This window comes from Mya arenaria, chromosome 2 (assembly GCF_026914265.1).
Source record: "Mya arenaria isolate MELC-2E11 chromosome 2, ASM2691426v1".
Classification (NCBI taxonomy): Eukaryota; Metazoa; Mollusca; class Bivalvia; order Myida; family Myidae; genus Mya; species Mya arenaria.
Window position 1 is genome coordinate 65,779,747 of NC_069123.1, and position 60,948 is coordinate 65,840,694.

A 60,948-nucleotide genomic window follows, 5' to 3' on the forward strand; every position below is an offset into this window, starting at 1 on the left:
TGATAAAGCCACATGGTTAAAACGCACGGAGTGCACGAGGAAATCGTGAGCAGGTACGTGAATTTAACAATTGGCTGAATAAAATCGTGCGAGTTTCGGTTGGTTGGATTTGTTGGTCAGAATACATGTACATTTTGGACGTTTGCATATAAATGTAAACTTGGCAACAAAATAAACGCCACTTTTCGATGAGGCGTTTCTTTTTCTCGTCAGTATATATGGAAACGAATGTGCATATACTCCGTTAAGAAAATTAAAGCTCCGCCACATGTGTAATACACAAATGCACACGTCTCTCTATCACTTGCTTTATATTTCTGCGCTGTAGTTCGTGCAACTGCTTATACCCAGGGCTGATTGGGGCTCTACAAGCACAATGTGTGATGCAATAGTGTAAGAAGTTACTATACAATTGTCCAGGGACATTTTTTCACAGCAACTTCTTTGATTGGTTTTGGGTCCATTTTCGGCTCTTTCAACAATCCACCGACATGTTTTTTCTTTAAGTCTGGTAGTGCATGGTTCACCATATCGAGCAATACATGCACACTATGCTCCGACAGGTTCACCACTGTCATAGTAACAATATTATGTTTAATTTGCCCAGGAAAATTACAATAATCAACGTTTCATAAATCTGGCTTTTCACAATTTAGCTACAAGTGTCGCTTTATTCCAAATTAAAAAGTAATTTGCCCCGTTCAAAACAAATGTAAAAAAAAATAATTTAAAGTGCCTCCAATGATGTCAAAATTTAAACATTTTTGCAATTGCGTCATTCGGGTTTTATGTATTTACTCAGATCAACAACGACGTTAACGCTTTCGGTACTCTGGGTGGCGCTGTGTTGCATGTTTCAAAGTTTATTGTTCAAAAGGCCTCCGGCCCATACACAAACACAATAGCATACATATATCAAACACTCATGATAGATGATAGAGTGATAATGACATGTTATGATATCAAACTCAAATGTCCATAAAATATTTTCTTTCTTGAAATCCATAATAAATAAACATTGCTAAATTACGTATATTCAAAGCATTTGTACTAGACATTAAATCATAAAATTTATCAATAGTAGGGTTTTCTCGATAGTATTTTGCAATATAAACATTCCTTAAAACATTATACAAAGGACATATCAACAAAAAATGGAATTCATCTTCAATATAACATTAATATAACATTCGCAGTATGGGCAAGTGCGTTCTTCTCTCTGTATCCCAAAATGTCTACCGGTTTCTATAGAAATATTATGTACAGAACATCTGAATGATGCAAAACATTTACGAAATTTAGCTACATCTAAACATAAACATATGTTTCAAGTGTTAAATTTGTTTTATATTGAGAATATAATGATAACTTTCTATTAGCTATACATTTGGCTCTCCATATTTGCAAATACTGATCTTTTAACCTTTTAGTATACTGGAATAAAAACAACGTAACATTATTGACATGTTGGCTTTCTCAAATGTAGCCAAAGCCGTTACTATATAGTTTTTCTCTTACAGTAGTCACCCAATTACAAAAGCCGATGCTATCATAATATAAAAGCATATTATAACATAATTTAGGGTATCTAGTTTTCGGCATATTAAGAAGGCGAGTCCAGTATTTAATACAACGTTTAGATGAATAAATATACATAGGAAAACGTCCTAAGTCACCTAAAACCACATCATTACAAGCGTTTTGTTGAACATGCAAGAACCTCTTGCATCCCAACATATGTACATTATCAATACAAACCATATTTTTAAGTCCCCACAACTCGGAGCCATATAACATAATTGTCATGGTTTTTGCATCAAATACTTTGAAAAATATTTTATATGGTACATAACTATAATTCTGAAACGAACTTAAAACATGCAAAAGTACTCGTTTTGCCTTAATTGACATATATTCAGCCATTTTATACAGAGATAATGTACTTGAAAAATGAACACCAACATAATCAAAACCCTTTACAACATTAAGTTTACTATTTGCATAATACCAATTTTCATGTCTCGATAATTGCCCACCATTCTTAAATACCATAATTTTCGTTTTGTCTATATAAACAACAAGCTTGCATTCATTGCAAAAATCCTGTAAAATATTTAACTGCCTCTGTAGGCCTACAACGGGGTCAGATACACATGCAATATCATCTGCAAACATAATTAGAAATATTTCAGTTATATCTGGAAAAAGTTGTAAACCTCTCACATTGTTGTTTAAAACAAGCTATGCAGTTCATTTATAAACAAGGCAAACAATATTGGACTTAAACTACAACCTTGACGTAATCCTATTGGACAATCAAAAACATTGGAGAGTCCTGTTTTGGTCTTAACAACACCTTAACTGAGGCATTTATTGACTTAATAGTTCTATACAAACACCCTGAGCTATTGTTTTTACGTAAAACATCATACAATAATGAACGGTTAACAGAGTCAAATGCATTTTTAAAATCTATAAAAGCAACATACCCAGGCTTCCGTTTCCTTTGTAGGTATTTGGTTATAACAGCATATAATACAAATGCATTATCTGTAGTACAGTAATCTTTTCTAAAACCAGCCTGACTTTCTGATAATCTACTATAAGCTTCAACATAAAAAGTCACACGAGCGGTAACAATAGTAATATAAATCTTACTTAATACATCAATAAGTGAAATTCCTCTATAATTATTAGAATTAACCAAACTGCCTTTCTTATGCAATGGTACTATAATACAATGATACCATTTTTCAGGAAATGAAGCAAATAATTTATTAAATAGTTTACAAATAAATGGTAGTAAAATATCAAAACCATAGACAATATGCACAGGTAGAATAAACCCTCCACTCGCTTTATTCAGTTTTAGTTTTAAGCTCTACTGGCCAAAGGCCAGATGAGCTTATGCGATGGTAATGTGTACGTAGTATGTTCGTCCGTGCGTTCGTGCGTCCGTGCGTCTGTAAACAATTGCTTGTGAACACGATACAGTCTTCAGTTTTGATTGTATCTCGATGAAACTTGTACAGTATCTAGATATCCATTAGAGCTCGGTTCCTTTCGAAAACCAGCCAGATCCAACCATGCATGCCTAGATTATGGCCCTTGATATTATAATTAAAAAAATGCTATTGTGTAAACAATTGGTTGTGAACACGATACAGTCTTCAGTTTTAATTGTATCTCGATGAAACTTGTACAGTATCTAGATATCCATTAGAGCTCGGTTCCTTTCGAAAACCAGCCAGATCCAACCATGCATGCCTAGATTATGGCCCTTGATATTATAATTAAAAAAATGCTATTGTGTAAACAATTGGTTGTGAACACGATACAGTCTTCAGTTTTAATTGTATCTCGATGAAACTTGTACAGTATCTAGATATCCATTAGAGCTCGGTTCCTTTCGAAAACCAGCCAGATCCAACCATGCATGCCAAGATTATGGCCCTTGATAGTATAAAAAAAAATGCTATTGTGTAAACAATTGCTTGTGAACACGATACAGTCTTCAGTTTTGATTGTATCTCAATGAAACTTGTACAGTATCTAGATATCCATTAGAGCTCGGTTCCTTTCGAAAACCAGCCAGATCCGCCCATGAATGCCTAGATTATGGGCCATGAAAGTTTTAAAGAAATGCTTTCTATTTTTAGCCAGGTCTGCGTGAGCGAATTCTATTTTTAGCCAAGTTTACATGTACATGTAAATTCAAGTCTAGAGTTAAGGGAGACAATTTGCAAGTCTAGGATTTTGAGAGACAATTTGCTTTTTGCTTCTGCAGTTGATTTTGTGAATTACTCTGCCTTGTTCTTGTTGAAAGCCCAAAGGCCAATTTTTAGCTTTAAGTTTTGTAGTTTGTGCATTTAACTTAACAAAATTGGTTGTGAATGAACGTTATGCACCTGGTGTCATTACTGGCCACACCCAGGGTTCACAGGTTTGGTAAACATAAATATGGAAAGGATTGAAAATCTTTTTGTGTGTTCGTGCATCCATCTCGGCACAATTGATTGTGAATGTTTGTTCAAATTGATCAATGTTGTCCTAGGATGCCCTTGACTTTGACCTTTTGACCAACTTTTTTTAACTTTTAAAACTACAGAAATTTTTACTATGAGTACAGTTTTGAAAGCATTTTTTTTGTCAGATGACTTTTACTTGGCACATATTAAAATAGTTCATGCAACTAATCTGCTTACAATACTTTCTGGGCTCAGATGTTGAACGTGCTACGTTTTCAGGTAACCCAAACACAAAACATAAACTATATGTCTGTTGCCTTTAACCCATACATACATGCTCTGGATTGAGATGACCACAAAAGCCATGCCAGTAGAGCAAAGGCCCTTTTGGGCCTCTTGTTTAATAGTATCTATAATCTCTTCTTGCGATATAGGACTATTAAAAAGAATATTTTTCACCTCATCCAAGTCATAAACATTTACGTCTTGTACTGTACCCTAGCCTCCCCACCATTTACACCAATGTCAGAAGAAAACAGAGACTTAAAATGCTGGTACCAAGTATTTATATCAATTGGCGATTCCTTAGGAACAGGATTTGACATTATGTTTATTTCCTTCCAAAATAATTTTGAATTATTAACATTTTTTTCAATATGTGATAAATATTGTTTCTCATGTATAAATCATTTTCGTTTACACATATTCTTGAATATATTTTTCTTATGTAAATAACTATAAAGATTAACAACATTATGAGATAAACGAAACTGCCTTAATGCAAATGTTGATTCTCTTTTTGCATTCTTGCACTCTGAATCGAACCAAACCATATGCCCTGGCTTAACTTTCCTTGGAATAATTGTGTATACAAATTTCTCACTGCATAGTTTATTAACATGTTCTAATTTATCCACTATATCATTAACATTACCACTATTATTTAAACAAGACTCTAAAGAATGGAATATGCCATTTTCATAGCCTGCAGATAATTCTGCAATATATTCAGGTTTTGTATCAGTATTTAGGTTATATCGTTTAATAGGTGTAGCATTAATTTCTTCTATATGCTCAAAAAACATGTCGAATGTTACACATATTGGAAAGTGTGGACTTTCTACTCTATCAATAACAGTAAAATTCTCAGCTAAATCAAAAACATTTTTTTGAAGCAATACAGTAGTCAATTACACTCCATCCGTTTTGATTAACAAATGTAAATTTATCATATGCTCTATCACAGTTATCTCTAAGACGTCGTCAATTCAAAATGAAACAAGCGTACGACTTGCAAAAGTTAAGTAAAAAAAAGTTACCGATACAGCATCTTAACGCAAATACAGTTTGCTTTATCCAGGGAGTATACCAACGTCCCTGAAGGTGTCACTGTTTTCGGACATGACGTATTCTTTGTTTACTGGTTTGCCATGCTCTCGGTCATTTTTATAAGTCTGTTGTATCATTCAGATTTATGTAACCGAATTAACGACGCTGCCTCACTGCGAACAACATAAAACGGATTTTTACTGTTTCAGAACGGTGTTTGCACGCGTGGCTGAATTTACCGTCAATTTGTATTTTATTTCCAGAGTTCCGTGGCCTCTGATGGGGACTTTACATTGAGAGTTTCTCAAAGTGACGTTTTTGTAAAGTATCAATGTTGCTTCCTGTGCTAATTTTTGAAAGTTATGTTTTGAAAATATTACCCAATACCTCTATTTACAAATTCGCCTTCAGTGGCAGACGATGTGTCTAGGAAGTAATTGTCCATTCAAGAATCATCCTCATCTGATTTAACATGTACACTTCTCTGAGACACACCATTTTATCACTTCGTGCACCCTTCTGTGATGGGCCAAACACCTTTCCATATGCTTCGCTGCCCTCATGTCGGATTGGTTTTGTATTTTCCCACCATTTTCATTTGTCGTTTTTTTACTCCTATTCTGTCGTCTGCTTCTAAGTCAACGTCCACGACAACGGCTGTTGATGTAGTTTACATCTTCAGTTGAACTTGCATTTAAAGTATTCATTTGTTGTTTACACTACTAGATATTTTGTAATACTTGAATGGCTTCTTGTAGAGTTAGTCCCCTCATTGATGCAATTCTTTGTCGAATCATTTTGTCAACTTTTTTATATTTGAATTCCATTACTTTCAAGTTCAGTCTTGTGACGAATTATTCGATGCTGTGATCTCCTTGTCTTTCGTTGTTAAATTAAAATCTGGCTAATACCGGCTTCGATTTCGGCTGTACATCCGTCTTGAATTGTGTGAAGTGGGTTTTATTATTTATGTTTCTTTTCTTCATTGGTTCATTGACTTACTGACTTGATAAGAATATGACTAGATAACTTAACATAGTAACACATTAATAGTTCAACATTAACTAGCATTAACCAGAAAAAGAAAATTAGTCGGGAGCGGTTAGGTCCCTTGTTTCTATATATTGAAATACAAAATGAAATAGATTCATTTTCTAATAGGTTTTCAAATGTTTGTTTATTTGGCGACTGGAACTCGAGGACAAGATTATGTTAGGTCCGATTGTTATGTTTATGGAGCGGATGGAGAACGATTTATATAATAAACGATGGATAAACGTTTCTGTTGTTGTTTATTCCGGAAGGTGATATTCTACTATGACACCGGTACATGTTTATAATACGGACCATACATAAGATTTACGCGGACCAAATAATACTAAAAGTGAGGTCACAACATCTCTCCTCAAATTAGTTAGATTTTATCAAAAGACTGTGAAAGATATTTAGCAGAGTCTCTGAGTGTCTTTTTCAATACAATAAATGTCAGTATTAAATGTCTGATCAATTTAAGATATAAAACACAATTTTAACATAATGACTAGATTTTATAATGACTAGTGTTTTTCAAAATAATCATCTTTGTAGATAATACTGTCTAATAATACTGTCTATTACTGTCACTGTGTAGATAACACTCTTTCACATGAATTGTATAAGTTCTCCAAGATTACTATTTTGCTTAAATGTATTAATGATCAAATAATCTCATCAAAGTTAGTGTCAGTATGATGTCTCATAATCAAATATCTTCAAAATAAAACTAACAATGTTTCATAATAAAAGGGTTTCTACAAGATAAAGATTAGCACTTGCTGTAAACTATTTATTTGTATTATATAGATCACTTGGGGATTATTATGCCCAATCACTAAATCAGAACACTGTAGCTTACGAAATCAGAACACTGTAGCTTACGAAATCAGAACACTGTAGCTTATGAAATCAGAACACTGTAGAATAGGTATTATGTTTCTTATCATTTTCTTACAAAATCTTTCAGATATGTAGGTTCGCGTCTGACTCTCGCGGGTCTTTCGCGCTCCGTAGAATCTGCTGGTGTTGATGAATGGATTTCAACGGGTATTTCGGATTTGTCGGTTGCATTTCTGGTTGTTGGATTTTCAGGAGGATTTTCATTGACCAGTTTATCTTCAGTGATTGTGTTATCATTTGTTTGGTTATAGTTCAGTCCAGATCTGACCTTCTTGAATCGTGAACTATTTCGTGTAACTTCGTGGTTTTCATTTTCAGCTGTTATCATAGCTCCTTTCTTCCCTTTTACTGTATATGGAGATGGTAAATACTTCGGTGATAATTTTGTTTTGTTCTCATTTTCTAGAAGTACTTTATCACCAACGTTGATATTGTACTTAACAGCATTGTGTCTTGTGTCGCTGTATGATTTACTTTCTGACTTTGATCGTTCATCACGTTGTCTCACTACTTCATCTACTTTCGGTTCTGAACCATTTTCATAAACTTTAGGCAACTTTGTGTTCGGTTCTCTCTGGAACATTAATCGGTATGGTGTGAAACCAGACACAGTGTGTGGAGTTGCCCTGTATTGTCTCAGAAATTTAAACAGTTCTTGCTTCCAATTCTTGCCTTCAACATGTGCTGCTCTCACAATCTTCATAAGTGGTTTATTAAATGCTTCTGCTTGAGAATTAGCTTTCGGCCATCGTGGAGTAATGCGTCGATGTGTGAATCCACAGTAAGTAGCAAATTGTTTGAATGCATCCGAATTGAATGGACTTCCACTGTCGGTCTTGATAGTCTTGACTATACCAAATTCAGCGAGTGTTTTGTCCAATACAGGTATTGGTTCGCGGAAACCGATTTCACTATTTCCACTATCGGATATCTTGAATATTCATCGGTTATCACAAATAGATACTCTCCGCTTGGTAATGGTCCGCAAAAGTCTGCGCTTAGATTCTGCCATGGACCGGAAGGTAATTCAGACATCTTCAGGGGCTCATTACGGTTTCTTTTGTTGTAGCCAAGCATGCTATACAACCCTTTACAATGTCTTCTACCATTTCATTCATGTTTGGAAACCAGACTTTTGATCTAAGAAATGCTTTTGTCCTGGTTGTCCCTTGATGACCTTCATGCGCGATGTGTATGGCACGTTGGCGGAGGGACGCTGGTAACACAATTCTACTGTCTCTTAGAAGGATTGTTTCACCATGTACAGTCAACTCGTCTTTGACACTTCTAAGTGATGTTAGCTCTTCAAGACTTATTTCTGGGTTTTCTATTGACTTTATGTTGTGCCACTTGCCATATTTGGTATATTCAATGGCTTTCATCATTGTCTTATCTTGTGTTGTGGCTAACTTTACTTCGTCAAGAGTCATAGCATTGAGCACTGCACTTTCAACAATGAATCTAACATACTCTTCAGCAGCATTTAGCTTAGGTTTTTCATTTTCAGAGTTAATTGGGTGACGTGACATGTAATCTGAAGGGTTGTCTTTCCCTGGTTTGTATTTCACGGTCATTTTATATGGTTGTAAGCGTAGGCCCCACCTTTCTATACCCAATGGCGGTCTTGGTTTCTGCCATATTTTCTCTAGTGGTTTGTGATCACTGAATACTGTAAAATGTGGAGCACCACGCATATATATTTCAAAGTGTTCGCATGCCCATACCACAGCCAACGCTTCTCGCTCTGTCTGACTATAGCGACTTTCTGTGTCGGTCAAAGCTCGGCTCGCGTATGCGACTATTTTGTCATTTTGTGTCATTATGGCAGATAAACCAACAGGGCTTGCATCCGTCATAATCTGAGTTTCTTCCCTTGGATCGTAGAAACACATGACAGTTTCACTAGACAGTTCCTTTTGGAGCATTTCAAAGGCATTTTGTTCACTTTTGTCCCATTTCCACTCTGCATCTTTCTTTGTCAGCTTTCTAAGGGGTTCAGTGATGTTAGCATAATTTCGTATGAAACGCGAACAGTAGCTGGTCATACCAAGGAAACTTTTAAGTTCACTAACGTTCTGTGGCAGTGTCATTTCCTGTATAGCCTTGACTTTCTTAGGATCAGCAGATATGCCTTCACCACTAAAGACAACACCAAAAAATGTGATTGATTTTTTATTGTATTCACATTTTTTTCATTCAGTGTTAGAGCGTTTTCATGTATTTGCTGAAATACTTGTTCGAGCGCTTTGTCATGTTCAGTTTGTGTCTTTCCATATATTATAATGTCATCAGAAATGTTCTTTGATCCATGTATACCTTGTATGACATTGCGTATTGTATTTTGGAAAATTTCAGACGCAGAACATATTCCAAAATTCAGACGTTTGTATCTGAAAACTCCAACATGAGTATTGAACGCGGTTATGTATCTAGACTCGGGGTCAAGGACAAGCTGATGGTATCCTGCACGTAAATCAAGTTTACTGTAGACTGTCGAGCCATTCAAGTCATTAATCAGCTCATCGATTGTCTGAAGAAGATGGCGTTCACGCTGTATAGCTTTATTGGCCTCGCGCATGTCAATACATAATCGAATTTCATCTGTGTTTTTCTTTGGAGGTGTCACAATTGGAGAAATCTAGGGTGTTGGTTCCCTTTCTACCTTTTCAATAATGTCTTCTTTCAGTAGTTTATCTAATTCTTGTTCTACTTTGGCACGCAGATGAAATGGTGTTCTTCTTTGTCGTTGAGCGAGAGGCTTCACAGATTTGTCAATGTGCAGCTTTACTGTACAATTCTTCAGTTTGCCTATTCCTGTAAATAGACCAGGATATTTCTTCTCTCTGTCTTCAAATGTGTTTACTACACGAATCACACCAAGTTTGTTTGCTGTATCGAAACCTAATAATGCACCATGATTACCTTTTACAATGTAGAAAGTGTCTAGAATATATCGATCATTCTTTTCAATTACCAGTTCGCATTTGCCTTTCACTGGCAAGGGTTTACTACCACCATATGGCATGAGATTTGGTAGGTTTTTCTTCGATAGTTTAACTTGACCCACCAATTTATGTGTATTTTCATCCAAGATGTTCACAGATGCACCTGTATCTACCATCATGTTTATTTTCTTCTGGTTTATCAAGACACTAGTCCTAGGACCTTTGTTTCCAACTTGACCGATAATGCCGTAACAGTATTCTTCGTCAACTGCTCCCTCTTGAATTTCATTCACACTTTGTTTGTGCTTTTTACGAAATACTTTCATGAAATGATTTGGCCTTTTACAGAAATTGCACAACTTGCCTTTAGCGGGACAGCCATTTTTGTGTGGGTAGTCGCCTCCGCAATTGCGACACTTCTGACTTGGCTTATCAGTATGCCATGAATGATTATTCTGAGATCGATCAAAGTTTTTCTTAGGTCTTGTTTTACCTCTTCCTCGACTAGGCTTGTTCTTGATGGCATTCACAGGTTCTCTCTCTTTCTCCATGACCTGTGCCTGTTCTTCTGATACTTCAAACGCACGACCAAGAGCCAGTATATCTGCTAACGATTTGTCAGGTTCTCTCAGAGCCCTTCTCCGCAGTCGATTGTCTTTACAATGTTGAATAACCTGTTGGAGAATTTCAGTATCACAGTTAGCAAACTCACAGTTCTTAGATAATGTTCTTAGTTCAGTGATGTAATCGTCCAGTGTTTGACCCTCTGCTTGTTTACAAGATCGAAATCTGTAGATTTCCATTTGGGCGTTTTTCTTGGGTGAAAAGTAGTCAGTTAGAATCTTCTTTGTTGCTGTGAACGTTTTATCTGATGCGCCTTTTTGAGCATCGTATATATCGTACACTCTATCCCCAGCATAGTGAAGAAGCAATGCACGTTTTCTTTCGTCGTCCTCTATCGCCATACCAACTAGAAGGTTTTCTAGTCTACCGACCCATCGCTCCCAACGGGGCCCGGCATTACTTTTATCCATTTCGTAGTCAAACGACGGAAACAATGGCAAACTCATAGTTAAACTTGACGATAACACATTGAATAATGTTTATTTTCTACCTCGTCGCCAAATGTTATGTTTATGGAGCGGATGGAGAACGATTTATATAATAAACGATGGATAAACGTTTCTGTTGTTGTTTATTCCGGAAGGTGATATTCTACTATGACACCGGTACATGTTTATAATACGGACCATACATAAGATTTACGCGGACCAAATAATACTAAAAGTGAGGTCACAACACCGATTATGATATTTTCCTTGAAAATAATCTTTTAAATATTTACGAAGAATAAATTCGTGATGAACATTTATTTTTTGAAGCATGATTAAAATTGTACAGAAATAATCGGGATAGTATGACGAATAATCATGGTTACAAGCTGGTAGACCTTTTGCACCAAAATAGATTATAATTTTATTCACTTAACGGTAAAGTGAAGGGAGATAACTCCGGTATTGTTACATGTAAAGGTAGTAGCACTGTGGATTACTTTATGTGTTCACCGACATTATTTCACAGCGTCTTGAGCTTAAAAGTGTTAGATTTTTGTTCACTTCTCTCAGATGTACATTGCCCTGTAGAAGTGTTGTATAATTTTGAAAAATATGATAACAAGCATATGAATAAAAACGTTCCCAAAGAGAAACTTTGGGACGAAGGGATAGAAAACTTGTTTGTTTTAAACATTGATGTTAACAAAATAAATGTCATATACAACATTTGATGTGCCTTAGAACAAAATAGTATGCTATTTATAAGATTGTTGAGAAAGAGTACAACTTAAATTTTTGAAACACATTTCTTGTGTTAAATCAAGCACTGCTTCTTGTATAGTTCACATATGTTTCCCAATCACAAATGGACCTGTAATGTGAAACAGAAACTCACAGACTTATTTTTGAATATATAGTATACCACTCTTGAAATATTCTAGCAATGGTATTAACTATAGATTTTTTAAAAACGATTTTGGACTTGAGAGTTATTCAGTAGCTGCTCCTTACAAGTTGTTAACGTTTATGGTTAGGTTTCGAACTAGAAACCATCGCTTTCCAATCGAAATCGGTAGCTGGACTGGACTTGATGTATTTTTAAGACAGAGTCCGTTGTGCCAAGCTACCAGTAGTAATGGAGACGAGTACCACTGTCTACTTGAATGCACTGAACGATAACAGAAAACAATTTATCGATATGAAATACTATGTAAATCCCAATGTTATCAAATCTAAATCTTTAAAGTGTTTAGGTGACAATAAATTATGCAAATATAGAAAGTTATGCCAGTCTGTAAAAAAATATTATAATACGTTTTAGGGCTGTCATGACATATATACTAACATGTGAACAACAGTAAGAGTTTCTTTAATCTTACTGATATCACACATGTTTGTTAAATGCATTGTTAAACATATGTCTCACCCATTAAATTTTGCTTTGTATATGTGTATATTGCATGTTTTTCTGTATTTTCTTCGCTTTTAAAATAGCTTCGTTTTTCATTATTTCTTGTTTTTCTTTGTCGCATAAACTCATACTGTCATGTTATCATGAACTGGGTTCTTTGAATAAACTTGTATAATCGATTGTTCAATTTTCACTATCGATTGTCGCTGGCGTAGGCCTTTCCGATCAATTGTCGATTATAATCGATCATCGGTACAACATTACTTATGAGTAATAATATTCTAATAAAAAGCATATATGTTGACGTGAATTCAATAAATTATGACACCATATTGTATGTTTCGCTCGTCAATTTACTCATTGCATAGAAGTTCAAGACATACAGAGGCCCTCAGTCTGCTTTTAAGTTTATTCTGCAAGTGAAGTCCAGTGGTTAAACAAGAGGTCAAGTATTAATAAAACTAATGTCTGTTACATAATGCTCATCATATGCACATTTGCTCATACTTGTAATTTGCAAGGATACTAGACTATAATCGCATCGTATATCATAGATCTATGGAAATTAGTACAGTTACAAGACGTTGATGATGATATGGCTTGCTTGTAATATATCAATGTGTTTTTTTTATATTTTGTTATGTTTATAAGCATGAATCATTATCCCCTGTCGAATGTCCGATCTAACGATTTGGTCATATTCGGAGTACAGGATTTTGATGAATCAATATTTATGCCGATTAAAAATTGAACACCTTCAAAAGAGCTCACAATAAAGTCAGTGTCATAGCACAAAATAGATAGTTTAACTGTGCGAGATTTCAACAATGAATCAAAAATATATATACGACTTTTGATTCCTTTTTGTGACATATGCATTAAGCAGTAGGAACGCTGAGTATAAGGTTCATAGGTTGCCGGGATATCTGCTATTTGGACATCAATATGTGTGTATTAGAATAAATGTTTCAAGTTATAATTAGTTATTAGAAACCTTAACTTTTACTCTTCTTTAAGAACCCAAGGAACAATAAAATTCTCAAAAGAAAGCCAAACCTGGTATTAGTGAGGTATTTCATACTGTGTATAAAGTAAACTTTGCAAATGATGAATAATGCAATGAATGTACATAAGAACTCAACCATTGTCATTGTCAGGAAAGCAACATGGAGCAGTCGATTTCATTACAGGACCCTTTATTTGAAACGTCATTTACAACAAACACAGCAGAGTAACGAGGACAATGACGGAGGCATTTAACATAGCACTATTGTCGAGAAGCTGACTTGCTGAAGGTTAGCACAGATTATAAGTATCTTCCATGGCCGAGAGTGTAAGATAGGTTCATTCCGACCCGAGCGTTGGGTGTTTTACGGAAACGAGGTTTACCGAGTTTCCGCAAAACACACTGCGCGAGGGTCGGGATGAACCTATCTTACACGAGCGGCTATGGTAGAGGCTTTTTCTCCCACCTCAGTTAAAGAAAATTAAGTAAAAATGTATTTTTTTGCTGGAACTCTTTTGTGCTTAGTGAAAATAATTGCGCACGGATATGCGATCATTCGTGGTTGTCATGGATATTCGCGCAGTGATTCAGAGTATGTAAATGGTCTGATCGGTCTTAAAATAGTTCTAAGAAGAGTAAAGCATTATTTCTTGAAAGGTGCGTGAAAATTAGTTTCTGGTGACATTTGAAGCGAGAAATAATTAACTAGCGTTCTTAATATTGCCACAAGAAAAGGTTTCCATGATGCGCTACAGACGACAGTCTTCAACAAGGGAGGTAATTACAATGTGGCGACCATTAAAAAGAAGTTCCATACGGGCATTTTATATTCGTCCGTGGGCAAGATAAGAATTTCTAGCATGGTTAAATTAATGGATCTACTTATCTGAGGTGGGAGAACTATTTTTCCACACCGGTAGGGAAAAACAAAAAAAGGATCAAAGCCGTTTTCGGTGCTCTTTCGTTAATCTGAAGGGATATATATTAACGGCAGCGGTAAAAATGAAGTCGGCAAAGACAACCCCAGCAGATATAACTGCTGTTTTAACTCAATGGCTTACTAGTAATGTTGATAAATTGACCCGTTGTGCAGTTGATAGTATCTTGGTATTCCATATATTAGCAGAATAGTGTAAGAACGAACAAACTAAACTGTTCTGTGTTTTCATAGATTTCAAGAAAGCATTTGATTGGGTCTGGCGTGAAAGCTTCAAGTTAAATCTTGTCTTGTGGAAAATTGTTTTCAATTATGAAAAATATAAATCGAGTTAATTAAATCTTGGATAGGACGCTAAGATGAACTGTTGTCACCTATTTAGTTTTCTCTTTTTCTGAAAGATTTAATACATTACATTTTAAGTAAAAACAATCCAGGTGTTAATATTTCATGATGATGATGATGATGATGATGATGATGACGATGATGATGACGACGACGTTGTAATGGCAATAACATATTATTGATCAAGCAAGAAATGCCTTATTCAGTTTGTATGTTAAATTAAGAAACTTACACTTAGTATTTAAATGTCAAAAGAAACTTTTTGATTATACTGTTTAAGGATCAAAATAAAAGAATTAACACGTTAGTCGGTTGATTGACTCAGTTTGATTGTATCAATTCTCGTACATATAAACTTATACAAGAGAGTCGAATTGATACAATTTCATTAATCAGCAGACTAACTTATATTTCCGAAAATTGTTTATAAACAATTCGGGGGAAGGTAGTCCTCAGTGTTAAAACGCATTTTCAGAAATCGTGTGACACTCCAAAAGTTCAGTGTAATACTGTACTAAATGTATCATAACTTAGTCTGCATTTACCACAGTCATGCAATGAAAATCATTGCAAAAGGTCAAAAGTTTTCATTTTTTGACAACCGTCTGACCCTGCCGCTGATAGGAGTTCCATTTAACAGACTAGGAATGATAACAGAGTGACAGATAATACAAATGTATTTTCAAGTGGAATGTATGCGCACGCGAAACTTGGAGAACAGTGTCATCGAATGCGAAATTTAGGTTTCATATTAAGATATATTGTAAACGTTTAGTACCAATCATTTTTTAACATTTCGTACCAAATGGGAAATTAACTTAGGGTGTCCCCATGCCATAAGGATATGTACCGTGAAATATTTTTACTGTTTAGCCTTAAATACATTTAGGTGGAGTGACGATTTCTAACGTTGTAAAATCTTGTGGCCCAACCCTATATATATATGAGAGAGAGAGAGATAGGGAGTGAGAGAGAGTGTGTGAGAGAGAGAGAGATTTGCATTCGAATGCTTTATGTTAACTTATATTAAAGCAATTATTATTAAATAAAAAAAACATGATTGCACTCTCATTCGCTGTTTTGTATTCAAAATAATTTCAAGATATTCAAATGATACTTGAACACGCATCAATGCACATTAATCTTGCATCATCACTGGGCTTATGATATCTAAAAAAGAACATTATTATTTTTAGAAGAATTGAAAAAGCTGCAAATCAGAGACCAGCAGACAACTTCGCAGACAAAGTTATTTAATTTTAATTTTCTTTTTCCCGAATAAGTTTATGTAAATTAAATTTTGCTGATATAATCATTGTTATACAGGATCTCAATAAATATCTTTCCTGGAATCTGAAGTGAAACTGTTATATCCTTATTGCTAGTGTTCACACTTGTTGAGTAGATCAGTCACTTGCTCATACTGCAGCTGTTATATAATAAGGACAGATTCTTGAGGCGGCCATTTTAGCTGAGTTCTAAGCTCCATTTTGGGTAAACATGTACAGAGCTGTGCAAAACTATGACGGATCGGATACGGAGAAGTGCATTAACCTCAAGGCAGGCGACGTTCTCTCGGCAGTGCACGCGCTCGACGACACATGGTACCTTGGTTACAACCGGCGCACCTGCCAGACCGGCGTTTTCCCCGCTAACTGTGTGCGGCTCGAAAACAGCATTGAACCTGGTACGGGTATGTTTCGTACAATGATTTCATCTATGCAAACAATAATAACTAGTAGTCCAGGGAAAATAAAAAAAATGGGGGAAAAAATGCACAGAATTTCTTTCGGTGGATTTTGAAATTTCAGGCATCACATTTAACATACTAAAAGTATAGAACAATCACATGGTGCAAAATGTGATTTTTGGGGTAAAATGTTGGAAAAATTAAATAAAAGTGTGAATTTCTGGAATCTGCCAATAACTGTGTCCAATTTTGCAATAAAATAACCAAAATTACTGTATGTAATAGATATTATAAAACAGTTTAATATACCGAAAGGAATATCTTATTTTGAGAAAGATGATTTTTGGGGTAAAATGTTTGAAAAAATAAACGAAAATAAGGATTTCTGGAATTTGCCTATAATATTGTCAATTTATGCAACAAAATTACCAGAATTGCTGTATTGAATATATATTATACTACTGTAAAACATACTTAAAGTATAGAAACTACGTAATTTTGTGAATAGTTATTTTTGGGGTGAAACGTTTGGAAAATTAAATGAAAATGGGAATTTCTGAAATTTGCAAATAACTGTATCCAATTTTGCACTGAAATAACCAGAATTACTATATGTAATGGATATTATAATACAGTTTAATATACCGAAAATTAAAAAAAAAACACCTTATTTGTGAAATATGTTTTTTGGGTAAATTGTTTGAAAAAATAAATAAAACTGAGAATTTCTGGAATTTGCTAATAATTTTGTCAAATTTGGCAATAAAATCACCAGAATTATTGTTTATAATAGATAGCATATTATATTATAATATACCTAAAGTATAGAAACTACGTAAATTTGTGAAATGTGATTTTTGGGTTAAAATGTTTGAAAAATTAAATGAAAATGAGAATTTCTGGAATTTGCCGATTACTTTGTCAAATTTTGCAATAAAATTACCAGAATTATTGTAATTAATAGAAATTATACTACAGTATTACATACCATATGCTTAGAAACTACGTATTGTGTGAAATGTGAGTTTTTGTGTAAAATGTTTGAAAAATTAAATAAAAATGAGAGTTTCCGAGTTGCCAAGAATTGTGTCAATTGTTGCAATACAATTTTCCATAATTATTGTAACTTAAATAGATATTATAGTACAGTACAACAAACCTTAAGTATAGAAACATTGTAGAGTGAGAAATGAGATTTACGGGGTAAAATGTTTGAAAAATTAAATAAAAGTGAGAATTTCTGGAATTTGCCAATGATTTAGCCAAATTTTGCACGAATACTGCCAGAATTACTTATTTAATAGGTTATAGTATAGTAAATCTTAAGTATAGAAACATCGTATTGTGTGAAAGGTGAATTTTGCAGTAAAAGGTTTGAGACATTAGATAAAAATGAGAATTTCTGGATTTTGTCAATTACTTGACAGTGTAAACAGTGCGATTTTTAGGGTAAAGAATTACAAAACATGGAATATTTGGAATCAATCACTTACATGTTCAATTGCCATATATTGAAAAATAATTTACTTTAGTGTATAGAAACAGCTTATATGGCTGAATATTATGTAAAATATTAACCAAAAAAGAAATGAAAAAAAAAGAAATATATTTGCGAATTTCTGGTATTTGCCTAAACCTGAATCAACGACTGAACAATTATTTCACAAAACTGACTATTTAGCCGAACTGACATGAGCTACATTTCATGGAAAATAACATTGGAAAACTTTATGCTATCAGATCAAACAAGACATGTGATATTGAGATAAAAAGTTCTGAAAGCATAAACGAAAATGTTCGATTTCTGGAATTTGACCATAAACAATGAATACAAGCCCCAAATATGTAACTTTTTTATTTCATGTTCAAAACTTAAAGTGAACTTGTAGATATTTTGTAACATATGTATAATTGGTTATTTTTACACACATTAAACTTTATAATGTTTTTAGTTGATTAGATTAGCAATGTCAGTGCCTTAATGTAGCATTAGATATGCACAAATTTAAACGCTGATTACAAAAGAAATCCCACAGCATTTGCATGCAGAGCAGGCCTTAAACAATCAAATCCAACCTGCATGCTACTATATGGCAGACAGTTTGACAAGCGCACTGTACAACTTTCATAATATGAGCATGAACTGGTGCTGTTTCAGTTGTCACTGGATATATTCTACTTCCCAACCCCTTTCTACCGGGTTCAAAACAGTGTGTCCTTTCCAGCCCTGAACTTGAAGAAATACCCGTAAACTGTGATACTTAACACATCATCACTGACCCCAGCATTGTCATTCATAAGCACAACGGTGTTTTTCTCTCTAAACGTGAATTCTTTCATATTAATAATATTACTCTCATATGATGCAATACCACTGGTTACACTCTTCGTATCTGCTTCACATTATCTTTCTTGCAAGTGCAGTACAACAAGCTTCCATCTTCGTTTATGTCAGAGCATATAGGTCGCGACAGAATCCAAACAGCATTTTAAATCTTATTCATACCACGACCCCTTGTCAAACCTCTTACACTTTCAGACTTCGCATTACATCTGCTCACTCCACATTAGCATATGCTCAATAAGTAAGTCCTCATGATTAAATATCATATAAAAGTTTATTAGTCCGATTTTTTGTCTGTTACTATCATATTTCTGTTTATATCAACGTCATTGGTTTTGCTGCGAAACGATGTGCCGTTTTATTCAACATTGTTGACGTTGAATTCACTTCCTTTCTATAATATTTACACCTCAACTTCCATTCCTTAAATGAACTGCCTTTCGGCAATTGCGTTCATCAATCGATGAACGCAACATCTTCGGATATGTTCGGATCGCAATTCATCGCATAACAATATACATGAAAACTATTAATCTTGTTATTGTTTGTATTGTGTCAGCAATGTACAATTTCACAGTTAGCAATATTAATATACAATTGATATCAATGTATAAGATTATACGATACAGTTATTCTGATATGACAATGCTACATTCCATCAAATTCCAGAAATGTTAACGTTTATTTATAACACTTTAACCAAATAATCACCTTTTTCATGTTATGCTAATCAGCAACTTAAGTTTGTTGTAGAGCAGTTTAATATAAGTTTCAGCTTAATTTCTTCCAGTTCTTGGCAAACTCCAGAAATTCCCACCAAAATGATTTTTTTTAAACATTTTTACCCCAAAACTCATATTTCACAATTATAGATGATGTGTCAATGTATAAGGTATGTTATGGTGCTGTATAATAATTATTCAACAAAGTTATTCTGGTACGATTATTGTTAAATAAAAGTTTGATACGGACAAATTCCAGAAATTCATACTTTTGTTCACATTTTTAACATTTTACCCCAAATATAATATTTCACTATAAATAATGAGTCTACACATAAGGTATGTTATGGTGCTGTATACTATCTATTAAATACGGTTATTCCGGTACCCGGTAACAAAAATTGTTATTGCTAAATTTAATTTCAATGTAGACAAATTCCAGAAATTAATACTTTTGTTAACATTTTTAAACATTTTACCCCAAAATTCCTATTTCACAACAGATGATGTGTCTATACATACAATATGTTATGGTGCTGTATACTATCTAATAAATATAGTTTTTCTGAATTTTCTTATGTTAGATCTAATTTTGATAGAGACAAATCCCAGAAATTCATTCTTTTGTTTACTTTTTTTAACATTTTACCCCAAAAATCACAATTAACAATATATGATGAGTCTACACATTAGATGTGTTATAGTGCTGTTTACTATCTTATACATATAGTTATTCTGATATTTCTATTGCTAGATGTTATTTTGATACAGACAAATCCCAGAAATTCATACTTTTGTTAACATTTTTTAACGTTTTACCCCAAAAATCACATTTAACAATATTTGATGTGCCTTAATATTAGGTATGCTATGATGCTGTATAGTATCTATAAATTAGAGTTATTTCGGGGATTTTAATGCTAAATCCAAATTTGATACAAACACATTCCAGTTTCTTCATCCAAATTCTTCGAGGCAAATGCAGATATTTGCAAATTTTATGAGTGAAAGTCTTGAAAACCTTCATATTATGTATATAATCATATCCACATAGCCACCAATGGGTAAATACACAAACATGTCACAATGTCTGACCGATACTATCACCCGTGGGTAACTACACAAACATGTCACAATGTCTGACTGATACTGCCACCTGTGGGAAACTACACAAACATGTGCACAATGTCTGACTGATACTGCCACCCAAGGGTAACTACACAAACATTAGCACAATGTCTGACTGATACTGCCACCCGTGGGAAACTACACAAACATGTGAACAATGTCTGACTGATACTGCCACCCGTGGGTAACTACACAAACATGTGCACAATGTCTGACTGATACTGCCACCCGTGGGAAACTACACAAACATTAGCACAATGTCTGACTGATACTGCCACCCGTGGGTAACTACACAAACATGTCACAATGTCTGGCCGATACTGCCACCCGTGGGTAACTACACAAACATGTCACAATGTCTGACTGATACTGCCACCCAAGGGTAACTACACAAACATTAGCACAATGTCTGACTGATACTGCAACCGCTGGGTAACTACACAAACATGTCACAATGTCTGGCCGATACTGCCACCCGTGGGTAACTACACAAACATGTCACAATGTCTGACTGATACTGCCACCCGTGGGTAACTACACAAACATTAGCACAATGTCTGACTGATACTGCCACCCAAGGGTAACTACACAAACATGTCACCATGTCTGACTGATACTGCCACCTGTGGGTAACTACACAAACATGTCACAATGTCTGACTGATACTGCCACCCGTGGGTAACTACACAAACATGTCACCATGTCTGACTGATACTGCCACCTGTGGGTAACTGCACAAACATGTCACAATGTCTGGCCGATACTGCCACCCGTGGGTAACTACACAAACATGTCACAATGTCTGACTGATACTGCCACCCGTGGGTAACTACACAAACATGTCACAATGTCTGACTGATACCGCCACCCGTGGGCAACTACACAAACATGTCACCATGTCTGACTGATACTGCCACCCGTGGGTAACTACACAAACATGTCACAATGTCTGTCCGATACTGCCACCCGTGGGTAACTACACAAACATGTCACAATGTCTGACTGATACCGCCACCCGTGGGTAACTACACAAACATGTCACCATGTCTGACTGATACTGCCACCCGTGGGTAACTACACAAACATGTCACAATGTCTGGCCGATACTGCCACCCGTGGGTAACTACACAAACATGTCACCATGTCTGACTGATACTGCCACCCATGGGTAACTACACAAACATGTCACAATGTCTGACTGATACCGCCACCCGTGGGTAACTACACAAACATTAGCACAATGTCTGACTGATACTGCCACCCGTGGGTAACTACACAAACATGTCACAATGTCTGACTGATACTGCCACCTGTGGGTAACTACACAAACATGTCACTATGTCTGACTGATTCTGCCACCCGTGGGTAACTACACAAACATGTCACAATGTCTGGCCGATACTGCCACCCGTGGGTAACTACACAAACATGTCACCATGTCTGACTGATACTGCCACCCATGGGTAACTACACAAACATGTCACAATGTCTGACTGATACCGCCACCCGTGGGTAACTACACAAACATTAGCACAATGTGTGACTGATACTGCCACCCGTGGGTAACTACACAAACATGTCACAATGTCTGACTGATACTGCCACCTGTGGGTAACTACACAAACATGTCACTATGTCTGACTGATTCTGCCACCCGTGGGTAACTACACAAACATGTGCACAATGTCTGACTGATACTGCCACCCGTGGGTAACTACACAAACATGTCACTATGTCTGACTGATACCGCCACCCGTGGGTAACTACACAAACATGTGCACAATGTCTGGCCGATACTGCCACCCGTGGGAAACTACACAAACATGTCACAATGTCTGACTGATACTGCCACCCGTGGGTAACTACACAAACATGTCACAATGTCTGGCCGATACTGCCACCCGTGGGTAACTACACAAACATGTCACAATGTCTGACTGATACCGCCACCCGTGGGTAACTACACAAACATGTCACCATGTCTGACTGATACTGCCACCCGTGGGTAACTACACAAACATGTCACCATGTCTGACTGATACTGCCACCCGTGGGTAACTACACAAACATGTCACAATGTCTGGCCGATACTGCCACCCGTGGGTAACTACACAAACATGTCACCATGTCTGACTGATACTGCCACCCATGGGTAACTACACAAACATGTCACAATGTCTGACTGATACCGCCACCCGTGGGTAACTACACAAACATTAGCACAATGTCTGACTGATACTGCCACCCGTGGGTAACTACACAAACATGTCACAATGTCTGACTGATACTGCCACCTGTGGGTAACTACACAAACATGTCACTATGTCTGACTGATTCTGCCACCCGTGGGTAACTACACAAACATGTGCACAATGTCTGACTGATACTGCCACCCGTGGGTAACTACACAAACATGTCACTATGTCTGACTGATACCGCCACCCGTGGGTAACTACACAAACATGTGCACAATGTCTGGCCGATACTGCCACCCGTGGGAAACTACACAAACATGTCACAATGTCTGACTGATACTGCCACCCGTGGGTAACTACACAAACATGTCACAATGTCTGGCCGATACTGCCACCCGTGGGTAACTACACAAACATGTCACAATGTCTGACTGATACTGCCACCCGTGGGTAACTACACAAACATGTCACAATGTCTGGCCGATACTGCCACCCGTGGGTAACTACACAAACATGTCACAATGTCTGACTGATACTGCCACCCGTGGGTAACTACACAAACATGTGCACAATGTCTGACTGATACTGCCACCTGTGGGTAACTACACAAACATGTCACAATGTCTGACTGATACTGCCACCCGAGGGTAACTACACAAACATGTCACCATGTCTGACTGATACTGCCACCCGAGGGTAACTACACAAACATGTCACAATGTCTGTCCGATACTGCCACCCGTGGGTAACTACACAAACATGTCACAATGTCTGACTGATACCGCCACCCGTGGGTAACTACACAAACATGTCACCATGTCTGACTGATACTGCCACCCGTGGGTAACTACACAAACATGTCACCATGTCTGACTGATACTGCCACCCGTGGGTAACTACACAAACATGTCACAATGTCTGGCCGATACTGCCACCCGTGGGTAACTACACAAACATGTCACCATGTCTGACTGATACTGCCACCCATGGGTAACTACACAAACATGTCACAATGTCTGACTGATACCGCCACCCGTGGGTAACTACACAAACATTAGCACAATGTCTGACTGATACTGCCACCCGTGGGTAACTACACAAACATGTCACAATGTCTGACTGATACTGCCACCTGTGGGTAACTACACAAACATGTCACTATGTCTGACTGATTCTGCCACCCGTGGGTAACTACACAAACATGTGCACAATGTCTGACTGATACTGCCACCCGTGGGTAACTACACAAACATGTCACTATGTCTGACTGATACCGCCACCCGTGGGTAACTACACAAACATGTGCACAATGTCTGGCCGATACTGCCACCCGTGGGAAACTACACAAACATGTCACAATGTCTGACTGATACTGCCACCCGTTGGTAACTACACAAACATGTCACCATGTCTGACTGATACTGCCACCCGTGGGTAACTACACAAACATGTCACAATGTCTGGCCGATACTGCCACCCGTGGGTAACTACACAAACATGTCACCATGTCTGACTGATACTGCCACCCATGGGTAACTACACAAACATGTCACAATGTCTGACTGATACCGCCACCCGTGGGTAACTACACAAACATTAGCACAATGTCTGACTGATACTGCCACCCGTGGGTAACTACACAAACATGTCACAATGTCTGACTGATACTGCCACCTGTGGGTAACTACACAAACATGTCACTATGTCTGACTGATTCTGCCACCCGTGGGTAACTACACAAACATGTGCACAATGTCTGACTGATACTGCCACCCGTGGGTAACTACACAAACATGTCACTATGTCTGACTGATACCGCCACCCGTGGGTAACTACACAAACATGTGCACAATGTCTGGCCGATACTGCCACCCGTGGGAAACTACACAAACATGTCACAATGTCTGACTGATACTGCCACCCGTGGGTAACTACACAAACATGTCACAATGTCTGACTGATACTGCCACCCGTGGGTAACTACACAAACATGTCACAATGTCTGACTGATACTGCCACCCGTGGGTAACTACACAAACATGTCACAATGTCTGGCCGATACTGCCACCCGTGGGTAACTACACAAACATGTCACAATGTCTGACTGATACTGCCACCCGTGGGTAACTACACAAACATGTGCACAATGTCTGACTGATACTGCCACCTGTGGGTAACTACACAAACATGTCACAATGTCTGACTGATACTGCCACCCGAGGGTAACTACACAAACATGTCACCATGTCTGACTGATACTGCCACCCGAGGGTAACTACACAAACATGTCACAATGTCTGTCCGATACTGCCACCCGTGGGTAACTACACAAACATGTCACAATGTCTGACTGATACTGCCACCCGTGGGTAACTACACAAACATGTCACCATGTCTGACTGATACTGCCACCCGTGGGTAACTACACAAACATGTCACCATGTCTGACTGATACTGCCACCCGTGGGTAACTACACAAACATGTCACAATGTCTGGCCGATACTGCCACCCGTGGGTAACTACACAAACATGTCACCATGTCTGACTGATACTGCCACCCATGGGTAACTACACAAACATGTCACAATGTCTGACTGATACCGCCACCCGTGGGTAACTACACAAACATTAGCACAATGTCTGACTGATACTGCCACCCGTGGGTAACTACACAAACATGTCACAATGTCTGACTGATACTGCCACCTGTGGGTAACTACACAAACATGTCACTATGTCTGACTGATTCTGCCACCCGTGGGTAACTACACAAACATGTGCACAATGTCTGACTGATACTGCCACCCGTGGGTAACTACACAAACATGTCACTATGTCTGACTGATACCGCCACCCGTGGGTAACTACACAAACATGTGCACAATGTCTGGCCGATACTGCCACCCGTGGGAAACTACACAAACATGTCACAATGTCTGACTGATACTGCCACCCGTGGGTAACTACACAAACATGTCACAATGTCTGGCCGATACTGCCACCCGTGGGTAACTACACAAACATGTCACAATGTCTGACTGATACCGCCACCTGTGGGTAACTACACAAACATGTCACCATGTCTGACTGATACTGCCACCCGTGGGTAACTACACAAACATGTCACCATGTCTGACTGATACTGCCACCCGTGGGTAACTACACAAACATGTCACAATGTCTGGCCGATACTGCCACCCGTGGGTAACTACACAAACATGTCACCATGTCTGACTGATACTGCCACCCATGGGTAACTACACAAACATGTCACAATGTCTGACTGATACCGCCACCCGTGGGTAACTACACAAACATTAGCACAATGTCTGACTGATACTGCCACCCGTGGGTAACTACACAAACATGTCACAATGTCTGACTGATACTGCCACCCGTGGGTAACTACACAAACATGTCACAATGTCTGACTGATTCTGCCACCCGTGGGTAACTACACAAACATGTGCACAATGTCTGACTGATACTGCCACCCGTGGGTAACTACACAAACATGTCACTATGTCTGACTGATACCGCCACCCGTGGGTAACTACACAAACATGTGCACAATGTCTGGCCGATACTGCCACCCGTGGGAAACTACACAAACATGTCACAATGTCTGACTGATACTGCCACCCGTGGGTAACTACACAAACATGTCACAATGTCTGGCCGATACTGCCACCCGTGGGTAACTACACAAACATGTCACAATGTCTGACTGATACTGCCACCCGTGGGTAACTACACAAACATGTCACAATGTCTGGCCGATACTGCCACCCGTGGGTAACTACACAAACATGTCACAATGTCTGACTGATACTGCCACCCGTGGGTAACTACACAAACATGTGCACAATGTCTGACTGATACTGCCACCTGTGGGTAACTACACAAACATGTCACAATGTCTGACTGATACTGCCACCCGAGGGTAACTACACAAACATGTCACCATGTCTGACTGATACTGCCACCCGTGGGTAACTACACAAACATGTCACAATGTCTGACTGATACTGCCACCCGAGGGTAACTACACAAACATGTCACAATGTCTGACTGATACTGCCACCCGTGGGTAACTACACAAACATGTCACAATGTCTGACTGATACTGCCACCCGTGGGTAACTACACAAACATGTCACTATGTCTGACCGATACTGCCACCCGTGGGTAACTACACAAACATGTCACAATGTCTGACCGATACTGTCACCCGTGGGTAGCTACACAAACATGTCACTATGTCTGACCGATACTGCCACCCGTGGGTAACTACACAAACATGTCACAATGTCTGACTGATACTGCCACCCGAGGGTAACTACACAAACATGTCACAATGTCTGACTGATACTGCCACCCGTGGGTAACTACACAAACATGTCACAATGTCTGACTGATACTGCCACCCGTGGGTAACTACACAAACATGTAACAATGTCTGACCGATACTGCCACCCGTGGGTAACTACACAAACATGTAACAATGTCTGACCGATACTGCCACCCGTGGGTAACTACACAAACATTAGCACAATGTCTGACTGATACTGCAACCGGTGGGTAACTACACAAACATGTCACTATGTCTGACTGATTCTGCCACCCGTGGGTAACTACACAAACATGTGCACAATGTCTGACTGATACTGCCACCCGTGGGTAACTACACAAACATGTCACTATGTCTGACTGATACCGCCACCCGTGGGTAACTACACAAACATGTGCACAATGTCTGGCCGATACTGCCACCCGTGGGAAACTACACAAACATGTCACAATGTCTGACTGATACTGCCACCCGTGGGTAACTACACAAACATGTCACAATGTCTGGCCGATACTGCCACCCGTGGGTAACTACACAAACATGTCACAATGTCTGACTGATACTGCCACCCGTGGGTAACTACACAAACATGTCACAATGTCTGGCCGATACTGCCACCCGTGGGTAACTACACAAACATGTCACAATGTCTGACTGATACTGCCACCCGTGGGTAACTACACAAACATGTGCACAATGTCTGACTGATACTGCCACCTGTGGGTAACTACACAAACATGTCACAATGTCTGACTGATACTGCCACCCGAGGGTAACTACACAAACATGTCACCATGTCTGACTGATACTGCCACCCGTGGGTAACTACACAAACATGTCACAATGTCTGACTGATACTGCCACCCGAGGGTAACTACACAAACATGTCACAATGTCTGACTGATACTGCCACCCGTGGGTAACTACACAAACATGTCACAATGTCTGACTGATACTGCCACCCGTGGGTAACTACACAAACATGTCACAATGTCTGACTGATACTGCCACCCGTGGGAAACTACACAAACATGTGCACAATGTCTGACTGATACTGCCACCCATGGGTAACTACACAAACATGTCACTATGTCTGACCGATACTGCCACCCGTGGGTAACTACACAAACATGTCACAATGTCTGACCGATACTGCCACCCGTGGGTAACTACACAAACATGTCACTATGTCTGACCGATACTGCCACCCGTGGGTAACTACACAAACATGTCACAATGTCTGACTGATACTGCCACCCGAGGGTAACTACACAAACATGTCACAATGTCTGACTGATACTGCCACCCGTGGGTAACTACACAAACATGTCACAATGTCTGACTGATACTGCCACCCGTGGGTAACTACACAAACATGTCACAATGTCTGACTGATACTGCCACCCGAGGGTAACTACACAAACATGTCACAATGTCTGGCCGATACTGCCACCCGTGGGTAACTACACAAACATTAGCACAATGTCTGACTGATACTGCCACCCAAGGGTAACTACACAAACATGTCACAATGTCTGACTGATACTGCCACCCGTGGGTAACTACACAAACATGTAACAATGTCTGACCGATACTGCCACCCGTGGGTAACTACACAAACATTAGCACAATGTCTGACTGATACTGCAACCGGTGGGTAACTAAACAAACATGTCACTATGTCTGACTGATACTGCCACCCGTGGGAAACTACAGAAACATATGTACAATGTCTGACTGATACTGCCGCCCGTGGGTAACTACACAAACATGTCACAATGTATAACTGAAACTGCCACCCGTTGGTAACTACACAAACAAATGCACAATGTCTGACTGATACTGTCTCCCGTGGGTAACTACACATACAAATGTCACAATTTCTGTCTGATACTGCCACCCATGGGTAACTACACAAACATTAGCACAATGTCTGACCGATACTGCCACCCGTGGGAAACTACACAAACATTAGCACAATGTCTGACTGATACTGCCACCTGTGGGTAACTACACAAACATGTCACAATGTTTGACTGATACTGCCACCCGTGGGTAACTACACAAACATGTCACAATGTCTGACTGATACTGCCACCCGTGGGTAAGTAACTGCACAAACAAATGTCACAATGTCTGACTGATACTGTCTCCAGTGGGTAACTACACAAACATGTCACAATGTCTGACTGATACTGCCACCCGAGGTTAACTACACAAACATGTCACAATGTATGTCTGATACTGCCACCTGTGGGTAACTACACAAACATGTGCACAATGTCTGTCTGATACTGCCACCCGTGGGTAACTACACAAACATGTCACTATGTCTGACTGATACTGCCACCCGTGGGTAACTACACAAACATATCACAATGTCTGTCTGATACTGCCACCCGTGGGTAACTACACAAACATGTCACAATGTATGTCTGATACTGCCACCTGTGGGTAACTACACAAACATGTCACAATGTATGTCTGATACTGCCACCTGTGGGTAACTACACAAACATGTCACACTGTCTGACCGACACTGCCACCTGTGGGTAACTACACAAACATGTCACAATGTATGTCTGATACTGCCACCTGTGGGTAACTACACAAACATGTCACAATGTCTGTCTGATACTGCCACCCGTGGGTAACTACACAAACATGTCACTATGTCTGACTGATACTGCCACCTGTGGGTAACTACACAAACATGTCACAATGTCTGTCTGATATTGCCACCCGTGGGTAACTACACAAACATGTCACTATGTCTGACTGATACCGCCACCCGTGGGTAACTACACAAACATGTCACTATGTCTGACCGACACTGCCTCCCGAGGGTAACTACACAAACATGTCACAATGTATGTCTGATACTGCCACCTGTGGGTAACTACACAAACATGTCACAATGACTGTCTGATACTGCCACCTGTGGGTAACTACACAAACATGTCACAATGTCTGACTGATACTGCCACCCGTGGGTAACTACACAAACATGTCACAATGTCTGGCCGATACTGCCACCCGTGGGTAACTACACAAACATGTGCACAATGTCTGACTGATACCGCCGACCGTGGGTAACTACACAAACATGTGCACAATGTCTGACCGATACTGCCACCAGTGGGTAACTACACAAACATGTGCACAATGTCTGACTGATACCGCCACCCGTGGGCAACTACACAAACATGTGCACAATGTCTGTCTGATACTGCCACCCGCGGGTAACTACACAAACATTAGCACAATGTCTGACTGATACTGCAACCGGTGGGTAACTACACAAACATGTGCACAATGTCTGACTGATACTGCCACCCAAGGGTAACTACACAAACATGTCACAATGTCTGACCGATACTGCCACCCGTGGGTAACTACACAAACATTAGCACAATGTCTGACTGATACTGCAACCGGTGGGTAACTAAACAAACATGTCACTATGTCTGACTGATACTGCCACCCGTGGGAAACTACACAAACAGATGTACAATGTCTGACTGATACTGCCGCCCGTGGGTAACTACACAAACATGTCACAATGTCTAACTGAAACTGCCACCCGTTGGTAACTACACAAACAAATGCACAATGTCTGACTGATACTGTCTCCCGTGGGTAACTACACATACAAATGTCACAATTTCTGTCTGATACTGCCACCCATGGGTAACTACACAAACATTAGCACAATGTCTGACCGATACTGCCACCCGTGGGAAACTACACAAACATTAGCACAATGTCTGACTGATACTGCCACCTGTGGGTAACTACACAAACATGTCACAATGTTTGACTGATACTGCCACCCGTGGGTAACTACACAAACATGTCACAATGTCTGACTGATACTGCCACCCGTGGGTAAGTAACTGCACAAACAAATGTCACAATGTCTGACTGATACTGTCTCCAGTGGGTAACTACACAAACATGTCACAATGTCTGACTGATACTGCCACCCGAGGGTAACTACACAAACATGTCACAATGTATGTCTGATACTGCCACCTGTGGGTAACTACACAAACATGTCACAATGTCTGACTGATACTGCCACCCGAGGGTAACTACACAAAATGTCTGACTGATACTGCCACCCGTGGGTAACTACACAAACATATCACAATGTCTGACTGATACTGCCACCCGTGGGTAACTACACAAACATATCACAATGTCTGACTGATACTGCCACCCGAGGGTAACTACACAAACATGTCACAATGTCTGACTGATACTGCCACCCGTGGGTAACTACACAAACATGTCACAATGTCTGACTGATACTGCCACCCGTGGGTAACTACACAAACATGTCACAATGTCTGACTGATACTGCCACCCGTGGGTAACTACACAAACATGTCACAATGTCTGTCTGATACTGCCACCCGTGGGTAACTACACAAACATATCACAATGTCTGGCCGATACTGCCACCCGTGGGAAACTACACAAACATTAGCACAATGTCTGACTGATACTGCCACCTGTGGGTAACTACACAAACATGTCACAATGTTTGACTGATACTGCCACCCGTGGGTAACTACACAAACATGTCACAATGTCTGTCTGATACTGCCACCCGTGGGTAAGTAACTGCACAAACAAATGTCACAATGTCTGACTGATACTGTCTCCAGTGGGTAACTACACAAACATGTCACAATGTCTGACTGATACTGCCACCCGAGGTTAACTACACAAACATGTCACAATGTATGTCTGATACTGCCACCTGTGGGTAACTACACAAACATGTGCACAATGTCTGTCTGATACTGCCACCCGTGGGTAACTACACAAACATGTCACAATGTCTGACTGATACTGCCACCCGTGGGTAACTACACAAACATATCACAATGTCTGTCTGATACTGCCACCCGTGGGTAACTACACAAACATGTCACAATGTATGTCTGATACTGCCACCTGTGGGTAACTACACAAACATGTCACAATGTATGTCTGATACTGCCACCTGTGGGTAACTACACAAACATGTCACACTGTCTGACCGACACTGCCACCCGTGGGTAACTACACAAACATGTCACTATGTCTGACTGATACCGCCACCCGTGGGTAACTACACAAACATGTGCACAATGTCTGGCCGATACTGCCACCCGTGGGAAACTACACAAACATGTCACAATGTCTGACTGATACTGCCACCCGTGGGTAACTACACAAACATGTCACAATGTCTGGCTGATACTGCCACCCGTGGGTAACTACACAAACATGTCACAATGTCTGACTGATACTGCCACCCGTGGGTAACTACACAAACATGTCACAATGTCTGGCCGATACTGCCACCCGTGGGTAACTACACAAACATGTCACAATGTCTGACTGATACTGCCACCCGTGGGTAACTACACAAACATGTGCACAATGTCTGACTGATACTGCCACCTGTGGGTAACTACACAAACATGTCACAATGTCTGACTGATACTGCCACCCGAGGGTAACTACACAAACATGTCACCATGTCTGACTGATACTGCCACCCGAGGGTAACTACACAAACATGTCACAATGTCTGTCCGATACTGCCACCCGTGGGTAACTACACAAACATGTCACAATGTCTGACTGATACCGCCACCCGTGGGTAACTACACAAACATGTCACCATGTCTGACTGATACTGCCACCCGTGGGTAACTACACAAACATGTCACCATGTCTGACTGATACTGCCACCCGTGGGTAACTACACAAACATGTCACAATGTCTGGCCGATACTGCCACCCGTGGGTAACTACACAAACATGTCACCATGTCTGACTGATACTGCCACCCATGGGTAACTACACAAACATGTCACAATGTCTGACTGATACCGCCACCCGTGGGTAACTACACAAACATTAGCACAATGTCTGACTGATACTGCCACCCGTGGGTAACTACACAAACATGTCACAATGTCTGACTGATACTGCCACCTGTGGGTAACTACACAAACATGTCACTATGTCTGACTGATTCTGCCACCCGTGGGTAACTACACAAACATGTGCACAATGTCTGACTGATACTGCCACCCGTGGGTAACTACACAAACATGTCACTATGTCTGACTGATACCGCCACCCGTGGGTAACTACACAAACATGTGCACAATGTCTGGCCGATACTGCCACCCGTGGGAAACTACACAAACATGTCACAATGTCTGACTGATACTGCCACCCGTGGGTAACTACACAAACATGTCACAATGTCTGGCCGATACTGCCACCCGTGGGTAACTACACAAACATGTCACAATGTCTGACTGATACCGCCACCTGTGGGTAACTACACAAACATGTCACCATGTCTGACTGATACTGCCACCCGTGGGTAACTACACAAACATGTCACCATGTCTGACTGATACTGCCACCCGTGGGTAACTACACAAACATGTCACAATGTCTGGCCGATACTGCCACCCGTGGGTAACTACACAAACATGTCACCATGTCTGACTGATACTGCCACCCATGGGTAACTACACAAACATGTCACAATGTCTGACTGATACCGCCACCCGTGGGTAACTACACAAACATTAGCACAATGTCTGACTGATACTGCCACCCGTGGGTAACTACACAAACATGTCACAATGTCTGACTGATACTGCCACCCGTGGGTAACTACACAAACATGTCACTATGTCTGACTGATACTGCCACCCGTGGGTAACTACACAAACATGTGCACAATGTCTGACTGATACTGCCACCCGTGGGTAACTACACAAACATGTCACTATGTCTGACTGATACCGCCACCCGTGGGTAACTACACAAACATGTGCACAATGTCTGGCCGATACTGCCACCCGTGGGAAACTACACAAACATGTCACAATGTCTGACTGATACTGCCACCCGTGGGTAACTACACAAACATGTCACAATGTCTGGCCGATACTGCCACCCGTGGGGTAACTACACAAACATGTCACAATGTCTGACTGATACTGCCACCCGTGGGTAACTACACAAACATGTCACAATGTCTGGCCGATACTGCCACCCGTGGGTAACTACACAAACATGTCACAATGTCTGACTGATACTGCCACCCGTGGGTAACTACACAAACATGTGCACAATGTCTGACTGATACTGCCACCTGTGGGTAACTACACAAACATGTCACAATGTCTGACTGATACTGCCACCCGTGGGTAACTACACAAACATGTCACCATGTCTGACTGATACTGCCACCCGTGGGTAACTACACAAACATGTCACAATGTCTGACTGATACTGCCACCCGAGGGTAACTACACAAACATGTCACAATGTCTGACTGATACTGCCACCCCGTGGGTAACTACACAAACATGTCACAATGTCTGACTGATACTGCCACCCGTGGGTAACTACACAAACATGTCACTATGTCTGACCGATACTGCCACCCGTGGGTAACTACACAAACATGTCACAATGTCTGACCGATACTGTCACCCGTGGGTAACTACACAAACATGTCACTATGTCTGACCGATACTGCCACCCGTGGGTAACTACACAAACATGTCACAATGTCTGACTGATACTGCCACCCGAGGGTAACTACACAAACATGTCACTATGTCTGACTGATTCTGCCACCCGTGGGTAACTACACAAACATGTGCACAATGTCTGACTGATACTGCCACCCGTGGGTAACTACACAAACATGTCACAATGTCTGACTGATACTGCCACCCGTGGGTAACTACACAAACATGTGCACAATGTCTGGCCGATACTGCCACCCGTGGGAAACTACACAAACATGTCACAATGTCTGACTGATACTGCCACCCGTGGGTAACTACACAAACATGTCACAATGTCTGGCTGATACTGCCACCCGTGGGTAACTACACAAACATGTCACAATGTCTGACTGATACTGCCACCCGTGGGTAACTACACAAACATGTCACAATGTCTGGCCGATACTGCCACCCGTGGGTAACTACACAAACATGTCACAATGTCTGACTGATACTGCCACCCGTGGGTAACTACACAAACATGTGCACAATGTCTGACTGATACTGCCACCTGTGGGTAACTACACAAACATGTCACAATGTCTGACTGATACTGCCACCCGAGGGTAACTACACAAACATGTCACCATGTCTGACTGATACTGCCACCCGTGGGTAACTACACAAACATGTCACAATGTCTGACTGATACTGCCACCCGAGGGTAACTACACAAACATGTCACAATGTCTGACTGATACTGCCACCCGTGGGTAACTACACAAACATGTCACAATGTCTGACTGATACTGCCACCCGTGGGTAACTACACAAACATGTCACTATGTCTGACCGATACTGCCACCCGTGGGTAACTACACAAACATGTCACAATGTCTGACCGATACTGTCACCCGTGGGTAACTACACAAACATGTCACTATGTCTGACCGATACTGCCACCCGTGGGTAACTACACAAACATGTCACAATGTCTGACTGATACTGCCACCCGAGGGTAACTACACAAACATGTCACAATGTCTGACTGATACTGCCACCCGTGGGTAACTACACAAACATGTCACAATGTCTGACTGATACTGCCACCCGTGGGTAACAACACAAACATGTCACAATGTCTGACTGATACTGCCACCCGTGGGTAACTACACAAACATATCACAATGTCTGTCTGATACTGCCACCCGTGGGTAACTACACAAACATATCACAATGTCTGACTGATACTGCCACCCGAGGGTAACTACACAAACATGTCACAATGTCTGACTGATACTGCCACCCGTGGGTAACTACACAAACATGTCACAATGTCTGACTGATACTGCCACCCGTGGGTAACTACACAAACATGTCACAATGTCTGACTGATACTGCCACCCGTGGGTAACTACACAAACATATCACAATGTCTGTCTGATACTGCCACCCGTGGGTAACTACACAAACATATCACAATGTCTGGCCGATACTGCCACCCGTGGGAAACTACACAAACATTAGCACAATGTCTGACTGATACTGCCACCTGTGGGTAACTACACAAACATGTCACAATGTTTGACTGATACTGCCACCCGTGGGTAACTACACAAACATGTCACAATGTCTGTCTGATACTGCCACCCGTGGGTAAGTAACTGCACAAACAAATGTCACAATGTCTGACTGATACTGTCTCCAGTGGGTAACTACACAAACATGTCACAATGTCTGACTGATACTGCCACCCGAGGTTAACTACACAAACATGTCACAATGTATGTCTGATACTGCCACCTGTGGGTAACTACACAAACATGTGCACAATGTCTGTCTGATACTGCCACCCGTGGGTAACTACACAAACATGTCACTATGTCTGACTGATACTGCCACCCGTGGGTAACTACACAAACATATCACAATGTCTGTCTGATACTGCCACCCGTGGGTAACTACACAAACATGTCACAATGTATGTCTGATACTGCCACCTGTGGGTAACTACACAAACATGTCACAATGTATGTCTGATACTGCCACCTGTGGGTAACTACACAAACATGTCACACTGTCTGACCGACACTGCCACCCGTGGGTAACTACACAAACATGTCACTATGTCTGACTGATACCGCCACCCGTGGGTAACTACACAAACATGTGCACAATGTCTGGCCGATACTGCCACCCGTGGGAAACTACACAAACATGTCACAATGTCTGACTGATACTGCCACCCGTGGGTAACTACACAAACATGTCACAATGTCTGGCCGATACTGCCACCCGTGGGTAACTACACAAACATGTCACAATGTCTGACTGATACTGCCACCCGTGGGTAACTACACAAACATGTCACAATGTCTGGCCGATACTGCCACCCGTGGGTAACTACACAAACATGTCACAATGTCTGACTGATACTGCCACCCGTGGGTAACTACACAAACATGTGCACAATGTCTGACTGATACTGCCACCTGTGGGTAACTACACAAACATGTCACAATGTCTGACTGATACTGCCACCCGAGGGTAACTACACAAACATGTCACCATGTCTGACTGATACTGCCACCCGAGGGTAACTACACAAACATGTCACAATATCTGTCCGATACTGCCACCCGTGGGTAACTACACAAACATGTCACAATGTCTGACTGATACCGCCACCCGTGGGTAACTACACAAACATGTCACCATGTCTGACTGATACTGCCACCCGTGGGTAACTACACAAACATGTCACCATGTCTGACTGATACTGCCACCCGTGGGTAACTACACAAACATGTCACAATGTCTGGCCGATACTGCCACCCGTGGGTAACTACACAAACATGTCACCATGTCTGACTGATACTGCCACCCATGGGTAACTACACAAACATGTCACAATGTCTGACTGATACCGCCACCCGTGGGTAACTACACAAACATTAGCACAATGTCTGACTGATACTGCCACCCGTGGGTAACTACACAAACATGTCACAATGTCTGACTGATACTGCCACCTGTGGGTAACTACACAAACATGTCACTATGTCTGACTGATTCTGCCACCCGTGGGTAACTACACAAACATGTGCACAATGTCTGACTGATACTGCCACCCGTGGGTAACTACACAAACATGTCACTATGTCTGACTGATACCGCCACCCGTGGGTAACTACACAAACATGTGCACAATGTCTGGCCGATACTGCCACCCGTGGGAAACTACACAAACATGTCACAATGTCTGACTGATACTGCCACCCGTGGGTAACTACACAAACATGTCACAATGTCTGGCCGATACTGCCACCCGTGGGTAACTACACAAACATGTCACAATGTCTGACTGATACCGCCACCTGTGGGTAACTACACAAACATGTCACAATGTCTGACTGATACTGCCACCCGTGGGTAACTACACAAACATGTCACAATGTCTGACTGATACTGCCACCCGTGGGTAACTACACAAACATGTCACAATGTCTGGCCGATACTGCCACCCGTGGGTAACTACACAAACATGTCACCATGTCTGACTGATACTGCCACCCATGGGTAACTACACAAACATGTCACAATGTCTGACTGATACCGCCACCCGTGGGTAACTACACAAACATTAGCACAATGTCTGACTGATACTGCCACCCGTGGGTAACTACACAAACATGTCACAATGTCTGACTGATACTGCCACCCGTGGGTAACTACACAAACATGTCACTATGTCTGACTGATACTGCCACCCATGGGTAACTACACAAACATGTGCACAATGTCTGACTGATACTGCCACCCGTGGGTAACTACACAAACATGTCACTATGTCTGACTGATACCGCCACCCGTGGGTAACTACACAAACATGTGCACAATGTCTGGCCGATACTGCCACCCGTGGGAAACTACACAAACATGTCACAATGTCTGACTGATACTGCCACCCGTGGGTAACTACACAAACATGTCACAATGTCTGGCCGATACTGCCACCCGTGGGTAACTACACAAACATGTCACAATGTCTGACTGATACTGCCACCCGTGGGTAACTACACAAACATGTCACAATGTCTGGCCGATACTGCCACCCGTGGGTAACTACACAAACATGTCACAATGTCTGACTGATACTGCCACCCGTGGGTAACTACACAAACATGTGCACAATGTCTGACTGATACTGCCACCTGTGGGTAACTACACAAACATGTCACAATGTCTGACTGATACTGCCACCCGAGGGTAACTACACAAACATGTCACAATGTCTGACTGATACTGCCACCCGTGGGTAACTACACAAACATGTCACAATGTCTGACTGATACTGCCACCCGAGGGTAACTACACAAACATGTCACAATGTCTGACTGATACTGCCACCCGTGGGTAACTACACAAACATGTCACAATGTCTGACTGATACTGCCACCCGTGGGTAACTACACAAACATGTCACAATGTCTGACCGATACTGCCACCCGTGGGTAACTACACAAACATGTCACAATGTCTGACCGATACTGTCACCCGTGGGTAACTACACAAACATGTCACTATGTCTGACCGATACTGCCACCCGTGGGTAACTACACAAACATGTCACAATGTCTGACTGATACTGCCACCCGAGGGTAACTACACAAACATGTCACTATGTCTGACTGATTCTGCCACCCGTGGGTAACTACACAAACATGTGCACAATGTCTGACTGATACTGCCACCCGTGGGTAACTACACAAACATGTCACAATGTCTGACTGATACTGCCACCCGTGGGTAACTACACAAACATGTGCACAATGTCTGGCCGATACTGCCACCCGTGGGAAACTACACAAACATGTCACAATGTCTGACTGATACTGCCACCCGTGGGTAACTACACAAACATGTCACAATGTCTGGCCGATACTGCCACCCGTGGGTAACTACACAAACATGTCACAATGTCTGACTGATACTGCCACCCGTGGGTAACTACACAAACATGTCACAATGTCTGACTGATACTGCCACCCGTGGGTAACTACACAAACATGTCACAATGTCTGACTGATACTGCCACCCGTGGGTAACTACACAAACATGTGCACAATGTCTGACTGATACTGCCACCTGTGGGTAACTACACAAACATGTCACAATGTCTGACTGATACTGCCACCCGAGGGTAACTACACAAACATGTCACCATGTCTGACTGATACTGCCACCCGTGGGTAACTACACAAACATGTCACAATGTCTGACTGATACTGCCACCCGAGGGTAACTACACAAACATGTCACAATGTCTGACTGATACTGCCACCCGTGGGTAACTACACAAACATGTCACAATGTCTGACTGATACTGCCACCCGTGGGTAACTACACAAACATGTCACTATGTCTGACCGATACTGCCACCCGTGGGTAACTACACAAACATGTCACAATGTCTGACCGATACTGTCACCCGTGGGTAACTACACAAACATGTCACTATGTCTGACCGATACTGCCACCCGTGGGTAACTACACAAACATGTCACAATGTCTGACTGATACTGCCACCCGAGGGTAACTACACAAACATGTCACAATGTCTGACTGATACTGCCACCCGTGGGTAACTACACAAACATGTCACAATGTCTGACTGATACTGCCACCCGTGGGTAACAACACAAACATGTCACAATGTCTGACTGATACTGCCACCCGAGGGTAACTACACAAACATGTCACAATGTCTGGCCGATACTGCCACCCGTGGGTAACTACACAAACATTAGCACAATGTCTGACTGATACTGCCACCCAAGGGTAACTACACAAACATGTCACAATGTCTGACTGATACTGCCACCCGTGGGTAACTACACAAACATGTAACAATGTCTGACCGATACTGCCACCCGTGGGTAACTACACAAACATTAGCACAATGTCTGACTGATACTGCAACCGGTGGGTAACTACACAAACATGTCACTATGTCTGACTGATTCTGCCACCCGTGGGTAACTACACAAACATGTGCACAATGTCTGACTGATACTGCCACCCGTGGGTAACTACACAAACATGTCACTATGTCTGACTGATACCGCCACCCGTGGGTAACTACACAAACATGTGCACAATGTCTGGCCGATACTGCCACCCGTGGGAAACTACACAAACATGTCTCAATGTCTGACTGATACTGCCACCCGTGGGTAACTACACAAACATGTCACAATGTCTGGCCGATACTGCCACCCGTGGGTAACTACACAAACATGTCACAATGTCTGACTGATACTGCCACCCGTGGGTAACTACACAAACATGTCACAATGTCTGGCCGATACTGCCACCCGTGGGTAACTACACAAACATGTCACAATGTCTGACTGATACTGCCACCCGTGGGTAACTACACAAACATGTGCACAATGTCTGACTGATACTGCCACCTGTGGGTAACTACACAAACATGTCACAATGTCTGACTGATACTGCCACCCGAGGGTAACTACACAAACATGTCACCATGTCTGACTGATACTGCCACCCGTGGGTAACTACACAAACATGTCACAATGTCTGACTGATACTGCCACCCGAGGGTAACTACACAAACATGTCACAATGTCTGACTGATACTGCCACCCGTGGGTAACTACACAAACATGTCACAATGTCTGACTGATACTGCCACCCGTGGGTAACTACACAAACATGTCACAATGTCTGACTGATACTGCCACCCGTGGGTAACTACACAAACATGTGCACAATGTCTGACTGATACTGCCACCCATGGGTAACTACACAAACATGTCACTATGTCTGACCGATACTGCCACCCGTGGGTAACTACACAAACATGTCACAATGTCTGACCGATACTGCCACCCGTGGGTAACTACACAAACATGTCACTATGTCTGACCGATACTGCCACCCGTGGGTAACTACACAAACATGTCACAATGTCTGACTGATACTGCCACCCGAGGGTAACTACACAAACATGTCACAATGTCTGACTGATACTGCCACCCGTGGGTAACTACACAAACATGTCACAATGTCTGACTGATACTGCCACCCGTGGGTAACTACACAAACATGTCACAATGTCTGACTGATACTGCCACCCGAGGGTAACTACACAAACATGTCACAATGTCTGGCCGATACTGCCACCCGTGGGTAACTACACAAACATTAGCACAATGTCTGACTGATACTGCCACCCAAGGGTAACTACACAAACATGTCACAATGTCTGACTGATACTGCCACCCGTGGGTAACTACACAAACATGTAACAATGTCTGACCGATACTGCCACCCGTGGGTAACTACACAAACATTAGCACAATGTCTGACTGATACTGCAACCGGTGGGTAACTAAACAAACATGTCACTATGTCTGACTGATACTGCCACCCGTGGGAAACTACAGAAACATATGTACAATGTCTGACTGATACTGCCGCCCGTGGGTAACTACACAAACATGTCACAATGTATAACTGAAACTGCCACCCGTTGGTAACTACACAAACAAATGCACAATGTCTGACTGATACTGTCTCCCGTGGGTAACTACACATACAAATGTCACAATTTCTGTCTGATACTGCCACCCATTGGTAACTACACAAACATTAGCACAATGTCTGACCGATACTGCCTACCGTGGGAAACTACACAAACATTAGCACAATGTCTGACTGATACTGCCACCTGTGGGTAACTACACAAACATGTCACAATGTTTGACTGATACTGCCACCCGTGGGTAACTACACAAACATGTCACAATGTCTGACTGATACTGCCACCCGTGGGTAAGTAACTGCACAAACAAATGTCACAATGTCTGACTGATACTGTCTCCAGTGGGTAACTACACAAACATGTCACAATGTCTGACTGATACTGCCACCCGAGGTTAACTACACAAACATGTCACAATGTATGTCTGATACTGCCACCTGTGGGTAACTACACAAACATGTGCACAATGTCTGTCTGATACTGCCACCCGTGGGTAACTACACAAACATGTCACTATGTCTGACTGATACTGCCACCCGTGGGTAACTACACAAACATATCACAATGTCTGTCTGATACTGCCACCCGTGGGTAACTACACAAACATGTCACAATGTATGTCTGATACTGCCACCTGTGGGTAACTACACAAACATGTCACAATGTATGTCTGATACTGCCACCTGTGGGTAACTACACAAACATGTCACACTGTCTGACCGACACTGCCACCTGTGGGTAACTACACAAACATGTCACAATGTATGTCTGATACTGCCACCTGTGGGTAACTACACAAACATGTCACAATGTCTGTCTGATACTGCCACCCGTGGGTAACTACACAAACATGTCACTATGTCTGACTGATACTGCCACCTGTGGGTAACTACACAAACATGTCACAATGTCTGTCTGATATTGCCACCCGTGGGTAACTACACAAACATGTCACTATGTCTGACTGATACCGCCACCCGTGGGTAACTACACAAACATGTCACTATGTCTGACCGACACTGCCACCCGAGGGTAACTACACAAACATGTCACAATGTATGTCTGATACTGCCACCTGTGGGTAACTACACAAACATGTCACAATGACTGTCTGATACTGCCACCTGTGGGTAACTACACAAACATGTCACAATGTCTGACTGATACTGCCACCCGTGGGTAACTACACAAACATGTCACAATGTCTGGCCGATACTGCCACCCGTGGGTAACTACACAAACATGTGCACAATGTCTGACTGATACCGCCGACCGTGGGTAACTACACAAACATGTGCACAATGTCTGACCGATACTGCCACCAGTGGGTAACTACACAAACATGTGCACAATGTCTGACTGATACCGCCACCCGTGGGCAACTACACAAACATGTGCACAATGTCTGTCTGATACTGCCACCCGCGGGTAACTACACAAACATTAGCACAATGTCTGACTGATACTGCAACCGGTGGGTAACTACACAAACATGTGCACAATGTCTGACTGATACTGCCACCCAAGGGTAACTACACAAACATGTCACAATGTCTGACCGATACTGCCACCCGTGGGTAACTACACAAACATTAGCACAATGTCTGACTGATACTGCAACCGGTGGGTAACTAAACAAACATGTCACTATGTCTGACTGATACTGCCACCCGTGGGAAACTACACAAACAGATGTACAATGTCTGACTGATACTGCCGCCCGTGGGTAACTACACAAACATGTCACAATGTCTGACTGATACTGCCACCCGTTGGTAACTACACAAACAAATGCACAATGTCTGACTGATACTGTCTCCCGTGGGTAACTACACATACAAATGTCACAATTTCTGTCTGATACTGCCACCCATGGGTAACTACACAAACATTAGCACAATGTCTGACCGATACTGCCACCCGTGGGAAACTACACAAACATTAGCACAATGTCTGACTGATACTGCCACCTGTGGGTAACTACACAAACATGTCACAATGTTTGACTGATACTGCCACCCGTGGGTAACTACACAAACATGTCACAATGTCTGACTGATACTGCCACCCGTGGGTAAGTAACTGCACAAACAAATGTCACAATGTCTGACTGATACTGTCTCCAGTGGGTAACTACACAAACATGTCACAATGTCTGACTGATACTGCCACCCGAGGGTAACTACACAAACATGTCACAATGTATGTCTGATACTGCCACCTGTGGGTAACTACACAAACATGTCACAATGTCTGACTGATACTGCCACCCGAGGGTAACTACACAAAATGTCTGACTGATACTGCCACCCGTGGGTAACTACACAAACATATCACAATGTCTGTCTGATACTGCCACCCGTGGGTAACTACACAAACATATCACAATGTCTGACTGATACTGCCACCCGAGGGTAACTACACAAACATGTCACAATGTCTGACTGATACTGCCACCCGTGGGTAACTACACAAACATGTCACAATGTCTGACTGATACTGCCACCCGTGGGTAACTACACAAACATGTCACAATGTCTGACTGATACTGCCACCCGTGGGTAACTACACAAACATATCACAATGTCTGTCTGATACTGCCACCCGTGGGTAACTACACAAACATATCACAATGTCTGGCCGATACTGCCACCCGTGGGAAACTACACAAACATTAGCACAATGTCTGACTGATACTGCCACCTGTGGGTAACTACACAAACATGTCACAATGTTTGACTGATACTGCCACCCGTGGGTAACTACACAAACATGTGCACAATGTCTGTCTGATACTGCCACCCGTGGGTAAGTAACTGCACAAACAAATGTCACAATGTCTGACTGATACTGTCTCCAGTGGGTAACTACACAAACATGTCACAATGTCTGACTGATACTGCCACCCGAGGTTAACTACACAAACATGTCACAATGTATGTCTGATACTGCCACCTGTGGGTAACTACACAAACATGTGCACAATGTCTGTCTGATACTGCCACCCGTGGGTAACTACACAAACATGTCACTATGTCTGACTGATACTGCCACCCGTGGGTAACTACACAAACATATCACAATGTCTGTCTGATACTGCCACCCGTGGGTAACTACACAAACATGTCACAATGTATGTCTGATACTGCCACCTGTGGGTAACTACACAAACATGTCACAATGTATGTCTGATACTGCCACCTGTGGGTAACTACACAAACATGTCACACTGTCTGACCGACACTGCCACCTGTGGGTAACTACACAAACATGTCACAATGTATGTCTGATACTGCCACCTGTGGGTAACTACACAAACATGTCACAATGTCTGTCTGATACTGACACCCGTGGGTAACTACACAAACATGTCACTATGTCTGACTGATACTGCCACCTGTGGGTAACTACACAAACATGTCACAATGTCTGTCTGATATTGCCACCCGTGGGTAACTACACAAACATGTCACTATGTCTGACTGATACCGCCACCCGTGGGTAACTACACAAACATGTCACTATGTCTGACTGATACTGCCACCCGTGGGTAACTACACAAACATATCACAATGTCTGTCTGATACTGCCATCCGTGGGTAACTACACAAACATGTCACAATGTATGTCTGATACTGCCACCTGTGGGTAACTACACAAACATGTCACAATGTATGTCTGATACTGCCACCTGTGGGTAACTACACAAACATGTCACAATGTATGTCTGATACTGCCACCTGTGGGTAACTACACAAACATGTCACACTGTCTGACCGACACTGCCACCTGTGGGTAACTACACAAACATGTCACAATGTATGTCTGATACTGCCACCTGTGGGTAACTACACAAACATGTCACAATGTCTGTCTGATACTGCCACCCGTGGGTAACTACACAAACATGTCACTATGTCTGACTGATACTGCCACCTGTGGGTAACTACACAAACATGTCACAATGTCTGTCTGATATTGCCACCCGTGGGTAACTACACAAACATGTCACTATGTCTGACTGATACCGCCACCCGTGGGTAACTACACAAACATGTCACTATGTCTGACCGACACTGCCACCCGAGGGTAACTACACAAACATGTCACAATGTATGTCTGATACTGCCACCTGTGGGTAACTACACAAACATGTCACAATGACTGTCTGATACTGCCACCTGTGGGTAACTACACAAACATGTCACAATGTCTGACTGATACTGCCACCCGTGGGTAACTACACAAACATGTCACAATGTCTGGCCGATACTGCCACCCGTGGGTAACTACACAAACATGTGCACAATGTCTGACTGATACCGCCGACCGTGGGTAACTACACAAACATGTGCACAATGTCTGACTGATACCGCCACCAGTGGGCAACTACACAAACATGTGCACAATGTCTGACTGATACCGCCACCCGTGGGCAACTACACAAACATGTGCACAATGTCTGTCTGATACTGCCACCCGCGGGTAACTACACAAACATTAGCACAATGTCTGACTGATACTGCAACCGGTGGGTAACTACACAAACATGTGCACAATGTCTGACTGATACTGCCACCCAAGGGTAACTACACAAACATGTCACAATGTCTGACCGATACTGCCACCCGTGGGTAACTACACAAACATTAGCACAATGTCTGACTGATACTGCAACCGGTGGGTAACTAAACAAACATGTCACTATGTCTGACTGATACTGCCACCCGTGGGAAACTACACAAACAGATGTACAATGTCTGACTGATACTGCCGCCCGTGGGTAACTACACAAACATGTCACAATGTCTAACTGAAACTGCCACCCGTTGGTAACTACACAAACAAATGCACAATGTCTGACTGATACTGTCTCCCGTGGGTAACTACACATACAAATGTCACAATTTCTGTCTGATACTGCCACCCATGGGTAACTACACAAACATTAGCACAATGTCTGACCGATACTGCCACCCGTGGGAAACTACACAAACATTAGCACAATGTCTGACTGATACTGCCACCTGTGGGTAACTACACAAACATGTCACAATGTTTGACTGATACTGCCACCCGTGGGTAACTACACAAACATGTCACAATGTCTGACTGATACTGCCACCCGTGGGTAAGTAACTGCACAAACAAATGTCACAATGTCTGACTGATACTGTCTCCAGTGGGTAACTACACAAACATGTCACAATGTCTGACTGATACTGCCACCCGAGGGTAACTACACAAACATGTCACAATGTGTGTCTGATACTGCCACCTGTGGGTAACTACACAAACATGTCACAATGTCTGACTGATACTGCCACCCGAGGGTAACTACACAAAATGTCTGACTGATACTGCCACCCGTGGGTAACTACACAAACATATCACAATGTCTGTCTGATACTGCCACCCGTGGGTAACTACACAAACATATCACAATGTCTGACTGATACTGCCACCCGAGGGTAACTACACAAACATGTCACAATGTCTGACTGATACTGCCACCCGTGGGTAACTACACAAACATGTCACAATGTCTGACTGATACTGCCACCCGTGGGTAACTACACAAACATGTCACAATGTCTGACTGATACTGCCACCCGTGGGTAACTACACAAACATATCACAATGTCTGTCTGATACTGCCACCCGTGGGTAACTACACAAACATATCACAATGTCTGGCCGATACTGCCACCCGTGGGAAACTACACAAACATTAGCACAATGTCTGACTGATACTGCCACCTGTGGGTAACTACACAAACATGTCACAATGTTTGACTGATACTGCCACCCGTGGGTAACTACACAAACATGTCACAATGTCTGTCTGATACTGCCACCCGTGGGTAAGTAACTGCACAAACAAATGTCACAATGTCTGACTGATACTGTCTCCAGTGGGTAACTACACAAACATGTCACAATGTCTGACTGATACTGCCACCCGAGGTTAACTACACAAACATGTCACAATGTATGTCTGATACTGCCACCTGTGGGTAACTACACAAACATGTGCACAATGTCTGTCTGATACTGCCACCCGTGGGTAACTACACAAACATGTCACTATGTCTGACTGATACTGCCACCCGTGGGTAACTACACAAACATATCACAATGTCTGACTGATACTGCCACCCGTGGGTAACTACACAAACATGTCACAATGTCTGTCTGATACTGCCACCTGTGGGTAACTACACAAACATGTCACAATGTATGTCTGATACTGCCACCTGTGGGTAACTACACAAACATGTCACACTGTCTGACCGACACTGCCACCTGTGGGTAACTACACAAACATGTCACAATGTATGTCTGATACTGCCACCTGTGGGTAACTACACAAACATGTCACAATGTCTGTCTGATACTGACACCCGTGGGTAACTACACAAACATGTCACTATGTCTGACTGATACTGCCACCTGTGGGTAACTACAAAAACATGTCACAATGTCTGTCTGATATTGCCACCCGTGGGTAACTACACAAACATGTCACTATGTCTGACTGATACCGCCACCCGTGGGTAACTACACAAACATGTCACTATGTCTGACCGACACTGCCACCCGAGGGTAACTACACAAACATGTCACAATGTATGTCTGATACTGCCACCTGTGGGTAACTACACAAACATGTCACAATGTCTGTCTGATACTGCCACCTGTGGGTAACTACACAAACATGTCACAATGTATGTCTGATACTGCCACCCGTGGGTAACTACACAAACATGTCACAATGTCTGACTGATACTGCCACCCGTGGGTAACTACACAAACATGTCACAATGTCTGGCCGATACTGCCACCCGTGGGTAACTACACAAACATGTGCACAATGTCTGACTGATACCGCCGACCGTGGGTAACTACACAAACATGTGCACAATGTCTGACCGATACTGCCACCAGTGGGTAACTACACAAACATGTGCACAATGTCTGACTGATACCGCCACCCGTGGGCAACTACACAAACATGTGCACAATGTCTGTCTGATACTGCCACCCGCGGGTAACTACACAAACATTAGCACAATGTCTGACTGATACTGCAACCGGTGGGTAACTACACAAACATGTGCACAATGTCTGACTGATACTGCCACCCAAGGGTAACTACACAAACATGTCACAATGTCTGACCGATACTGCCACCCGTGGGTAACTACACAAACATTAGCACAATGTCTGACTGATACTGCAACCGGTGGGTAACTAAACAAACATGTCACTATGTCTGACTGATACTGCCACCCGTGGGAAACTACACAAACAGATGTACAATGTCTGACTGATACTGCCGCCCGTGGGTAACTACACAAACATGTCACAATGTCTAACTGAAACTGCCACCCGTTGGTAACTACACAAACAAATGCACAATGTCTGACTGATACTGTCTCCCGTGGGTAACTACACATACAAATGTCACAATTTCTGTCTGATACTGCCACCCATGGGTAACTACACAAACATTAGCACAATGTCTGACCGATACTGCCACCCGTGGGAAACTACACAAACATTAGCACAATGTCTGACTGATACTGCCACCTGTGGGTAACTACACAAACATGTCACAATGTTTGACTGATACTGCCACCCGTGGGTAACTACACAAACATGTCACAATGTCTGACTGATACTGCCACCCGTGGGTAAGTAACTGCACAAACAAATGTCACAATGTCTGACTGATACTGTCTCCAGTGGGTAACTACACAAACATGTCACAATGTCTGACTGATACTGCCACCCGAGGGTAACAACACAAACATGTCACAATGTATGTCTGATACTGCCACCTGTGGGTAACTACACAAACATGTCACAATGTCTGACTGATACTGCCACCCGAGGGTAACTACACAAAATGTCTGACTGATACTGCCACCCGTGGGTAACTACACAAACATATCACAATGTCTGTCTGATACTGCCACCCGTGGGTAACTACACAAACATATCACAATGTCTGACTGATACTGCCACCCGAGGGTAACTACACAAACATGTCACAATGTCTGACTGATACTGCCACCCGTGGGTAACTACACAAACATGTCACAATGTCTGACTGATACTGCCACCCGTGGGTAACTACACAAACATGTCACAATGTCTGACTGATACTGCCACCCGTGGGTAACTACACAAACATATCACAATGTCTGTCTGATACTGCCACCCGTGGGTAACTACACAAACATATCACAATGTCTGGCCGATACTGCCACCCGTGGGTAACTACACAAACATGTCACAATGTCTGACTGATACTGCCACCCGTGGGTAACTACACAAACATTTCACAATGTCTGACTGATACTGCCACCCGTGGGTAACTACACAAACATGTGCACAATGTCTGTCTGATACTGCCACCCGTGGGTAACTACACAAACATGTGCACAATGTCTGTCTGATACTGCCACCCGTGGGTAACTACACAAACATGTCACTATGTCTGACTGATACTGCCACCCGTGGGTAACTACACAAACATGTCACAATGTCTGACTGATACTGCCACCCGTGGGTAACTACACAAACATGTGCACAATGTCTGTCTGATACTGCCACCCGTGGGTAACTACACAAACATGTCACTATGTCTGACTGATACTGCCACCCGTGGGTAACTACACAAACATATCACAATGTCTGACTGATACTGCCACCCGTGGGTAACTACACAAACATGTGCACAATGTCTGTCTGATACTGCCACCCGTGGGTAACTACACAAAATGTCTGACTGATACTGCCACCCGTGGGTAACTACACAAACATGTGCACAATGTCTGTCTGATACTGCCACCCGTGGGTAACTACACAAACATGTCACAATGTCTGACTGATACTGCCACCCGTGGGTAACTACACAAACATATCACAATGTCTGTCTGATACTGCCACCCGTGGGTAACTACACAAACATGTCACAATGTATGTCTGATACTGCCACCTGTGGGTAACTACACAAACATGTCACAATGTATGTCTGATACTGCCACCTGTGGGTAACTACACAAACATGTCACACTGTCTGACCGACACTGCCACCTGTGGGTAACTACACAAACATGTCACAATGTATGTCTGATACTGCCACCTGTGGGTAACTACACAAACATGTCACAATGTCTGTCTGATACTGCCACCCGTGGGTAACTACACAAACATGTCACTATGTCTGACTGATACTGCCACCTGTGGGTAACTACATAAACATGTGCACAATGTCTGACTGATACTGCCACCCGTGGGAAACTACACAAACATTAGCACAATGTCTGACTGATACTGCCACCCGTGGGAAACTACACAAACATGTGCACAATGTCTGACTGATACTGCCACCTGTGGGTAACTACACAAACATGTCACAATGTCTGTCTGATATTGCCACCCGTGGGTAACTACACAAACATGTCACTATGTCTGACTGATACTGCAACCCGTGGGTAACTACACAAATATGTCACTATGTCTGACCGACACTGCCACCCGAGGGTAACTACACAAACATGTCACAATGTATGTCTGATACTGCCACCTGTGGGTAACTACACAAACATGTCACAATGTCTGTCTGATACTGCCACCTGTGGGTAACTACACAAACATGTCACAATGTATGTCTGATACTGCCACCCGTGGGTAACTACACAAACATGTCACTATGTCTGACCGATACTGCCACCCGTGGGTAACTACACAAACATGTCACAATGTCTGACTGATACTGCCACCCGTGGGAAACTACACAAACATTAGCACAATGTCTGACTGATACTGCCACCCGTGGGTAACTACACAAACATGTCACAATGTCTGACTGATACTGCCACCCGTGGGTAACTACACAAACATGTCACAATTTATGTCTGATACTGCCACCCGAGGGTAACTACACAAACATTAGCACAATGTCTGACTGATACTGCCACCCGAGGGTAACTACACAAACATGTCACAATGTCTGGCCGATACTGCCACCCGTGGGTAACTACACAAACATGTCACAATGTCTGACTGATACTGCCACCCGAGGGTAACTACACAAACATGTCACAATGTCTGGCCGATACTGCCACCCGTGGGTAACTACACAAACATGTCACAATGTCTGACTGATACTGCCACCCGTGGGTAACTACACAAACATGTCACAATGTCTGACTGATACTGCCACCCGTGTGTAACTACACAAACATGTCACAATGTCTGACTGATACTGCCACCCGTGGGTAACTACACAAACATGTGCACAATGTCTGACTGATACTGCCACATGTGGGTAACTACACAAACATGTCACAATGTCTGGCCGATACTGCCACCCGTGGGTAACTACACAAACATGTGCACAATGTCTGACTGATACTGCCACCCGAGGGTAACTACACAAACATGTCACAATGTATGTCTGATACTGCCACCCGTGGGTAACTACACAAACATGTCACAAAGTGTCTGACTGATACTGCCACCCGTGGGTAACTACACAAACATGTCACTATGTCTGACCGATACTGCCACCCGAGGGTAACTACACAAACATGTGCACAATGTCTGACTGATACTGCCACCCGTGGGTAACTACACAAACATGTCACAATGTCTGACTGATACTGCCACCCGTGGGTAACTACACAAACATGTGCACAATGTCTGACTGATACTGCCACCCGTGGGTAACTACACAAACATGTCACTATGTCTGACTGATTCTGCCACCCGTGGGTAACTACACAAACATGTCACAATGTCTGACTGATACTGCCACCTGTGGGTAACTACACAAACATGTCACCATGTCTGACTGATACTGCCACCCAAGGGTAACTACACAAACATTAGCACAATGTCTGACTGATACTGCCACCTGTGGGAAACTACACAAACATGTGCACAATGTCTGACTGATACTGCCACCCGTGGGAAACTACATAAACATTAGCACAATGTCTGACTGATACTGCCACCTGTGGGTAACTACACAAACATGTCACAATGTCTGGCCGATACTGCCACCCGAGGGTAACTACACAAACATGTCACAATGTCTGGCCGATACTGCCACCCGAGGGTAACTACATTAACATGTGCACAATGTCTGACTGATACTGCCACCCGTGGGAAACTACACAAACATGTGCACAATGTCTGACTGATACTGCCACCCGTGGGTAACTACACAAACATGTGCACAATGTCTGACTGATACTGCCACCCGTGGGTAACTACACAAACATGTGCACAATGTCTGACTGATACTGCCACCCGTGGGTAACTACACAAACATGTGCACAATGTCTGACTGATACTGCCACCCGTGGGTAACTACACAAACATGTGCACAATGTCTGACTGATACTGCCACCCGTGGGTAACTACACAAACATGTCACAATGTCTGGCCGATACTGCCACCCGAGGGTAACTACATTAACATGTGCACAATGTCTGACTGATACTGCCACCCGTGGGAAACTACACAAACATGTGCACAATGTCTGACTGATACTGCCACCCGTGGGTAACTACACAAACATGTGCACAATGTCTGACTGATACTGCCACCCGTGGGTAACTACACAAACATGTCACAATGTCTGACTGATACTGCCACCCGTGGGTAACTACACAAACATTAGCACAATGTCTGACTGATACTGCCACCCGTGGGAAACTACACAAACATGTGCACAATGTCTGACTGATACTGCCACCCGTGGGTAACTACACAAACATGTCACAATGTCTGTCTGATACTGCCACCCGAGGATAACTACACAAACATGTCACAATGTCTGACTGATACCGCCACCCGTGGGTAACTACACAAACATGTGCACAATGTCTGACTGATACTGCCACCCGTGGGTAACTACACAAACATGTGCACAATGTCTGGCCGATACTGCCACCCGAGGGTAACTACACAAACATGTCACAATGTCTGACTGATACCGCCACCCGTGGGTAACTACACAAACATGTGCACAATGTCTGGCCGATACTGCCACCCGTGGGTAACTACACAAACATGTCACAATGTCTGACTGATACCGCCACCCGTGGGTAACTACACAAACATGTGCACAATGTCTGGCTGATACTGCCACCCGTGGGTAACTACACAAACATGTCACAATGTCTGGCCGATACTGCCACCCGAAGATAACTACACAAACATGTCACAATGTCTGACTGATACCACCACCCGTGGGTAACTACACAAACATGTGCACAATGTCTGACTGATACTGCCACCCGTGGGTAACTACACAAACATGTGCACAATGTCTGACTGATACTGCCACCCGTGGGTAACTACACAAACATGTCACAATGTCTGACTGATACTGCCACCCGTGGGAAACTACACAAACATGTGCACAATGTCTGACTGATACTGCCACCCTTGGGTAACTACACAAACATGTGCACAATGTCTGACTGATACTGCCACCCGAGGGTAACTACACAAACATGTCACAATGTCTGACTGATACTGCCACCCGTGGGAAACTACACAAACATTAGCACAATGTCTGACTGATACTGCCACCCGTGGGTAACTACACAAACATGTGCACAATGTCTGACTGATACTGCCACCCGTGGGTAACTACACAAACATGTCACAATGTATGTCTGATACTGCCACCCGTGGGTAACTACACAAACATGTCACAATGTCTGACTGATACTGCCACCCGTGGGTAACTACACAGACATGTCACAATGTCTGACTGATACTGCCACCCGTGGGTAACTACACAAACATGTCACAATGTCTGGCCGATACTGCCACCTGTGGGTAACTACACAAACATGTCACAATGTCTGGCCGATACTGCCACCCGTGGGAAACTACACAAACATTAGCACAATGTCTGAATGATACTGCCACCCGTGGGTAACTACACAAACATGTCACAATGTCTGACTGATACTGCCACCCGTGGGTAACTTCACAAACATTAACACAATGTTTGACTGATACTGCAAACCGTGGGTAACTACATACACATAATTTATGATGACAGAAAATTTTGAGTAAAAATGCTAAAAAAATGCATATTACGAACTTGTTGTCCTCTGCATTACCTCCTGTGTTTTAACGCTTCTGTTCAATATTTAAGATTTTTTCTGCCCCTCTTCAGAAAGGAAGTGGGTTCAAGGTCACTTTCTCATATATTTTTCGTTATGACCACTAGCATAATTTTTTACGCATGTAAAAGTGTCTAACTATACGTTTTGGTACGCAGTATTCATGGGCTTTAGACTCTAGAGAGCGGTAAGCCGGACCCAAACTTGGCATTGTTCTGTATTTAGACCCGCGCAATGGTTTAAAACTATATGTTACTCAGGATTTTAGAGTATAAAATGAAGGAGACTTCGGAACGCGAGGTGGTTATACCTTCATGATTCAGCTCGATTATGATACCAAAATCATCTACATAATCAACTTCAATTATCAAACCTAAATATAAACTTCAGTGACAAGGCTTATCAATCTATAAACTGTGCGATATTCTAACAATGAATGGAAAATTACACGTATATACTCGATTTTAGTAAATTTACTTTTTGTACAAGAAAATATTACCTGTGTAGTAGCTCTATACGGACGCTATCGGGTTTACTATAAACTTTACATCTATATGCGTGTCGGTTTAATTTACAACTTTAAAAAAGGAATAATGAAATTAGAGTTACATCATTGTTTTAAATATACAAAAGTTGTAGTCAGTTTTAAGAAAGCTTTACCTTTACTGTTCTTAAAGATGACAAGGTCCGGAAATATTCTGAAAAGGAAGCCAATCCTGTGATAAGCGCGGTATATAGTTCTGTGCAAAAAGTACGGAATGCAATTGATGAGCACGGCATTGACAGAAATCTGGAAGGCAACTTTGAGAAGTCGGCTGGAACTGACACGGAGATTTGTTTGCAGGAATCTTTTGAAACATCTTTTACCACAAGCATCGCCGAACATCGGAGTGGGAAGGTTTCAAGCAAAGTCAAGAAGGACGAAGGAATGGATCACAGCAAGTCCGGTGATACACTGACTAAGCTAAAGGCCACCACGGATATGCTTTTCCACAGCGGTAGGGATGAAAACAAGAGGATCAAAGCCGTTTTCGGTGCTCTCTCGGGCCTTGTTATTGGAGGTCTTTTCCATGTCAATCTACGATACAGTTTTAATTACACTTCAATTCAAGCTGGAATCATAGTTGCCATTTCTACTGTTCTTATCTGCTTTGGATTAGCATTATCATCTCGTTGCCGTTGCATCATGGCAGTCGTGCTGCCCAATTTCTGTACAGGAAAGGGACGGGCATTGTTTTTGTCCATAATATTTGGAGTTCTGTTAACAGGACCAATTGCAAACATAGTACATAATGCTAAAGAAACAGGCAGCAGTATGGGGTGTACTGTTGAACTTATTACTGATCAAGCACGCGTACTTCAAAGACAATTGGCGGAACCAGTCAAAGATATGGCTTCATACATTGCTAAGCAGAAACAAGAACTTGAGGCGTTCATCACAAATACAAACGAAGCTTTCGTCATTGCAAAAACTAAACTAGATGAGATAGACACGGCCATTGCAGCAGCAAAGAGTATCAATATTATTTTCGAGGTAAACTATATCAAACAGATTGCAAATTCAAATTATTAATTACACGTATATATAAACATTAAATTGTTTTTTTATTGTTAACAATGTTAATTAAAATGGTTAATTAACTGCTTCAAATATTTTTGGGGGTTCCAAACAACCTGTCCCATCATTTTTTTATTTGTATAATTTCCTTTTTACTTTCATATGTATTTTTTTCAAGGTTTAATTATTTTTTTAGTTTCATTTGCACATGTTGTTAATGTATATTTCACCGTGCTTTACTAGGAATGCGTGAGTACCATTGAAAAACAACTAGGCGACTGTAAACAAGCGTGTGAGTAAGTACACATGTAAAAGTATTTGTTTGAACTAATATTATGATTGTATGCATCCTAGTAACTTTTGCAAGCATTTTTTAAATTGCTTAATCATGCTAGAACCAAGGTGGCTGATTCTTTCACTTGTAATATATTTGAATTTTAACTAACAACAATACTTACTGTTTTGCAGCTTCATTTAATACTTATAAAATATATACGAAGCCACCTCAGTGCTATTGTTCAATTATCAATGCTGAACATCATTGCGTTTTGAAGTTTACAGTTCGTACAAATAAGCTTAAGTAACTTGTCTATATTACTATATTCTTATCATTACAGTGTTATTTGCCGGGAGTTGTGTAACAAACTTAATTCAATTAAAGCTGTATGTAATCTGTTGAAATCGACAGAAAATTTCGTATCAAATGTGGCAACTAAAACAAGGTATTGTAACAATTACGTGTAAATCTACTTTTATTTATAGATCGCATCTCTTATTAAGCTTTTTATTACGAAGTAGACAGTGGTTGTCCTTAACTTTTGAAATACTGAACATTAAAAGAAAAACTATATAACATGTGTTTTATTTCAGAGAGGCAATCGATAACGCAACGAAGTTTATCACAGCAGACGTTGATTTGAAGGGAGACTTCTTGGGTAACGCTAACTCATCTAAGTCGGCAAAGAAAATCCAAGCAAATATAAATAAAGATGTGGCTGAAAAGGCAGACGTTTTGGAGATAATTTTCTCAATATTGGAAAAGGTTCTTTCTGTTTCCCTTCTTCTAGTTTTTGCACAGTCATTCTGGTATGTGCAAAGATATTTAGCAAAAGATTGCTATGATAACGTGTACATCACTAATGAATTTCGATTACACGACTCAATGGAATTTGACAATGGCCGAACTTCCGTTTTACCTTTGAAGAAAAGAGAGCTCTCAAAATATGTCAGAACTCGCTCAATCAAACTAAATGAATTTGAAAGAAAATACTGCACAATTGGTCTTGCAGAGGTTCTTCTTCATGTTGTCTTCAGTACCGTAATCATATTATTTGATTACATTTTATACTATGTGTTAAAGTTGATTAAAACCCATGGGTCGATAGAGTTTGGCTTTCAAGGTCAAGGCCGCGTCAAGATCGCTGTTAAGGGTGAGGGACCACTCGCACAATTCTACCAGACAATGATTAAAGGTTTAGACCTCAAAGAAGGGTTCACCGCTAATCTTCTCCTCAGCCGCTGTCTTCCTAAGCCCTCAGCACCGCAATGGTCAACCGTAGTGGTTCTACTGCTGCTATACCTGTTAGCGCTCGCATTTGTCATATTGAGTGGATATGGCATGAGGCTTCGTCGCAAAATCTCAGCTTACTTTTACCCAGAGCAGGAAAAGGCTCGAGTTATCTATCTCCACAAAACTATTCGACACAGACGGGCTGGCTTTCAGAAATTTCTTCGCCAGCAGGTAAAGTCCTCTCATAAAGAGAGCATGGTGAAAAGCCAGCTTCGTTTCTCTTCTTGGCTGAGGTCAAAACTTTTCTGTTTCGACAGATTTTTACCAAACAAAAGTAAGCAGCAGTGTTCCTGTTGCGAGCAGGAGGATGTGAAGGGAGGGGCGTTGTTAAAGAAATGTGGAACGGAAGATATGAATGGAGTGTGCGATGCATTGTTTTGTGGTGAGTGTATTATCGCGCTTGGTGGAATATGCCCACTTTGTAACGCAGACGAAGTTGAAATGAGAGACTAGAATACATGCAGATAGATGGTTTTATACCAATCGGTGTGCATCATTCTTTTTTGTCGCCCTATTTTTCCGTTGTAAGGATCGCTTTAATTCAATCATTTTCTCACCAAATGTATCTTTAGAGAAAACCCAGCAAGCTCAGGACGTCAGAATGACGTTGGAAAGGCGTCGGGTTCGACGTCGGAAGAAGGTCGGTACGCCACTCGTGAAAATATATTTTCTGTGACCACTCGTGAAATAAAATACGATCTTACACTGAATTCAACAAATATCCTCTATATCTTCGGATATATTTAGGTAATATAAAGTAAAAATATATGAACCTGTAATTGATCGTAGTTATTTTTGCGTGTTGACATGAGTGCAATACTTTGACTCGAAAAGATAAGTGCCGATATTTTTACATGCATTAACTAAACAGTTTCATTTATTAAAAACGCTCAAAACAGTAAAAAGGCACTGTATATTCTCGAAAGATAACACAAAAATAAGATACGTTCCGGAAACCAGTTAAATAACAATTATATAGTTCAATGGAACAATACAAACGCAAGAACACATAGTACATGGTTTATATCATACGTAATAGCATGTTTTATCACATGCCGTTGCTTACATCGAGTGTAATACAACTTTTTATTTTCATACCTGTTAAATTTCGGTCTAAAAGAGTGCAGAAAGGAGTAGAAATTCGTTCGCTCGAACAATGCGTACACAAACGCATATATTTGTTTAGCTATTATTACTGTTAATTTATGTTTGATTAGCACCGTTAATACATATTCATATCCTTATATTCTATAAGTGGTTATTTCACGACGGTATTCATCGTTTTCGATCTATTTGGTAAGAGACATTTGTCATTGTCATTTACACGTCCGGTGTGCAAGAAAAGCCATTCCTTCCCATAGGTATAACTCATTTAGCATAAGTTATTCTAATTACGTTTCAAATGTAGAATAACATGAGTTTCGTTACGACAAATATGCGTCATTATAATTGTTCCTGGAAACCAACACAATAACAGCAATTAAACCTGCATATATTGTCACAGATCAGCATGAAACGTCCCATTCTAGCAATTAGTTTCCATGCTTGGATTCCAACGAAACAACGGCCCAATATGCATTTTCTCGCGTAAAATGTTCGACTTCATCATACAACCCTCATAATCGATCGTCATCAAATCACATGCCTAATGCTACCGCGCAGCGGTGGGTGGTCATGTTACTCGTAACGGAATGTATGTTTTGTTTTGTCCGGAATATAATGATATTAGTAAATAAAAAAATACATAAATAAATTTTACTATGCAAGACCAAGTAAGTTTAAATTTATTCAATTATTAAATTTTGAAAATACTGCATTTCTACGAAAACTAACTTTGTATTGCAAACATGCTTTTAAGCTACGATATTACGCTTTGAATAATAATACTTAACTTTATTGCCTTTTACATGTTGAAACCATTGATATATTTATATATGTATAAATATGCACTCTCACATTTATCAACTATTGCCATGCCATGTGTTATGTTATTGTAATAACAATAAACTGTATTCTCTAGTTAACAATAAATATTCTGTTCTGTTGTTATTATTTTATTATGATTTTGATGGTCACTAATTGCAAGATATAGATTAACAAAGTATAAAAAGAGCGTCAGTTTCCTTTGCATTCATAACCAATCTAAAATGGCAAACAATGAAGTGTCGTTTTATGAGT

The 60,948-nt window shown here is 41.6% G+C and overlaps 1 protein-coding gene across 3 annotated transcripts; it reads left to right on the forward strand.

The window, feature by feature from the left end:
- Positions 1 to 16,350: 16,350 nt before the first annotated feature.
- On the forward strand, positions 16,351 to 60,741 carry LOC128202999 (DC-STAMP domain-containing protein 2-like). 3 transcript variants are annotated; one of them, XM_052904225.1, is made up of 6 exons: positions 16,351 to 16,624; positions 56,320 to 57,176; positions 57,444 to 57,496; positions 57,818 to 57,922; positions 58,071 to 59,152; positions 59,343 to 60,741. In XM_052904225.1, the coding sequence occupies exons 1-6, from the start codon at positions 16,432 to 16,434 to the stop codon at positions 59,444 to 59,446; spliced, it is 2,394 nt and encodes a 797-aa protein (XP_052760185.1). In that variant the 5' UTR covers positions 16,351 to 16,431; the 3' UTR covers positions 59,447 to 60,741. The 3 variants fall into 3 exon arrangements, with proteins under 3 accessions (XP_052760185.1, XP_052760196.1, XP_052760202.1); XM_052904236.1 differs by having other exon boundaries at positions 16,351 to 16,618; XM_052904242.1 differs by having other exon boundaries at positions 58,071 to 60,741.
- The last annotated feature ends 207 nt before the right edge of the window (positions 60,742 to 60,948 follow it).

Bases quoted from the DNA above. Each gene is read 5' to 3' on its own strand.
- LOC128202999 (XM_052904225.1), top strand. From the start codon at position 16,432: ATGTACAGAGCTGTGCAAAACTATGACGGATCGGATACGGAGAAGTGC. The intron at 57,923-58,070 runs GTATTGTAACAA...GTTTTATTTCAG, and splicing joins AATGTGGCAACTAAAACAAG to AGAGGCAATCGATAACGCAA. The intron at 59,153-59,342 runs GTGAGTGTATTA...ATGTATCTTTAG, and splicing joins GTGCGATGCATTGTTTTGTG to AGAAAACCCAGCAAGCTCAG.